At 42.7% G+C, this 60,948-nt stretch overlaps 1 protein-coding gene across 1 annotated transcript; it reads left to right on the top strand.

Moving 5' to 3' along the window:
• The first annotated feature begins 307 nt into the window (after positions 1–307).
• Positions 308–22,024, top strand: IFT57 (intraflagellar transport 57). Its single transcript, XM_079974442.1, has 11 exons — positions 308–557; positions 6,737–6,899; positions 8,700–8,818; positions 12,263–12,353; positions 13,410–13,478; positions 14,431–14,550; positions 17,335–17,406; positions 17,949–18,080; positions 18,381–18,443; positions 20,834–20,900; positions 21,649–22,024. The coding sequence occupies exons 1-11, from the start codon at positions 376–378 to the stop codon at positions 21,828–21,830; spliced, it is 1,260 nt and encodes a 419-aa protein (XP_079830568.1). The 5' UTR covers positions 308–375; the 3' UTR covers positions 21,831–22,024.
• The last annotated feature ends 38,924 nt before the right edge of the window (positions 22,025–60,948 follow it).

Below are 60,948 nucleotides of genomic sequence, written 5' to 3'. Positions count from 1 at the left end.
GCTGCCCTTTGGCCGCGGACATCGCAGCCTCCCTCTCCTTCCGAAGCGGACTGAACGCGCGTGACTCCGCCTCCGGGGACACGCCCCTTTCGCGACCCCTGGCAACAATGGAACCTCAGCCGAGACATAAAAGGGAGGTAAGGAGGCAAAGCGGAGTGTGACGTACTCGCGAGGCGACTGGGGGAGGGGAGCGCCGTGCCGCTCTACGCACGCGCAATGAGGCGGCGACGAAACGATTGGGTCCGAAGCACCAGGGGAGAAGCGATTGGCGGGCGAGTATTCGGATGGGCGGGGTTTGTTTCCCCGGCTACGCCACCGCCGCCGGCCTCGCCGCTTGCGTGTTGTTGTGCTGGGCAAGTCCGGGCTGGCTGAGGGATGGTCATGGCGGCCGCTGAGGAAGGGGATGCCGCGGCGGCGGCGGCGGGGGCCGTGGAGCGGGGCCCCGGCGCGGTTTACCACATGTTCGTCATGATGGAGGACCTTCTGGAGAAGCTGAAGCTGCTCAACTACGAGGAGGAGGCGGCGCTGCGGAGCCACAACATGAGGCCGCCCTCCAGGTAAAAGCGGGCCTAACTCCCGTCCAGCAGCCCGCGCGGCGGCGCGGAAGGGGTGGTGAGGAAGCTCCCGGCCGAAGAGCGAAAGGCTCGGCCCTGCCTGCGAGGCGTACACGTGTCCGCGGCAAGGGATGGTTCCCACGTGCGCGCGCCCTGCTGGGTCAGCCCTGCCCCTGGTTGGTCTCCTCTTGGTGGCTGGCAGTTGAGTTTGTCTCTTGGGAACTCTGGTGGTTTGCGATTCCCCCCTGCAGGTGAGTCGGTTGGTGACCGCGGCGCACGCTGAAGTTTGTGCAGGACTAGTAATGTTGTTTGGAGAGCGGGGCCGCCGGGTGCTTTGTCTCTGTGCCCGCGCTCACTTCGGGGTGAGCAACTGCGCCGGAGCAGAAGAGAACTAGCTGCCAGATAAAACGGGCATAGGCTTTGTGCTGCATGTCTGCATGCTTCGTCCGTTTTCCAGGGCACGCGTTTTCTTCTGCAGCCCCTGAGAAGCGAAGTGATTAAAAACTTACATTTTGGATGAGTTAGGACTGTGACGGCTGCACGTTTTCTTAAAATGTTGTTAAACTTGGTGGAACTTCCTTCTGATGGAACATGCGTGTGGTTATGCTGCAAGAGTTGGTGATTTTTGTTTTTAACATGTTGGATGTCTTATTGTTATTATTATTTATTGAATTTATATACCCCCCCTATACGTATGCGTTTTGAAACATTAGTGCCCTTCTAAATTTTAGAAGGCGAAGAACTTTTTATTTGGAGGAATCTGTTCATAAAAGTGTGCCATCTAGTGCAGCAGGGGGTTGTGATCCAATCAGTATTAAGATGGGACTTTTCTAGATGAACTTTTGAGATTTTGCTTGGTGAGGAAAAATCTTTCCTCTCAGACTGATAAATAAACAATGTCATTTTTTTATTAGGTGAATAAGTAGTTTTTAGACATTGAGGTGTTCCATTTACAGTGCTCAATCCTGTAATGTCAGTGACCTAAATTTGCCTAGTGTTTGGGAGTGGTGTTGAGGTTGTACATTGGATGTGCATCAGGCACAGATTCTTTCTCTGTGAGAGTCAGCAGAATTGGTCATATTTATGAGGAGAGAACTTGCTTGTTCATTGCAGTCTTATTATGGTGCTGGAGGAGACTCTTGAGAGTCCCATGGACTGCAAGAAGATCAAACCTCTCCATTCTGAAGGAAATCAGCCCTGAGTGCTCACTGGAAGGACAGATTGTGAAGCTGAGGCTCCAGTACTTTGGCCACCTCATGAGAAGAGAAGACTCCCTGGAGAAGACCCTGATGTTGGGAAAGATGGAGAGCACAAGGAGAAGGGGGCGACAGAGGACGAGATGGTTGGATAGTGTTTTCGAGGTTACCAGCATGAGTCTGACCAAGCTGCGGGGGGCAGTGGAGGACAGGAGTGCCTGGCGTTCTCTGGTCCATGGGGTCACGAAGAGTCGGACACGACTAAACGACTAAACAACAACAAACAACAACAACCTTTGGTGTACCCTGCTTCCATTTGTTTTGTTCCGCTTTCCTCATCTGTAGCCCTAAGACTGATCCTGGCTTAGACAACGTTGGACCTGTTCTTTGTTCTGCTCTGTAATACACCGTAAATTCTAGTGCTCCAAAGTGCACCAAAAATAGTAGGTCCTAGTGGGAGACACTGTTAATGGATCTTAAGTTAATTGACTTAAGTTATAAAAGGTGAACTTTATCAGACTGTGGCTTACTGATCACTCCTTAAGGGTAATTGTTGCTCAGAATTGTTTGTGCTGTGACTGGTGAAAGTTTTGCAGGAATTTAAGCTCTAGCTCTGACTAGAGTCTGTTACATCTTTGAAGTACCAAAGCCATGTTTTAGGGGTTTTATTTTCATCCTCAAATTGTGGCACTCTTTTCATCTACAGATAAAAGAAAATACAAAATAGTATTCATTCATTAATCAGCCTGATTTGTTCATATTGTTCTTGTAACTCTAGCAGAGTGGCTGTAAACATGGAATAATTTAATTTAAGCGTGGCCAATTAGGCTTTTTGCCAGCTTGACTGTTAGTGTCAATCCTTTTGCGGTTTGGATGAAAGCTGTGTTCAGAGAACTTGTGTATGTTGCTCAAATGCTGTGCAGAGTAGAATTTTTGTAGTTTCTGTGTTCATGATTTCTTTTTAAATGTTCCTAGGCTTTATACCTGAGGATATATGTAGTACACTTGACTTATACATACTTACCTAGGAGTATCCCATTGAACTCAGAACTTCTGTGTAGACACACAAGGAATTGCACTGCCGGAAACTAATTGTTATCTGAATGAGGTTTTAGGTTAAGAAGAAGATGATGCTTTATCTTGAACAGCTCTTCAAAGCACCTCGTTGCATCAGTTGATTATTGTTGCGCACATTTTAGTCCTTTTTTGTTCATCAGTGTAATCCATATCAAAGTTACAACTTCTAGGACTACTCAGCTATAATTAAAATGTTTTCTGTGTTGTGCAAGGTAAAACCTTTGTTCTCACCTTGCTGAGCTATATTCTTCCAACTCCATTTTACATGTTGGCTTTTCAAAGCATAGTTGATGAAAATGCAAAATAAGATGCTGGCTTGTTCCAGACATCATTATCCTTCACTTGATAAACAAACCATAGTTGTTTGTTTTGAAATGAGCTGTGTAGTCCTCCTTTTGCCCCTTCCCACCTCTCCTCCCATGTCCACTTCTGTCAAAGCTGTCTTTGATTCTTAAGACTACAGTTTCCGGTGGTGTCTGAACTAGAAAACTGCACTTTATGCACTCCCTTCAGTTATAACACCCAGATCAAATCAACACCCAGTTATAACACCCAGATCAAATCAACTATTCTCTTCTGTGAAATAAAAAAAATATTCTGGCTCACAGAAGAAAATATGATTTCGCATCAGCATTGATGTTGCACCACATCATGCACACATACACGCGAGGGGGCTGTCCAGGCCCCCAGAATAGGAGGGGGTTGAATTGCGGAGAGGTGTCCCTCTGCTCAGCCCTGCAAGCCTCTGCCTGCAGAGTCATGCCAGTGTCACTCAGCTGGCTCAGAGCTCCTCTTTCTGCCTGTCTACTGGGTGGGTGACTGGAAAGTTCCTCCCCCCAATAGGGTGTTGGGGTGGCATGGGGCTGAGCCAGATTCCTTGGATCTCAAGGCAGCCTCACTGCTGTCTGTGTAATGGCATCAGCCCCCATCTGGGATTAATTGCTGCACCAACTCCAGGCTGGCACAGATATGTGCCTGCCCTCCCCTACCTTTCTGCCCCAGCCAGCTTGCACAGCAGGGATGGGTGGCCCTGCTGCTCCATTAAGCCCCACCAGGCAGAAACCAGGGTTTGGATTGTGCCAAAAATTAGCAGATTTTCAAAAGAATATTATTCACTAGCATATTGGTGTAGCTGATTTGCAGACTTGGTTTGTTGCGGGCAAAAATGGCAGATCTACCAATTAACTGTTCTGAGATATGTCACACAGTTTCATTACTTCAGTTTAAATAGAAAACTTGCATTAATTTGGAAATGCTTTTAATGAAATGGTAAAGTTATTAAACACTTTCTTTTTCCGAATTGGATATACTTTGAAATAAATTATAATCCATTTTTATTGCAGATTTAAGACACTCAGAATATGAGAATTGAATCAATATTGTTGCATGTGAATAAATCAGATTCAAGTAATACAGCCCCCTAATACTACTGATTGTTATACAGTATCCTGTTCTCAAGATACTGGCAGGATTTGGGAGTTTGGAGTTTAAAGTATTGCCTAAAGAGACAAGTCATTGTTTCTGTTTCTTGGGAAGAATGTCACTGCAGAAGTACATATTGTTATTATAGTTGATAGGTGTCACTTGCTTATACAGTGGTACCTCGGTTCCCAAACACTTCCGTTGTCATATGTTTCGGGTCTCAAACGCTGAAACCCGGAAGCAAATGCTTCTTCCTTTTAACGTTTTTCGGAACCGAAACGTACGATGCGGCTTCCGCTTAGTGCAAGAAGCTCTTGCAATTGATGGGAAGCCATGCCTTGGTTTTCAAACGTTTCAGAAGCCAAACAGGCTTCCTGAACAGATGACGTTTGAGAACCGAGGTACCACTATATTATATGATACAGTGGTGCCTCGGTTTACAGATGCTTCAGGTTACAGACTCCGCTAACCCAGAAATAGTACCTCGGGTTAAGAAATTTGCTTCAGGATGAGAACAGAAATCTTGCGGCGGCTGCACAGCAGCAGTGAGAGGCCCCATTAGTTAGAGTGGCATCTCAGGTTAAGAACAGTTTCAGGTTAAGAATGGACCTCCAAAACGAATTAAGTTCTTAACCCGAGGTACCACTGTATTGACTACATTTTATTTAATAAAAGCAGTAGTTGCACTATCTTATTCAAAACCATGCAGGCCAGGGCAGATGGTGGAAGGTCACTTGGTGGTTTAATTGTTTGCTGTGCTAGTTCCAAGGTGGCACAGCTAAGAAATTTGATTATTGGACCTTAGGGGACCTGAGAGCTTTGGATCTGTAGATCCGTAGCCTCTGGTATGCTGTCTCCAAACATTCCATTAGCAGGGCTTTCTGTTAATATTAATGTTCCCTGTGTGTGATATCTTTTGTTTCCTCATTTTTGTTAAAGAGTTTTAATATGTTGTTCTTTTTTCATTCTGCTTGTTTAAGTTTCTAGGATCCTCCATGTTGAAGGCCTAGACTTGGTAACAGTAGATTTTTAAAACAAATATAAATACTCTGTTAACATTAAATGAATACCTTAAATAGTCACTAGTACTAAATTAATCAACTGTCCATCACCTTGGCATCCATAAGTGAGCTAAAATAACAGGTTTTTCAAAATACTTCCAAAGCTGCTGTTTGAACTTAGCAGATAGAACTTCATTTTAAGAAAGGAGGGTTTGTTGGCCAAATTTAATCTCTTTTTGCTTTGTAAATTGTGGACACTGTAGTTTAGGAAATGATACCTGTATGGGGTGTTAGGGGAAGGGTAGAAAATGTTGCTTTGGGGATAGCTTGTCCACCTTTGGTCCCCACCCTGCACTCAGCTCTCACTTGTGGCTCTTAGAATCTGTCAACATGCGACAGTGGCCACACCCTGAGAATGCTTTTGACTGGCCAACTAAACCAGGTGGGGGAACCCGAAGGGTCTCAAACCCTCAGTGAGTTAGGACCTTTCTCTGCATGCAAACACAGGCCTCTGGTGGATTGAGCGGACAAGATCAATAGTGGGTCCAGTGGTCAAGAAGGCAGTCTCTGCATGTGCTGCAGAAGGAAATGTTGGACAGATGGGGCTCATCAGCCTGGGAGTGTAGCCCATCTAGGAGAAGGAAAATTCTCATCCTAAACCTCTGCTGCCTTGTGGGATATCTTCGGGAGAAGAAAAGGCTCAGGAATAGACCCTACACAGATCTGAGTGGAGTCCCTAAGACGGTTGAATGGCACCTTGTACCCCTCCTTCTGGCAACTCCTGCCATCAAGCTGGTGCCAGATGTCTAACTACTTTCTTTTGGACCACATCGGCAAGGCTGAGAGGGAAGTCTTGTCATTGGGGCAGCCCAGGGACCTCCATACACAGTACTGTCCAGGAAGGTCACTTTGGTGCGTCTAACACAGTGGCTTGCCTTTACCACCAGGGGCACATTCTCTGTCTCTCAAGACAGACGGCGGCCAACAAATGTGCCCCTCACGCCCCAATTTGAACATTTCTTATTTGTAACAAGATTTCTAAAGTAAATTTCTGTTTTATTGACAATATGAAGTATTGTGCATTTGTCTGAACTGCTGTGTACTTCCATAGAAGGTCAAGCTGCAAAAAGTTTTATAAACTACCTGATAATCAAATCCCTTTTGAACTCTCAAGTGCAGCTTTAATACTCTTGAGAATTGCATTTACAGCTTTTGACTCAAATTAATTATCTGCAGGGTGTACATACACAATGGAAGTCATGGCTCGTTATGGCATAACATTTTGAAAGTACTGCAAAGAAAATAGCACATCTTTCGGGGAAATTGCTTGTCAGTGAAATACCAGCCCTAATGTCATCCTTGAGAAAAGCAATTTGGGGGCATAGAGGGTTATAGTAATACAGATAAGTTCTGTTAGCTAGAAGGACAAGATTTTTCAAGATAGGGAGGCTAATCTTTGTTTTTTGTTTTTTCCCTTTTAAAACAGGCACTACTTTGCACTGCCCATTAACCCAGGTGAACAATTCTACATGTTCTGCACCCTTGCTGCCTGGCTAATTAATAAAGCAGGGCATCCTTTTGAGCAGCCGCAGGAATACGATGACCCAAATGCAACAATATCTAGCATACTATCAGAACTGCGGTCATTTGTAAGTGGATCATATTTTGTGTGTATCTGAAATTTTTTGGTCTGTCATAATCACTTTGTAGGTGACTTATATGCTAGTTCTTTCTAACTGATCCTTAAGTAGAACTATATTGATTTTTAAACAGCTACAGTGGTTTTGCAGACCATGGTCTAGGACCAGGGATATGTTTTTGTCACTCTTATCATGTGTAGTTGGGCTGATTTTAAATCAGGATTGTCAAACACCCAAGTTCATCAATACAACCCAAGTGTCATACTGTATGTACTCTGTGGTTGACACTCCATTTCCCATCTTTTCATTTACTTGGAAATAATCATGCTGAGTTTCTCTTGGGTCGGCTGCATTTTGGATTACTGAAGATTTTGGAATTAAAGAGAGGAGAGAAAAATGGAATTGTTTTTAAGGATCAAATGGAAATGAAAACACGGCAGAGATGCTTGTATACTGCAGTTGAATTTATATTTTTAAAGGGAAGGTGGCTAAGAATTGAGCTTCTCTTCTCTTACTTTGTTTCTTGAAAGCTTTTGCACTAATGTGTGTGCATGTTCTGATACAGAGTTTGACTAAATGATTAGTTTTCTTAGAAAATAGACCCAAACCACACTATTACTGTTAGGACAACCAGTTGGAAGACAGGACTAATTCCTGTTCCTTGTATAGTTGTGTGGAAGAGGGAACTTCAGCAGGTGCAATTTGTCATATCATAGAGTTGCAGGGTGGAAAAAGTGACAGGGCCTTGTCATCCGCCTCCTCCTGAACAAGAGTGATTCTGTCTCTCCGCTGGAGCAGGTGGGTGGATGCAACAGCAGTTGCTTTGTATGGGAGTGATTAACACCAGTTCATTTCAGTGTTGCTTCTAATAAGTGGGTGGGGGAGTTGGTTCTGAATATAATTTTTTATTCTCATGCTGTTTTCAGTTCTTCGAAACAAAGCCCGAGCAGACGCTTTTTCATGTGTTAAGTGATCCTCTGGCTACATGTAAACAATATATCAAAATGTGGTTGGAATTAACCATAGCTTGAAACTGAGATCATGCGTTGCAATTCCAAATGTACAGCAGACAAACATACTTTAGAACTATGTTTTAATTTTCTTTCATGGTGGAGCAAGCTTCTGGAGGCACAGTGATGGCCGTAACTATGACTTGTCAATTCGGACATCACACCAAATCATAGTTAGCACTACCCGTAGTTGGGAAACGCACTGCAAACTATTATTTCTAATTTTGGTTTGCCAACCAATTCAGAACCATAATTTCTCAGCTTGGACATCCTACCAGTCATAGTTAAGTTGATTTAACTACCGTTTGATGTGGTATGTAAATTGACTAGTACTGGGAGAAAAATGTTCACCTAGTTTCTGAATAAATTGCTATTTTAGTAATTCCAGGAATCAAAGATGAAACTGAATAAGCACCAATCCAAGTAGTGTAGCTATGGATTATTGCCAGGAAAGGTCTCTTAAAAGCCAATGAGAAACTGTTATATGCTTTGGCTGTCATGCTCACATTTAGACTGTACATCCAAATAGAAAACTCAGATGTAAGCCAGTATGGATCATGATTGCAGTAATCAGAGGTCTGGTTCACACATGTATGTACGACAATTGATTTCTCATCACCTGATATTTCCAGCTGAATGTATGAACTGGCTCCATATGTGATGACTCACTCACATAAACTTTTGCTTCTTGGTGCTGTGTCCACACACACACTCAAACAACTCCTTTGTGAATGAAGAAATGTAGTTAGTAGATGTAATGATTTTGTATTTCTGGTAATGATATCTATCTTTGTTTTAGGGCAGATCTGTGGATTTTCCTCCTTCAAAGTTAAAGGCAGGTTATGGAGAGCAGGCATGCTATGTTCTTGATTGTTTAGCTGAAGAAGCCTTAAAATACACATCCTTTGCATGGAAAAGGTATCCTAACAAGATAATCTCTTACATTTCTTCTTTTCTGGGAATTCAGGCATTAATTGTATAAAATGAGAGAGCCAGAGCAATGCAAGCAGGTCATTTCCAACTATCATCTTCTAATGCTGTCTTTTGAGATACATGCCTAAGTTTCCACACCACTTTAGTTTTTGTTCTTGTATGTTTTCACAGTCAGTCTGCACTTTTTACTCAGTTGTTGAGTGAGACCCAGATGTCCTTCTCATGATGGAGGCTCTATTACATATATGTTTTGTTTTCCTACCATGTGAATCATAGTATTTTTGATGCTGGTAAACTGTAGTTTTCTCCCTAGCAAGAACACCTATTTCCACGACTGTCTTATCTCTCAAATTTTTAGCCCACCCTTCCTTCAAGGAACTTTAAGTGGAGCATATTGGGTTGTCTCATTTTATTGTCTCAATAACCCTGTGGGATAGGTTAGGGCTGAGATAGACTTGCTTGCTTCAATACCTTCATATGGAAATATTGAGCAGAGACTTGAATCTGGCATGTCCATGCCCAGGACCCACACGCACTGTAGCCACAGCTCTGCAAACAAACAACTAGTGCTCATAGCATCACAAGTGCTGCTGTAAGGCAGTGCTTAAGAACATGAGTTGTAGGTTCTGATTTCAAATCTCTGCTCAGTGCCAAACTTACTGGGCAGGTCACACTGTTTCTCAGTGTCTTCTCCCTTTCTTCTCTGGGGAAATGATAACAATTTGTTAGCCTCATTCAGTTACAGATACACACACACACCAGATCTTATTTAATATGTTTCTTTGCCTCTTTCATACCAGGGTAGTAAAAATGATGTACAAAGCATTTAAACTACAGTATAAAAAACCATTTACAAAAAGATTGCAGTACAAGTGCCATTAAAATACAAAATAGCTACAATACTCTAATAGTTAAAGGCAAGCTGCAGCAATACATACCAAGCAATGTATACCAGGCCATGCAGAGACAGTGAAAGTGGTGTACACATTAAAAAAGAGGGGGGAAAACAAAGTATCATTTAAAGATGCATGCAGAAGAAGTCAAATATACCAAACATGAACAAATTGGTTTAAATTTTCAATATTTTATTGGCAACTGCAAGTACTGCAAACTTAAATAAAACCCCAAAACCAAGAAGCAGATATTCCCATGATCCACCGTGTAGATTGGTTGGTGGTTTTGGCTAACAGATGTCCCACAAATGTTGTTTTTAATGGATTGTACTTGAATTTAGGGACGCGGGTGGCGCTGTGGTCTAAACCACAGAGCCTAGGGCTTGCCGATCCAAAGGTCGGCGGTTCGAATCCCCGCGACGGAGTGAGCTCCCATTGTTTGGACCTAGCTCCTGCATACCTAGCAGTTCGAAAGCATGTCAAGTGCAAGTAGATAAATAGGTACCGCTCTGGCGGGAAGGTAAACGGTGTTTCCGTGCGCTGCTGTGGTTTGCCAGAAGCCGTTTAGTCATGCTGGCCGCATGACCCGGAAGCTGTCTGCGGACAAACGCCGGCTCCCTCGGCCTATAGAGCGAGATGAGCGCTGCAACCCCAGAGTCGTCCACGACTGAACCTAATGGTCAGGGGTACCTTTACCTTTACTTGAATTTGATGAAAATTAACATGACATGGGCTGGATTCCCCCCCCCCCAACAACAGGTGTCTCTGTCACCTCTCAAAATAACAGTGACTCATAGCAAAAGAGCAATGTTGAGCATTGCATAGAAATATTTATATGCGGATTTCAAACTAGCTGCTTTTGTTTCCCTTTTCCCTGTGAGCTTTCAGAAGCACAAAAAGTTAATCACTGTTATTCTAAAATGGAAACCCACCACTAAGGTGATGGCCTAAGCAAGGGAAGGTCAGTAGTCTCCTGTTCCAAAGCCACCTTGGAGTTAATCCAAAGTGTGGGTTCAATATCATGGATAGTGCTCTTGCCAGTGAAACCAAAACCTCCAAGCTGTTTCACTGATACCCTGAAGCAACTGGCTGGGTTTTACAGCAGGGCTAGGTAGTCATTGACTGGAGGCTCCACCCCCACGAGTGCTGCCTACTGGCTAGTTAAAAGATTGGTGCCTTTTTGCTGCAGCCGATTGTTCCTTTGGGGTAACAGAATTTCCAGCTGTGGTGATCTTCCAAGACTCTCTTGATCCCATGGGAATCTACAGTCTTGCCATCCAAATCTGGTGGCAAAGGTCTCTTCTCAGGGCTAAGGAAGGCTCTGGTGTCAACAGACCTACATGGGAATAAATCAATCTCTTCCTCAGAACTGCAGTGGTTGGAGGACTCAGCCTTTGAAAGGTCCTGGTTCAACACCATGGCCCAAAGCAGGCCAGCAGTAGGCAGGCATGTTTAAAAAATAATAATAATGGGCCTCCCAATGCTCTAAATCAGAATATGATTTAGGGAGCAATCCTAACTCCTAACCAGAGAACAGTGGGCTGTAAGGAGTGGCAGACCCACAGCTGCATCCAAAGCCCTATTGCTCCCACCAGCCAGAGTGCAAAGCGGGGAGTATTATACCCAGATTTTGCTTCACCGGGTCCAGGCTGACGCAGCAGACAGGAGTGGAGTAGCTTAGGATCCAGCAGATCCATGGCTGGCCCTGCTCTACCCCCTCACAGCCTGTTTCAGGCCCTTACACCAGTAGTAGCCTGTCAGCAGCCCGTGCTTTTAATGAATGCAGGGAACCCTGTGCACTGGGGGAGCATGTGCACACACACACACACACACATGAGCCCAGCAGAGATAGCTAAGGGCAAACCTACACACACACACACACACCACACTGGCAATGCGGATTGGGAGTTAGCGTTGCTCAGCTGGCGTGTTTGACTTATAACTAATATAAAACTATAGCATATTACTTTAATTTTACATGCTGCATAAATATCTCGGAGCTTTCCAATAGCCCCATGTATTTAAACTGAAGTATTTGATTAAGAGAAGAAACCAATTTAGTTTAAACATTATATTCAAACCAACTCAATGCTTTGCTTGGTAATCCCCCCCCCCCATGCTTGTAAAAAATTTAAGGCATGGCCATTCAATAGCATACACTTTTCTTATATTATTTAGATTTCTAAGTAAAAGAAATTAAAGCACTGGAGCTATTAACATACTAATTTTAGTACACTCAAAAGAGCCGTACATTTATGTTTATTGTATTTGCATAAATGCTTCCTAGGCATAAACATCTGAAAAACTTAATTACAACTTTTAAATTGCCCTATTTGATGGATATCATTTTTTTCAAATTCATTTTATGAAACAATGCATTTTTAGAAACTTTCCACAGAAAAATATAGCAGCAGAAGATTTTTCTATCCCATATCACTGCCTAGCATTGCTTTCAAAACAGCTGCATTTTTACATTAGCTGTCTGTCTGTCTATATCTGTCGTAACATTCTCAGAGGCTTGCATTCATTGTTTTAGAGCAACATATCCAACAGAGGAGCTAGAAGAAGAAGCAATAACAGAAGATGATGCTGAACTGACCCTTAATAAAGTGGAAGAAGTAATTGCGGTAGGTATAGGTAATTTTTTGTTGACATTAATTTTATTGTTAAATGTGAAGACACTTTTCTTACGAAGTGGAAATGAGGTAAAGGAATAATTTTGTGTTCCACATGAAAGGCTTATGAGTATGGTTAGCTCTGTAGTACTGTCTTGAATTAAGAAGTGTAAATAGTCAGTCAGAGAAAGTAGCAGTCTAGTCTGAATATTTTGTTGATATAGCATATGCTCAGTAGATTTGTCACTCAGAAAGCCAGTTAGGCTTGTCTGCATATGGCGGCAGAGTGTGGTAGTAGTGTTCATTCTGGATGATCCCCTTTTTTCATGTTGCCCCAGAGGGGGGTGGAAACCTTTAGAAACTAGCAGAGTAGGCTAGAATTGTTGCCTAAACAATTGTGAAAATTCTAGTTTAAATTGCTGCAAATCAAAGGGTTCCATACGCTATATGTTTTGTACTGTATATTAGCAGTCCACACCATTCTGTGGCACATGCTTGCATGAACCAAAAGCTAGTATATAGAATGAAAAGGACTGATACAGCTTGCAACAGTTCATGTTAATGTGGCAGCAATTTTCCAGCTGTCATAATCGTAGGACTTTCTGCCTGCTGCCTCCATGATTGCTCAGTTTCCTTGCCATGTTGCCTTGTTCATGTAAATACATGTACGGTGGGTGTCCAGAATTGCTCATACATGGAGCAAAATTTATTGTGTGAGCCAACCACCAGCGATGTTTTAACGCAAGGGGGGCAATGCAGTTGTGGTAGCTAGTGCCAAAAGAGTGGTTCTCCTAAAAAGCTCCATGGGTAGTAGAATCACAGAATTGTTGAGTTGGAAGAGACCACAAGTGTCATCTAGTGCACTGCAATGCAAGAATCTTTTTGCCCAGCATGAGGCTTGAGCCCACAACCCTGTGGTTAAGTCTCATGCTGTACTGATTGAGCTATCCCAGGGTCAGTACATAATACCATTTTTCATTTTTCCTTTGGCAACAGTTGTGATGCAGTTCAGAAACTGTTTTTAAAACACTGCATTTCTTTCTGAACAATATTTTTTATGTTCTTAAGGAAGAAGAGACAGATAATGAAGAAAACTACATTGATCTGAACGTTTTGAAGGCACAAACTTACAAATCGGTAAGTGTTCTTGCTCTTCAATTCACATTGTGCTGTTGTGCAAGTGAAAGACACTTCTGCTCATTCATGGTGCCCATTGCTGCTGCATCGCTGTGTACAGCTTTTCACAATCCTTTGAAGGATGTCTACACTCTTCAAGCCATTTTTGTGTGTGTGTGTGTGTGTGTGTGTGTGTGTGTAGCACAAGAGTTAGTAGATGTGGAAAGCCTCAGCATGCAATTTGAGTTTCACTTAATGCAGCATTGGAAGCACACATGACAGCTTAGTCCATCTACCATATACCATAAATTCTACAATATACCATTAATTCTATGTACCATAAATTCTACAACTTCTCAGTAGTAGTTATGAATTGCATCTTGACTGTGTTAACAATTTCAGTCAGTGTTTAATTTGACTATAATAATAGAATGCACAATGAATTATGCATCGCATAGAGTCTTTAAAGACATCATTGTAGTATTACTCTTATGTTTACTTTCTTACAAATCAAGTATACACATGCTAACTTATCAAACTAGCATTATAATTTGTAATTAAGTAATACAAAAGTTAATTTCAGGAGTTTCCTCATGTTAATTATTTGATGGCTTTTACAAGCAGTGGCAAGGGAGACATCTGTACAGGGAGGTTTTTAATGTTTGAGGTTTTATTGTGTTTGAAATATTTTGTTGGGAGCCACCCAGAATGGTCAGGGCAACCCAGTCAGATGGGTGGAATAATAATAACAATAACAATAACAATAACAATAACAATAACAATAACAATAACAATAACAATAATAATAATAATAATAATAATAATGTGAATTAGTAGTTATTTAAATGTTGGTATGCATCATCTTCAATGTTTGTGCTGGCACTGCAGGTTTTGAAATTTGTGTTCTCTCTGGTATTACTGCATTTTGCAGTTTCATCATTTGCTGATGTGCATAATGTAAACTTATTGATAGGATATGATTGAATCAAAGCAAGAAGAGATTTTAGAATCCACAGTAGATGCAGCTGAGTGGAACCTTGAAGTGGAACGGGTACTACCACAGTTGAAAGTCACAATCAGAACTGATAATAAGGTGAGTAACGACAGTGTTTTGTAGTGGTTGGAGTGTCAGACTAGGACTTGGAAGACCAGTGCTAAATCCCCTCTCAGCCTTGAAGCGCAATGGGTGACCTTGCCTCTCAGCCTAACTTACTTCATGTTGTTGTGGGGGTTAAATAAGGGTGGAGAGAACTCGTTGGAGGAAAAGGTGGGATATAAATGCAATAGATAGATAAATATCTATAGTGCTGCTGCTAATGCAGTAACCCAAATTCCTGGAATGACCTTGCCTTGTGTGTTTTTAAAGGCCAAGACTGTAATCAACACATTATAAATGACTATAAACAGTCATTTCCAAATCTGATTTAGAGATCCTAGTTGCCTTTTCTTCTGCAAAATTTCACAGTTCAATGTGAAGTGCTATTTTAAAGCTACTTGACATCTGAGCACTTAAAATAGATTAGTGTCTACAAGCAAAGTACTTGAAACCCAGCATAAACATGTTTGTACAGTTTTTAGATGTAATGATCCTATTGAAAGTGGTGCAGATGTATAAACAAATAGTTTTTAGGAGGGCATTAAATGGATTCCCTCAACTACCTAAACATTAGATTGGGGTAGCTAATGTAGTGCCCTCCAGGTGTTGTGGACCACAAACCACATTAATCTCAGCCAGCATAGCCACTAATCAGAGATGAAGGGAGTTGTCCACATCTGGTGAGCACAATGTTGACTACCCATGCTTTGGATGTTCAGATTTATGTTGGTTAAGCCTCTCTTGAGGAGAGCAGCTTTTAATGATGCTGTCTTCAAATTAGTCCCACTGTTAGACAGTTGGCATCAAACCATCTTTGACTTCTGCATTTTGTGGTGAGCTCTACTGCCCCCATTTTGCTATATCAGCTTTCTCCTGGTGTAGCCCTCCAGTCTCCATCTAGTTCTCTGCTTATAGCATCTGTTTTGCTTGAAGCAAAGTGTAAGCCATCAGGGATTCCTGTTGATTTTATTACTGCCAAATCTTAGGGCCTCTTTTTCATCTGTATTCTTTTTGGATTCAGCTGTCTTTAGTAGTATTGATCGCTCTGCAGTTTGTGTATTATACACACACACATGTGACTGAATTCTTCTGTTCACACTTGTAAGACTTCATTGGAATCTGTCAGGGTTCTACTCTCCTTCTTCAACACGAACACTCTGGCTGTATTCATCCATATACATGAGTATAATTAGCGTCATTTATCCACCTACATGTAACTTTTCACTTCTATCTAGCTACGTTTAAATGTATTGCTAACATTTACTCAGGATTCCTTGATGGGTTTTTCCAAACTGAACTTTCTGAAGATGGAGCTCTTCTTATCCAAATTGTTTTCCTCCATCTTTCCCCCCACATCCTGTCTGGAAGGCATCAAAACTTTGGGATTGTCTTTAGATACTCCTCTCATATCCCATATGATGCCAGGCGACTGATGCTGTTTCTCAAACATATAAAAATACAAGCTTACTTCTTAGCATGCACCTCTACAGTTTTCATGGTTGCTGCAATTAATGTAGATAGAAAAAATAGAGATAAAATAACCAAATTAAAAGTGCTGAAATCAGTTTACATCTTCTCACAGTCTATAGAAAACTATGACAGCAGCAGAGTAAAAATTTCAGATTTTAAAGGGATTATTCTCTAATTTCACCTCACTCTTTCAACAAATACAGTTCTTGTCTTGCTCTTCTTTCTTCCACATTCTCTCCAAAGTACATCTGCTAAAATCTGGTAGCTTCCCTGTTGCTATAAGGATTCCTCCTCTTAAGCCTGAAATGACTCCTTTTTACCTTGAGTTATTTCCCTCAGTCTCCGCTTCCTCCTGAGAGACCTTGTTTTCATAAACAGGACATGAGGTGGTCAACCTGTGTTTGACCTGTCCCACTTAGGAGTGCAGGTTGGTGTACAGGGTTGTGTGAGCATGATTGAATGCTGCTAAATAAAAAAATCTCTAGGTTTAGCCTAGCCTTCTACCTAAGTATAGAGAAATTTTCTTTACAGTCAAGGAGTATTCAGCTTTGACACAGACTTATACGCCTCATCTGCTGTTTGAGAGAAGTGTAAGCTTCTTGTTTTTGTGTTTCACACAAGTTCATCTATTGTGGCACAATGACTAGAGTGTTGAGCTTGGAGATAAGAAATCTAGGTTCATATTTCCACTGAGCTATGGAGGGCACTAGCAGTCTGTCTCTATCTTAATGTGATGACTTGTTGTAAGACTAAAGTGTTGTAATACACATTGAGGCTTCTTGGAGAAGCTGTGCAACCCCTTTATTCTTCTTCTCTCACTTCTTTAGCTAGTACATTCGGATATCTCCAACACAGCATAGTTCTATCTGGTTATTTTGATCTGACGATTGTCCATATGCATCCATCTCCTATGTCTGGGAGAGCTTCTCTTATGCTGCCTGCTGTGTGTTACTCTTGGCCAGTCCTTTTCCCTTCAGAGATCTCTTGGTGCTGGTACAACATACAATTAGTATGTTGTTTTAAAGTGATTAAAATTCTGCCAGTGCTAAACTTGAACTATTCTGTAGTGAAGGCTGTAATGAAGGTTTTGATTGCATAGTAAATGCAGTCTCAACCTCTTTTCTTGTATCAGAAGGAGTGGAGTTGGAATCAATGTCAGTGTTCAGAGAACTCGGCTAGAATTATTTCTGGAACAAGAATCGTCACAAACAACAATCTGCAGACAAGTATGCCACAAACTTGCTAAGCCATGATTTGACAGGTCTGAAGTAAATTACAAGCTTGTATAAAGCCTTTTTATTTAACTTGCAGGACTGGCGAATCCATGTAGATCAAATGCACCAGCACCAAGATGGAATTGAATATGCTTTAAAAGATACCAGGGTGAGTCTCTGATACGTATAAGTAATTCACATACAATGGAGGTGGTTATGAGTTTGTGACCACACAGGGAATTCTCATTGGAGAACTTCCCCTTTGTGTGTATGTGCAGTCTCAAGTGCTTCTGATTCACTAGTTAGTAAAATGAACTGCTGCTAGGCATTTGGTTTCCTCCTGTGCTAGACTTTCTCTGTTAGCTGCCACTCCTCTTATACAGTAGAAGTTTGGGGTACATGCAAGCTTGAATTGTAACAGAAGTGCTGTTGCTTAAGAACTTTGGATCTAGTTTTGGAGGAGCAATTGAAATATTTTCCCTGCCAACTCTCTATGTTCCTTCAGTAATACATTGGCATGGTCCAAAGAACTATGCAAGCTAGTTTTGAAAGTGAGAGGACTTCCAAAAGATTGCTTGCATATAGGATCAGAACCTGATGGTCAATGGAAAAGAGAGTCTGAAGTCCTACTGGGCATGCCCAAGCTCTTGAGTAGATCTTTAGATCCTTGCTAGCCTTCAGTGAGAACTGACCCGTTTCAAACTCTGACAGGGTTACCTCGACAAACTTCACAATGAAATAAGCAGAACTCTGGAAAAAGTGAGCAGTCGAGAAAAGTATATCAACAACCAGCTGGAGCATTTGGTTCAGGAGTATCGTTCTGCACAGGCACTTCTGAGTCAGGTAACAAGCTGACTGTCTCTTTGTTTTTCTGTAGTCTTGGATTGATGTTAAGAGGCTGTAGTGTTGCCTCTTCCACCATTAACTCTAGGTTTCTACTGTTAAAGCTCAAGCTGTGACTTTTACTCAATGTGCTATTAATGATGTAAACATAAAGAATTCTCTAGGTTGCTCTCATGGCCTTTTAATTATAGATCAGATCATACAAGTCTTTCATTTAAGTTGCTTGTGTGGAATAGGACATATCTCAGGGGTTCTTCTTTTTCCTCTCAAGGTAAAAAAGGTTGTTTCTTTTATTCACAGGCCAAAGAGAAATACCAACAAGGAAGTGGAGGAGTAACAGAGCGGGCTAGAGTTCTTTCTGAGGTAGAACTTTTCTCGGTGGTATTTTACAGTCCAGATGTTTTGTGTGTGTTTTCTCTCCAGAATCTGAAAATCTTAAAATAATGACAAGACAAGCATTTCAATCTTCATCTAATGTGTTAGTACGTTTGTGATGCAATTAGTTCTAAGGCTTACTCCCAAGTAGGGGGACAGACTCGGTATTTTAGAAGTTTTATTTTTGAAATCGTAAACAAACTGAGAGCAAAGACTTAATCAGTCTAGTTCATCAGGCATTTCTCTCATTTGAGGTAATATCACTTAACTCCTTAGTTAAGTGGTTTACTTTGCTGACTTCTGTAAAGTTTTTCAGGCTGAATGAGTTACCGTTCCTTTTCAAATTACTTTTTTATAAGCACTAAGCTTTAATCTTTATTTTTATGAGATGACTAATATTAAATGACAGGAGTGCATAACTTTGTATGACAAGATGGGCCACAGATGAGTGTTTTCATCTGCACCAAATCACAGTTAATGGAATTTGTTCCCTTAATCCATTTTGCATTCTTGATGATACTGGATGGAAAAGTGAATAAGCATGCATATTCATCTTGGCTGCATGCCAGACCTGGCACAATAAAGAAATGATAGGTATGAAGCCTTCATTTAACCAGGGCTCCTGTAAGAGCAGGTAATTAAAGTAACAGAATCCAATTCAAGACCTCCAGTTAAACTTCAAAATAGTGGTTTGGTTGCACTACTGTCATGATTTCGTGAACATTTATATTTTCTTTTCTGCTCTTGCCTTTAACCATTATGGAATGAGTAAATGAAAATCTTGGCTGTATATGAAACAAATCCAGCTGGGATAGTACAGTGGTATCTCTGATTACAAACTTAATTCGTTCTGGAGGTTCGTTCTTAACCTGAAACCGTTCTTAACCTGAGGTACCACTTTAGCTAATGGGGCCTCCCGCTGCTGCCACGCCACAATTTCTGTTCTCATCCTGGGGCAAAGTTCTTAACCCGAGGTACTACATCCAGGTTAGCGGAGTCTGTAACCCAAAGTGTTTGTAACCCGAGGTGTTTGTAACCCGAGGTACCACTGTATTGAGTAAACACACATCACTGGCAACAGTATCTTTGAAAGTGATCTGCTTGGGCTGATAATAATTTGTTAGTTCATTTAGCTTAGGGCACACATTGAGACTGGGTGCTTGAGGTTTATTCCACAAAATGTGAGGATGGAAAATGACCCTTACTTTTCACAGTTCAGACAAATATTTATTAGTGTTTTGTGTCTCAAGATGAAGCAAAATGGCCTTGTGAGAGCCAAATAACCTTCTCTCTTTGGCTGTGTTCCAATACAAGGGCAGGCCCAAACGAGCCTAGGAGAAACATTGTGCTCTCCCACTCCCTTCTCCACTTCTCGCAGGGCTGGGAGGGCAACTTCCACCAAGTTTAGTTCACTTTTACAGAATCCTGGATAGATCCACCTCAGTTATGCAAACCTTGATGTATAATTAATATGGCAAAATGATACTAATCCTGAGGCTACATTGAGTTTAGCCATTCTTCATTTCAAACATGCACTTAACAATCAGCAACTAGTAGCCTAGAGAGATTAATCAATCAATCATTGAATTGTGGAGTTGGCAGGGACCCTGAGGATCATCTAGTCCACCCCCCCCCCCGCATGCTATGAATATGCAGCTTCCTCATACAGGGATTGAACCTGAAACCTTGGCATTATCAGCACCACACTCTAGCCAGCTGAGCTATCCATGTTCAATGATGCTATAGGAATCCTCTCTTTGGTCACTGTACTTTTGGGCTTGTATATAAATTATTCTAAGGCTCATAGTATTAAAATCTGCATGGGTACCTTCCTTTTACAAAAGCCATGAGACTAAAAAATTAGGGTTGTGGCATCGTGGGAAACCTTTAAAAAAATATTATCAATTTTTATTAAACGTTTTCAACATAAAATACAATAAAAGCCAAAATAATAGTAAAAGCCAAAATAATAATAAAAGCCAAAAAATAGTGGGAAAAACAGGAAGAAAGTAGAGAAATGGAAACATAAGAAGAGAAGAATAAAAGGCCCTCTGTCACAATTACATCTTAACCCAGGCATAGGCAAACTCTGGCCCTCCAGATGTTTTGGAACTACAATTCCCATCATCCCCAGCTAACAGGACCAGTGGTCAGGGATGATGGGAATTGTAGTCTCAAAAAATTTGGAGGGTCAGAGTTTGCCTATGCCTGCCTTAACCCTTACTCCACAGACAGAACAACGAACCCTCCCATCTCTCACCTTTTTATGTCTGTGAGGACTTAAATTCAGGTTGTTCCTTGTAAAACCAGTGGTGATATCTTTGGTTTCAGAGTGTTCTAGATTTTGCAAATGATTCATTGCTTACGTTTCTCTTAAGATTACCGAAGAATTAGAGAAGATAAAGCAGGAAATGGAAGAAAAGGGAAGCAGTATGACTGATGGAGGTAAGCTCACCTTTCAGGTCCTTTCTCAGACAAAGCTCCCACCTTCTGAGCAGCTTAGTAAGCAAAAACTCTTAATGCAGAGCAACAAAACTAGAATGGCAGGTTTGCAAAAGATTTCCTGCCCTGTTGGGCCTTGAAACCCTGTGCTGGGGCCTTTGTGAAGACAGGGAGTGATTAATTGAGCATTTTCTATCATTCATATGGGGAGAGGTATGCTCACAGCTGGTAAGAAGATAAAGCATATAGGACTTGTCAGTTGTGGCTTAATTCCATTTTAAAATCCGCATAAGCCTAAACCCTTACCTGGGCTTGCATCACATTCTTGAGGAAAAAACTTATTGTGTATAGCTGTAGCCTCAGGATTTGTAAGGCTGCTGCATCTGGTACTCTGAGAAACTGATTGAATCTGTGCTAGCATATACAGAAAAATAAATCTGTAGAAGATATATTCATTCCCCAGTGCAAAATGTAATACTGTCACTATAACTATGTTTAAAAAATGTATGTACCCTTTAATGCACATTTTGAGATCCAAAATGTCAAAAATTTGATAACCTTATTTTAATATAGCTTCCATGTGAAATTATGAATCCATAAAGTCATGCCTCCAGAGTATTGTCATTCTTTTGTTCATTTAAGTCTCTCTCCCGATTAACAAAGAGAGCAAATTAGGAAGAAAAAACAATACCTTTCTTTGTGTGGAAAGCTAACAGGAAACTCTACTGTTTTGCATTTTCTTTTTTAACAGCTCCCTTAGTAAAAATTAAACAAGCTTTAACCAAACTGAAGCAAGAAACTATTCAGATGGACATACGAATTGGCGTAGTGGAACACACGTTACTCCAGTCAAAGCTGAAAGAAAAATCAAATATGACTAGAGATATGCATGCTACTATAATTCCAGATTCTTCCATTGTTGGTACCTATTAAATTTATTTGATTTTCTTTTTTATTCTAGGCAAATCTGATTTTGTACATTTTTTTACATTATGTATCTCATGTTGCATAGAATGTTACATATCTGTTAATTCTGTCTGTATAAATGCAGTCATATTGCATTTTGTGTCTAAGATTTATTACACAACACTTTTTGTAAAAAAATAAAAAGTATTATGAAAAAATTATTCACAAGCTTCTAGTATGTTAGGCCCAAAGCACTTGGATTGAACATGGTGGATATATTGGAAAACAAAAATCTGGGGTGAAAATGCAATGTTGCAAAACTAAGCAATCAGTAAGGCAGATGATGTCTTTTCTCTTTCATAGGCTTCAGATCAGGGCTATCAAACTATAAGACCCAGGGACCCAGCCTTTTGAGACCTGCTGTAGTCTACTTTACACAGAGTACTGAACTATCTTCAGGGTTAGTTACCTAGTTAGTATAAAGGAGCTGGTTTAGCAATGAGCCCTCAAAAATTATGCCACTGTCCAGTCAAGCATTTTTCAGATCTCATTGATTTAAAGGTGACTAATAAACTCAGAGCAATCCTATGCAGTCTGCTCAGAATTAAAGCACACTGTATTTTGCCTTGAGTTGAATGCCTATTCCCAGGAACTTGTCTACAGAATAGATCCTAAATCTCTCCTGTTCAGAGTGAAGGGGTTGTAGCTTGAGCTGACATGCCTTTTGTGCACAAGCCCCATTAGTCTAATGGGTTTTAAATGCAGCTGTTAACCTGATTAAACACATTTTAATTTATTGTCATGCTTAGTCACTTGGTAGATAGAATCATTCAAATTCACTTACTAATAAATTGTAGGTTGGTAAATAAAATAGACATACTAATTTTTGTGCACACTATCAAGAAAAGATAAAAGAAAGCCGTGTATGTTCGGCTTCTAAAATATTCGGACAATAAACTATAGAGAGAGAAAAAAAACCCCACATAGTTCTAACAAAAAACTGATAAAGAATGGGTGAGTGGACAAAAATAATGTGGAGTGAAAGGTGTAGTGCGTCTTGATTGAGGTTCTCACATCTCTACAAAAAGAATTTGGGAAACTGCCCAGTTAATTGTAGCATCCTTCTTCAAACAGTGACCAGCAAAGTTGAAACATCCTTGCCCACTAATAAAGAATGTTGCTCATTTTCTTTCTTTATAAAATTTATATGTTGCATTTTTGGACATAGCCCACCCAGGGCAGTTCATGATATAATAAAAAACAGTAAATACAATGGTCTGAAATAAATCAAAATTATTATAAAGGTCAGTTAAAACAGTCTCAGAGACTAATAAAACAACTGAAAAACTATATTTTGTAACGTAGTTCTGCAGAAAAAGCATTTAGCAAAAGACAGTTTGAAAAAGATCTTTTAAAAGCTGCTTATTATTATTAAACAATTATTAATCTGCAGCATAAAAGGCATGTACACCTTTGAGGGGGAGGGTTCCACAGCTGGGGAGCCGCTGCAAAAGTGACCCTATCTCTTGTGCTCGTCAACTAAATTGACTTCACAGATAGGCACGTAAGTAGAGACTCTGAAGCAATGCCTGGGCTGATTTGTATGGGATTTGTCAGCAGAACCATGAAATGTGCATCTGTAGCTGTGGAGGATAATGAATGGAACACTGTAGCATCCCTCCCGCTGTGTCCAAGATAACCTTGGGCTCTGTTGAGAAACTCCTTGCTGGCTCTTCAGCAACATACATTAAACCTGCAATCTTACAGAAGCTCACTTGGGAGTCAGTGGGATTTGATTTTCAGCAAACATGCAGAGCGTTGCGTTGCAACATTTCGATCTTGGGTATGTCCTTACGTGAGAGAGACATGTCATTAAACTCACTTGAGCTTGCTGCTGTTTTTCCTCCTATCTGAGTCCACACTGCTTGTTTGAAAGCAGTGAGGAGGGGTCTGTTGATTGCTCCCTTTTGGTTCCCCCATCAGCTGCCCAGTTTCACCTGCTCTAGAGTAGCTGGCTGAAAAAGGCAGGCCATGGCAGATGCCTGGCACCCACCTTGGCAAACTTGCCTAACGCTTACAGTGCAATCCTATACGTGTCCGTTTAGAACAGGGGTAGGTAACCTAAGGCCCATGGGCTGGATGCGGCCCAATCACCTTCTCAATCCGGCCCATGGACGGTCTGGGAATCTGTTTTTGCATGAGTAGAATGTGTGCTTTTATTTAAAATGCATCTCTGGGTTATTTGTGGGACATAGGAATTCGTTTGTGGGGCATAGGAATAGTTGGACAGTGTTCTCGAAGCTACAAACATGAGTCTGACCAAACTGCGGGAGGCAGTGGAAGACAGGAGTACCTGGCATGCTCTGGTCCATGGGATCACGAAGAGTCGGATACTGCTAAATGACTAAACAACAACAAGGAATTCGTTCATTATTGTTTTTTTTCCAAAATATAATCCGGCCCACCACATGGTCTGAGGGACGGTGGACCGGCCCACAGCTGAAAAAGGTTGCTGACCCCTAGTTTAGAAGTTTTAGCGTGGTGGCCCTGCCTTTTGGAATATTCTCCCAATGAACATTAGGAAGGCGCTTACATTATAGGCCAGTGTGTCTAGATGTTGCAGGAATTCAGCCCCCTTTGTTCTTGACCTTTGGCTACTGTGCTGGGCCCAGGGTAACCCGAGTAATGTGGTCCAGGTCCGGTCCCGAGTCCAAGGGTTCCGACAGGGCCAAGGCAGGAAACCAGGCAAGGTCAGGCACAGGATCACAGGCAGGTTCTGGCAAACGGCAATGTTGCTCCCGCAGCCTGGGGCGGGGTCCAGCAGCCTTTTATCTCTATCGGGGTAACGGTCGGTCCTGATCCCCCGGTGACTCACCTCCCTGTCTCGCCCGAAGGCGAGCACTCCTCCTGCGAGTACTCAGGTCTCTCCTTTTCTCAGACCTTAGTCTCTGCAGCTCGGGAGATGTCGGTGGGTTACTAGACCCAGAGGCCGCCTCAGCCTCTCCTGACCCAATTGGTAGTGGAGCAGCTGTAAGTGATTGCCTGGATGAATGCAACGAGGTAATCCTCGCATCTGGAACCAGGGAAGGCTCAGGCCCCAGACTCGGCCCAGCTGGTGCTTGTTGCAGGGGAACCTGTGCAGACTGGGGCTCTTCAGAATCAGGCCCCAGACTAGGTTCAGATGCCGCCTGCGGTCTAGGATCCGGTGCGGACTCAGACTCCTCTGACTCCGAGTCCGAGCCCGAGTCCCAGGCCATCACAGCTACGATGGGTGGATATGGTGGGAGTTTTAATCCAACACCCAGAGACCTGAGGTTGAAGAACACTGGTATAAGCATTTAGACGCTTGCTTAAAACTCATCCATTAAAACTCAAACTTTCACTGAGAGGTGAGTCATTTCTGTCAATGTATTTATCTGATATACTGATTTGTGATGTATTTTGCACTTGATTTATTAATGTAATATTGGTGATTTTAGGCTGCTGTCATTCCCCCCCCCCAAAAAAAAAAATGTAGGCAGAAATTTTTGCAGTTGGGCTTCCAGCTAAGTGTGCTCAGCATTGCTATCTTAAAGGCCTTTTTTAATGCACTAAAGGCTTCTTTTTAAACCCTTATGTACAGTAAAAAATTCAAATTTCTCTTGATTATCTGCATGCAAATTCTGACATTGCTGGGAACTTGTCTTAACCTTGCAATAGCTTCCTTAATCAATTTGGGCAGGGTGCTGCGTGTGCTTTCTAAAAAACCTATTTCACTTATATAGATTACATCCTTGCAGCAAGAAAAGTTTTAGGATTGGTGTAGGAGGTTGTGTAGCGGCTGCAAGTGTTCAGAACAAATGAACACTTCCAAAGTAACTGAAATTCATGTGACTTGCCTAACAGTGAGGTGTGTCCACTGAAACGATGTGCTTCATTGTTAGCCATTTATAATTTTGCTTCCTGGATCCTTTCCTATAGTGGGTTTTCCCCAACACATTCTTCTGTCTGGGTTTTTGTTTGTTTTTTACCACGAGGTTTCCAGGAAAACTGACATCATCCAGCTGCTGTTGATTTTCCTAGTCTTTTATAGTTGCTCAGTTGAAAGTCCCATGTCCTGTTCTTTTAAGCAATCATTGGTTGGAGATTCAAGCAAGAAAGCATTCTTGTTGATGTAGCACTTAAAAAAGAGGTCGTTTCTGGACTACAAGCAATCCTTTGCTTCAGTGCTTAGGTCACATCTCTTTGGAGTGTAGCTCAGCTGACTTCAGTAGAGTTTAAATGGTGCCAAGTGTAGGTCAGCAATGACTTGGGGCTGAATTCGCATGACTAGTTCTCTGGTGATCATTAAGCGAGTTCTCAGCATGCAAACTTTCCCACCCAATAATACTATCACATAATGATAAAAGCAACATATGTGAAGGCCATTTCCTACAATGAAACATTTTGTATGAACTGCAGGGCGTGGGCTCTCTATGTCCTCACTCCTTCTGTGGCAATAGACAGTGAAGGGGTGAATCATGTGCATCAGATGTTCCTAACGTGGCCAAGTAGCTCATCTGGTCAAACACAATTGGTGCAAGGCTGGCCTTAACATCAGGCAGGCTGCCTGTGTCAAACAACAGATTTTGGAAACCATTAAAGGGCAGCAGATTGACAATGGTTTAGTCTACATCTTCATCCACATAAGAGGGTCTATTGTGATTTTCTGATTTGGTATCTAAATGTCTTGGGCTGTTTCCTAAATTGGGATGCAGTGAGGCCACAGCCATATCAATCCATTCAGGGTGTGTGTTGCTTGGCAAGTCATTTACCGCTTTTGTGCCTTCGTTCAGTCTCTCCCCTCCATTGCTTGTATTAAAACTTTTGTGGATTAAACCACAATACATGCTAAGTAATTGAATTAATTTCAGGAATTAATTTTCAAACTTCTTTTTTTGCTGCCTACTTAAATCCTCCCACTTTCATTACACAAACTTGCTCATTACGTTCACTCTTGAGCTCCATTGTTGTATTTAGACTAATGTTGCTGCCACGTATCTGCATTAAATGTGGTTGTATTTTACTGTCAGAAAGAAGTTTCTTAATGAGTTTGGAGAATCATTTGATGATTAAAAAAAGTTCCTTGTAAGGAAGCATCTCTCCTTCCTCTGCCGTACTTGAATGTGCAGAGGTGCGCCACTCCAAGCTTAAAATATCTCTACACAATAGAATGAAGTAGAGCTAAGGTACCTTAATAGCTGATGTACGGATCATGGTGTATTTTTCTAAACTAAAGCCAACTATAGCTTGTTTCAGTGGTCCCTGCCCAGAGTGGCTAGGGCAACCCAATCAGATGGGCAGGGTACTACTACTACCTCTACTACTACTATTCCCAAACTTGGTTGAGCAACAAGAATTACCATATTTTTCGCTCTATAGGACGCACTTTTTCCCCTCCAAAAATGAAGGGAAAATGTGTGTGCATCTTATAGAGCGAATGCAGGCTCCTTGGCTTCAGCGATAGCAACGCGAAGCCTCCAAAGCGCAGAGGGAGCGCTCCCTCCGCGCTCCGGAGGCTTCGTGTTGCTTTCGCTGAAGCCTGGAGAGCGAGAGGGGTCGGTGTGCACCGACCCCTCTCGCGCTCCAGGCTTCAGGGATAGCCACCTGAAGCCTTTGGAGTGCAGCGCGAGTTCCCGCTGTGCTCCAAAGGCTTCGGATTCCTTTTGCTGAAGCCGGGAGAGCAAGACTCTCCTGGCTTCAGCAGAGAGGGAGAGCAAGACTCTCCTGGCTTCAGCAGAGAGGGAGAGCTGCACAGCGCCCCTTCAGCCAAGTGGGAGGAGAAATGGAAGGGGCTCCGTTTCTCCTGCCACTACACTGAAGGGGCGCTGAGCAGAGGGGGAGGTTTTTTTTCTTGTTCTCCCCCTCTAAAACAAGGTGCGTCCTATAGAGCGAAAATTACAGTAAATGGCAAGTCTTAGGGGGGAAATAGTAGCTGCTGATGGGGCTCTGGTGATTTCTACCCCATGACATACTGACTAACTTCCTAGCAGTCACTGGATGCTCTAAGACCAGCTGTGCACCTGTTTCCAGCCATTTTCCTTAATCACTAGTACTAGATGATGATGATTCTTCTTATTCTTATATATTATTAGTGATTGCTTAGGTATTCTGAATACCAAATCTCACCCTATATAGAAAAAATGAATTTTGAGCAGAAAAACCTGTAAGCATGTGTTGCATGGATGATTAGGTGCCTTCTTAACCAGATCAGTTCAATTCATTGTGTATTTTGCAAGGCTATGCTTACAAGTCCATAAAAGGTTATGTTAAAAGCAGCCGCAGATTCTTTAGCAGACTAAATCACCAGAATTGCTGCATACTAGTAAGAGTGGACTGCGCACAGCCGGCCCAAATCTGTGATCCAGATTTTCCATGTTCTCTCCTCTGGGGAGAGGAGAGGAAGGGAAGGGAAGTGAAGACAGATAAATATGCTCTTTCTGGTCTCTCATCCATCCCAGTTGGGCTAGTAGCAGCTGGCGGTGGGAGATTTACACCGGGGAAAGGATTCAACACTTTCTCCCAGAGCGCCTCTTCACAGTTTTTCAAAGCCTGTAGATTCTAACTGGTAAAACAAACAAACAAAAAAACCCCTAATAAATCTGCTGTGTCTCATTTGGCCCCCAGTTAATCCATTATGTCAGTCCGTCTGAGTGTGCATTTGTAGAATTTTGGACAGCTTGTGTGGGCAAATATATATATAGCGCAAATCACACTTGGGGTTCTAAATTGAAGATTAAAACGTATGTGCTCACACACTTGAGCCTTAATGTAAGTGCAAAGTGAAGTACATCATAAATAATCTGAAATATACATGATAATGGTTGTCTTTCATAATCAAACATGACACTTGGGCTTTTCCCCATTCTGTGCTGGAGATGTAAATTCAGCTGCAGAGGTAGAGGATTCCAGGTCTGCTTGACTCTTAGCATCTAATGATGTGATCTGGCTAAGAGTAAACTGGGCATTCATGAATCTTTGGTTTCTTATACTCCCATTTTTTCATGAATGTATCTGTCCTTAAATGACTTGGATCTTTTCTTGCTGGAGCCTTTCGGTGACAAATGGCTACAGCTTTCTGTTTCTCATCCAGCACATTGCATTTCTTGAGCCCTAGGTTATTGTGTAACTTTCATCTAACATCACTGGCGTTTGTGTGGCTTACCGTGCCCAAGTATGACTTGACGAAGGGCTGCAGCTCAGTGGTGGAGCATCTGCCTTGCATGCAGAAGGCCGCAGACTCAATGAATTGCATCTCCAGGAGAGCTGCTGCCAGCCTATGCAAGTATTGGGAAGCTTTTAATGATGAATGTCTTGCTGTGTTTTTAATTATTATTGTTGTTGGAAGCCTCCAAGAATAATTGGGGCAATGGGTGGAATACAAGTAGTAACTTCTTATTACTACTACTAAAATTTTTCTGAGCAAGAATCAGTGTTCTTCAATCTTGGATCCCCAGATGTTGTTGGACTGCAACTGCCATCATCCCCAGTGAGCTTACCCAATTGCCAGGGATGATGGGAATTGTAGTTTAGGTACATCTGGGCACCCAAAGTTGGAAAACACCGAGGGAGATAGACCCCAGAGAACTGTCTTGGTAGAAGACAGCTTCCTATGTTCCTACGACTTGCATAGACATAGTTCCCCCTGTTTTTCCCTGGTCTTGGTACTGTTCCACAGTCGGCAACCTCTGTTCTTGGAGTCTGTGCACAGCACAGAGGCAACACTCTTAGCCAAAGAAACACAGCTCTCCACCTGCGCTGTAGAAGGTTATGAGCGCTGGCTGTGAAGAAATGCAATATTCCCATCAGTGTGGCTACAAGGACAAGCACTTGACAGCGTTGGCCACAAACAAGCAGCTCCACCGATTGTATGTGTTGATGATGGCACAAAAATGTACAATGTTCCCTGCTGACTTTAAAGAGGTTTTTTCCCATTTGTTGTGATAGCAGAACTCGGGGTCACCCAGTGTGGCTGAGTGGTTGAAGTTTCAGACTAGATCAAAGGAAATACGTATCCATTAAATAAACAAGCAAACTGGAATTTGCTACCACAGAATAAGGTGACAGACACCGACATGCTTAGCTTTGAAATGGAATCTGACAAGAATAAGGCTGTCAGCTCATGATGGGTATATGGTGTTTCCAAGCTCTTACTGGGTCCATAACCATATAATTTTATTTTACTTCTATATTGTATCTTTAAGTTCAGAGGTAATATGCCCCTGGATACCTGATGCTGGGAGGCAACCACAAGAAAGGCCTATTGTGATGCATTTTCTACTTGTAGCTTCCTCAAGACGTGTGACTGGCCTCCAGACAGCAGGGCTGAACTAGATATGCCTTTTTCCTTCTTTCGCTATCACTACATTTCCAGATAGAGCATGCGTATATTGGGCGTCTTGTTTCGCCACTTGATTTTCATAAAATGAGAAGATGCATTGAGGTGCGGCATTTTTTATTTGCTTCATGAGGTGCGGCATGAAAGAGCATGAAAACAAGGCTTCTTGAAATATTATTTCATTTCTATCTGCACTGTTCTCAAATAATTTGTTTTGGATATGAGAAGGTCCGTGCTTCTGAGACCTAGCTTATCAGCGTGGACACTGGCTACAGAGGGAGATTATCTCAAGGCTCTGAAAGCAGCCAAACATTTTGCTGTAGATTGGAGAGCCTTGACTTTTCTTCACAAAATCAGTGTTAACTCTTGGACCTCTTTCTTGGCAGATGTAACACAGAACATCTGAAGGGGAGACATTAGCCTCTCCTATTTGAGTCTAAATAGACTGAGCACATATAGAATCATAGATCATAGAACTGTAGTGTTGGAAGGAACTGCAAGGGCCCACCTCCCCCATTGGAAGAAGCACAGCTATAGATCTTTGACAGATGGCCATCCAGCCTCTGCTTCAAAGCTTCTGGTGAAGGAGAGTCTACCACCTTCCAAGAGAGTCCATTCCACTGTCTAACAGCTCTTACTGTCAGAAAGTTCATCCTGATGTTTAGTCGGAATCTCCTTTCCTATAACTTGAATCCATTGGTTCAGGTCCTACCCTCTGGAGCAGCAGGAAACAAGTCTGCTCTGCCTTCCATTTGACAGCCCTTCAGATATTTGAGGGTGGCTATTCCATCACCTTGTAGTCTCTTCTTCTCTAGGCTAAACGTATCCAGCTCCCTCAAATGTTATGACCCTGTGCATGACAGAAAACAGCTCTTGCAAAGATAGAAATAACTCCCTATTTGCCCTGTATAGATTTGGAGAATGGAGACTGGTGGCTTATGGCTACTTTGGATGCCATAAGCAAAAAACAAACAAACACAGATTAGGAATTGGCAAGTAAGACAGAATCTTCAATTATTGCCCAAAGGTGTGCTCATGCTTGGAAGTCTTCCTGTAACTTGGAACCCTGTGAGAGAATACTTCTAAGGGGGTTGAGTTGAACTTACTTACAAGGCCCCTTCATACTTTCATGCCCAGCACAGGTAAGTCTGAAGTTGAGCTCGTATGTGTGGGGATGTTTGGGGTGGGGCATGCATCTGTCGTCCTGCCCCCTCCCCCCCCCAGGCTGAACCCCTGAAATTGGCTTCAACAAAGTCATTTCCTATCTTCCTAAAACTAAATGTACTAAAAACCAAAGTCAGCTGTATTTCAGAACAGAATGGCAGTAGCAGAACGGAGAGCTACAGTTTTTTTCATTTGCAAGTATCTCATTTTGAGCCTACAAAAATGCAAATATCATCAAGTCTTATATAAAAAAAAACACACCCGAACACCAGGTTACTATACAAATAAGCATTCAGAAGATTAAAATATCAAAATTTTAAAGTCATAGGTTTTTTTCTGTCCTGCTATACAGCTGCATAGGCCTCCTAGCATACAGCTGTTGCTTCACTTCAGGGAAATCTTAAGCACTTGAATGGTGATACTTGACAGCTGCACCTCCAGCTTTGTGACATTGGCACAGTTTTCTCCCAAGTGCACAGCTCAAATTGATTTGCATGTGAGGTAATTATTGGAACGCATAGCTTTTAACGACTTGCACCATACCACCACTTCTTAGCTTAACATTGCATAACACTCGTTAGGCAATGTGATGAAATTATTCATTGTTTTGGGTTCGACTCCAGCTAAAACCCTTTTTGATTAGGCAAGACTACCCATATATTTTGGCTCTGCACACATCATACATTTAAAGTACACAGCTTCCCCTTGGAAGTATTTTGCTAAGGGTGCTTGAAATCATAGCTCTGTGAGAGGTAAACTACACTTCCCATAATTCTTTGGGGGGATGTCATGTGCTTTTAATGTATGGTGTGCACAGGGCTGTAATCTGATTAGGCATGGTTTTAAATCTATACTTTGATAACACTATGTCTACTGTTTTTAACATTTGCTTTTGTTGATATTTTTAAAATTGATATTTTATATTATGCAAACACCTCAAAGTTTTCCTTTTGTTGATTATGCTGTATATAAATCTTGCTAACAAAACAAATTGCATGGGCAAGCAGTGGAGAAATGGCAAGATAGCGATGAAATGTTGCCTACCTACATTTTTCAAAGCAGGAAGCGGTGAAAGATCCAAGCCTGCGATACGTTGCAAGAGTCAAATGTGAGCATCAAAGGCCAGCCAGGAAGGCTGCTCCAGACTTCTGATCTTATACTCCAGGGGTGGGGGCTTTTTTTTCTATCAAGGGCTACATAACCTTGGGGTGTTCCCTCGGAGGTCCTGTGCAGACAGTGGGTGGAGCCATTCCCTTCTCTTTCAGCCATCTCCTGTATTATAGGACACAGTTATGTTCCTCTGCTAAGGCTGAGCAGGCTAAATCACAGTCTTGTCTTTTTAACGATAATATACTCTGAATGTTGGAAAAGTCAGACCACTTAAAATAATATTTAGCAGATGTCTAGTGCGTTATACATCTATTGTCTCAGTCAGTATGATTGTCCCCATTTTGCAGGAGTTGACATAGCAAAGGCCCTTTCAAATATCTTTTCCATTGTGCACTCATGATGGTATCAGGAAGGTTATACATGATCCCACTTTTGCTACTGCCTGCGCCTGCAAATGTTTCAGGGTGGACCTACTGCTTTGTCCTCAGTTGGTAAACTGGTGCTGAAATCCTGCAACCTTCTATGCCACAATGTTCCCTTTTATTTGCAATTCCTCTTTTGTTGCGCTATAATGCAAGAGTGCCCCTCCAGATGGCAGTAAAGAGATAACGTTGGGGAAGCATCAGTGCACAACCAACAAAGCAGAACAATGTGTGGATGGTCCAGAATAAATCCATCACTGGGGCACTCTAACTGCACCAAGGACATGTTGCAAAATACCTCCCTCCCTGGAAAAAATACAAGCCCGGTATGGAGGGGGCCCTCAGTGGCCTTGAAAACTGCTAATATAAGTTGGTGGCAAAGGTTTGACTTGGTGCTTTAGAGCTCGCTCAATGCCAGGCAAGCTTTTTTCCATAGGTCTTGAGCCCTTCTCTGTTTATCTCCCTGGAGACTTTTAACATCTGAGAAGCAGCTTCCCTACCTTGCATCCAATTGTTACCAGTGGCTGCCATTGTGAACTCGCACTTGATGAAATCGGTGGGAATCTTTTGTGTAAGGCGACCCAGGGCCAGTTTCATAATGAGAGAGGCGCCAACGGAGTCTAGTTGATGAAACATGAAAATTCACCTTTATGATGTTGATGCTGGGAAATGTTCTCCCTCGTAAAGGCTGCTATAGCAGATCTGGGAATGCTATATAAAGCTTCTTCCGGTGTCTGGTAGGAATTCTCTTAACTGGGACTAAGGTGCAAGGCCCGTCTATGTGAGATTTCATATGGAAGTGTCATTTAATGTAATTTCATCAATAGAGGCAGCTCTACAATTGCTTGCTACTGTTGTCAATTTTGTAATTGCCGAGGCCCATAAAACAGCTGAGCCCTATTGTGCCTTTGATCTATAGATGTAATTACTGCTGCTGCATCTAGAGCTGTATATGACTTTGTATTTGCTATCCGGGCTTTGCAAATAGCTTTGCACATCCACAGAGCAGTAAGATGGCACAATGGTTCACCAGAGTCTTCCCCCCCTCCTCATTATTGAGCCAACAAATAGACACAGTGCTCTGGAAAAGCACAAGCTTAACAGTGGGCTCAGCCATAGCAGCAGAAAAGCCTGCTCTAAAAAAGCAATTATCCATGTCATTTATTCCACTGATGGATCAATGTGGGAAACAGAAGCAGCATTAAAGCTAAATCAGTCACTTCAGATTAAGTTCATGCCCAGTGCTTGTGTCTGAGGGGAAGGGATTCAATCCATATGATTAATAAAATTAAGAACTATTTTTGTCACTCTGCAATAATGAAATATTCTAGGCGGGCACATGTTGGTGGGATAAGGTGATCATCCAGCTCAGATTACCTAGACAAATGGGAGAAGAAAATAATGCACTGAGCATTTGGCGTTATTAGGGAAGCTGGGTGGCGAAAGCCCGTCTTAGACCGAACCCTTGGGCAGGCTTGCTTGGCAATGAACTCATGAATGCTTCAGGCTGAATTCAGCGGGACTCACTTCTGAATAAACACGCGCAGGATGAGGCTGCAGTCTTGCACCCATTTACTTGGGAATCTGAATTCAGTGGACTTTCCTGAGTAAACATGCATATGATTAGGCCCTTGTCTCCAATGTTGTTGCACTCCAGCTTGCATGATCTCCTTCCTGCACGGCCAGTGGTTAAGGATGATGAATATTGTGGTTGAGCAACAGCTGGAGGACCACTGGTACCCCGTTCTGCTACAGGGTGCTGTTGCAGGTAAGTTTGGTTTCTCCTGACCTGAAAGCTTTGGAATCTAGAATCCAGCAGCTCAGGAATCTAGAATCCAATCCCAAGCAGGGTGGGTGGGAGAGAACATTGGTGGTTTAACATAGTCATCCTGGAAGTCCTGTATTTCCTGTTAGCTTGGATTGTTTTTCTCAACACATAGTGTAGCTTGCACTGCCTCTCAATAGCTGTGTACCTTTTCCTTGTTCCTGAGCAGCCACTGCCAACTCTTACACATCTTGGATGAAACAGGAGGTCTTTAGATCAAGTGGACCTGGGTTCCAGGCAGCAGGGGGACGTGTCTTGTAGTTCTCCATATGTTTGTTACACGTTAGGGTGGCTTGTTCCTTTTTAGAAAATGAAACTAACTTATTTGCCAGCAGAAATGTTTGCTTTCTCCTCCATACAAGCTGATTTCAGTACGGTAAATTGGACTGATGCCACATGGATGGCAGTGTTGCTATTTTGGGAAAAACAGCTCATTTGCAGTCCTTGCAAAGCTGTTATAGGCTTCCCATTTCTACTGTTTTTAGTGATGGCAACCAGAAGTAAGCTGTGCTTTGGGTCCAGCGGAACTGATGCCAACTTAGCTTTTCAGCTGGGAAGTTCCCCAAGAAAGAGCAGAACTGCGTTTTATATGCTGACCACATCTGTTTGCTGAAACTGGTGGTTTCTGAAACAGCACTAGGTTCAACTGGGGCAAAGTGGGGTGAAGATCTCTAATCTGCTCCTGCGACCTTGAAATATGTTTGAGATGAACATAGCTATCTCAATCAGCTACATCTCATACATAGCCAATGCTCAGACTTTGAGTGCTGCTCCTTATTAGCAAAAAATAACACCACACAAGGGGAAGGAAGGCTTTGAGGAATCCTCAGGGTAGCAGCAGTGCCAAAATATATTTAGCAGAAGAAATACCTTGAGGTGGGGAATCCAGTGATGGCTGAGCATGTGTGGTGGCTGTAGTGGAAAATGATGGGTGGTGGTGAAGGAGGCATAACTAACTAACAAGAGCACTCCATGCTGCAATACTTTGCTGCAAGTTCCACTTGTTTCCTCTTATTTCCAAGAGCCCTTATTTGTAGTGCTGTGCCTTCCTGCCTTGCTTTTTCAGGACTCCGTCAGATTAAGAATAGAGAGGTTATTCTTTCCTGGCTCCTGAAGACTGGAGAGGCTGCAGAGGAGTTTGTGTCACAGTCATGATAAGGTCCTATGATGGCCTTGCTGACAACTTCTACATGTGACCCCTAGGGAGATGTCATGTATGGCAAGAACAGGTCAACATGATTCTATCTCTGCTCATGGAAAACTTAGGACTGGATTAGCACTATCCACATGCCAGAATTCTATGGGATGACACAAATGTGCATGAACCAATAGGAATTCAGAAGGTCACCTTGAAAATTCCAGGCAGAGTCCTAAACTAGAAACTATGTCAATGTGAGACATCTCCACCTCTGTTGACTTCTGTACTTACCCATGAGCTGAAAAGCATGATCTGACAATGATGTTCTTTTTAAGCCCATTAGTTTCTTCCTGTGTTAGGCTATTAGGATTATGAAAGTGCCATGCTAGGATTCAAAGTTCTTTTCCCCACTGATGTTCTTCCAGCCCAAGGAGAAGATGGTAGCAGTGAGAAGTGGAGTTGGGCATGTGTATCTGATGCATGATTGGGGTGATGCCTCATAAGCGTTAGTGGTGCCAGCAGCAAAAGTCCATCGGCCTCTGCTGGTTCAGTCTGATGTGGTCTGGGTATGTGTTCTGTAGGGAAGGTATGTTGCTAATAACCTAAGACAGAAACTTTCTATCTTAATTTGGACTTCCATTACAAAAGATGCATTGCACCTATTTGTTTATTTATTTATTTATTTATTTATTTATTTATTTATTTAACTGTTCTCCCCCTTTTCCTTTTCTACACCATCAGCCGTTTACAAGACATCTGAAGGCAGCCCTGTTTAGGGAAGTTTTTAATGACTGATGTTTTAATTTATTTTTAATCTTTTGTTGGAAGCCACCCAGAGTGGCTGGGGAAACCCAGCCAGATGGGCGGGGTATAAATAAAATTATTATTATTATTATTATTATTATTATTATTATTATTATTACTGCCTTCCCGCCATCCACACCTGCATCATTTTTGTATTATTGTATTATTTTTGTATTATTATAAAAATCAGTAAAGCTTTTCAAGATAAAAAACTATAAAGCGTTAGTGGTGTTGGCCTGAGATGTGCATTTTGTGTGGCGAACAGTGGGCAGGGTTACATAGATTTAAACAAGGAAGACCATCCTTGCTTTCTATTTCATAAATTTATTTATTTCTTAAGATTCATATACCACCTGATTGTAAAAATAAAACCCTCAAAGTGGTTTGCAAAAAAAGCAATAAAGTTATCAGTAAGAAATTGTAACAGCAATAATTTAAGACCTTCCAAAACTTAAAATAACAATAGAGTAAATACAGATTAAAAATCACATTAGCTTTCTACTTATCAAATTATCAGTGCGTAACGGATGACGATTTCGTATGGCCATAGCCTCTTAGGGGGAGACCTTGGCTCAGAGAGCACATGCTGCCTTGTGTAGCTATTACTCCTCTCATTGTAAATAGTGGTTTCCATAACTGGATATCAAGTGAATCGAGAGGAAGACCAAATTGTGCCAGCAGGGCCTTCTTCTTTTTCTGGAACAGGATTTTGTCAGGGGCGAGATATATTGGATTAGAGCATCTATTCTGTGCAAGTCACCCAGCGACTGTATTGATTCCATATGTTCAACCCCCACACCAGTGGAGTTGCAGATTTCTTTCTGCTGCTCTTCATGGGTTTTGTGTGTGTGTGTCTGTGTCTGCCAAAGGCCCACATAGAAGGAGGTTGCTCATCAGCATGTGTTAACATGATGCCCTCTGTTACCAAGTGCTATGACTCTGCTTCTGATTCAGAGCTGATGCCAAGCTGGCTGCCCAGAAAGGTCCCTGCCAGCCCTGGCCACGCAGAACATACGGCACACTCCAGCCCTCTGCTACGCTGTGAGAAGTCCTGTTTGCGTTCTGGCAGCTGTAAAGCAATACTGTCGGTGCCCCCGCGTTGAAAGTCACGTATCTCAAAGGCACATCTTGTGGAATATTATTTTGCCACTATGTACCATTTGATGCAACAAAGGGGGGGGGGGAGCACAAGCTCAGAGAAAGTGATGCCACTCGATTAGCCTTCTTCCTGGTGCACCGATTAGCCGGTTACGAAAGCTGCCATTTGCAAAATGCAAGGAGCAACAGCTGCACACTGCATCACCGAACCTTTACGCCAACAAAACTGCAACTGTGGGAAATCCAGATCGCTATTGTACAGCTGGGTCCTATTGCCAAAATTTGACAAATGTGGTTATTAAAAAAAAAATTGACAAAAAAGCAAGCAAGATGCTGTTTGTTTAAATTCTGACTTCTTACACAGTATGTCAGTGCTGTGCTGTCTTCTCTGTGCAGCTGTGTGTTAGTGCAGAAACACACACAGAGGGAGGGAGGGAGGGAGGGAGGGAGGGAGGGAGGGACAGATGACACACTTCAGTCCTCTGTTACACTGTGAGACGATCCGCTTGTGCTCTGGCAGCTGGGGAGCATTTTTGCTGCCAGTGCCCTGCGCCCAAAGTCACACATCCCCAAGGCATTCCTTTCGTCACAAGTATTTCGCTCGCACTAATTGCATCCCCAACAGCCGCTCAGGTTATTTCCTGAGAAGTGATTGCAGCAGAATGTCAGGAAGTCCAAGTTTCAAAAGTTCCTCAGACTGATCAGACGTGTGGCTCCATCTTTTTATTATTTAAGTTTTGCTTAGTCAGTCAATAATATGGGGCCAGTGGGAATAAGTCCTGAAACCAACTTCAGAACACCTACCATAATTATTATTTTTTAAAAAAATCCTTGCTGTGTAGATAACATTTGATTTTTTAAAAAAATCTAATGACTTTATTTGTTATATTTTATTGATGTCGATGTTCTGTTGCGAGGTTGCAATTCAAACCTATGTAAATTGCCTCGAATAATGCATATGCATCAGAAGGGCAGAGTGAAGTTTTATAATCTGCATAGAGATTTATAAATAAATGAATGAAACAAGCAAGAAGGACAGCTCAGTCCTTTGTGTGTTCAGCCTGAAGTAAGTCCGGCTGTATTCGGTGCAGCTCGGTCCCAAAGATGCATGATTGCCATTTCTTTAATAGCCTGATCCTGACCACGTTTCTTCAGACATACATCACACTGAGTTCTGTGGGATTTGTCTCCAAGTAAATATGCTTAGGATTGCAGCCTGAAGCTAATGGAAGACATCAGAGGAAGCACTTAACTGTATTGTCGCACACACACTAGGGGGGAATCAATCCTCAACATGTCCAAGTCTTGCACATTTTCACAGCCAGATTTTTTTCTCTCTCTCTCTCCTTCCCTCCCTCCCAGAATCCTTTCATCTTTAAAATTCCTCCAGCAGCCCAGCTGCACAGGTGGCCAGCCATCAGTAGTAACGATTTTTGCACTCCACCTCCACCTGCTGTTGCTCTTTAGACTCCGTTTTCAGCCTAAGGCACAATGGGGTGGCCTTAATCTGGCTAGGGATGGCATAATTTAGTATTAAAAGGAACTGAAGTGGGTGGAGGGGGGCGGGTGGGACTGGGGATTGTTCTCATTCAGCTGAAAGTCTGTTCAGCTGGCCGTGCCTGTATATTGCGATTTTGGGTTGGCTGCTGTTGATTTTTAACTACTGGGTGACAGATAGAATTGTGACAGGTGCAGCACAAAGGAGCATTGTCAACGAAGCAGAAAATAATCTGGCCTGGTTTGCTCTTGAGCATTCCAGAGCACCTTTTGGGGAAGAAATTAGCAGCTGAAGAAAGGCACAGTGTGGAGCCTGTTAACATCAGAACATCGCCAAGCTACTTTTTTAAAAAAAGAAAGAAGGGACATATGCAAGAGAGACAGAAAAGGATGGGCAGAAGGACAGACAATACGACTGAAATAAGATTAGAATTAAGCATACACACAAAATGCAAATTGGGGACATTTTTGACTGGCAACAGCTCTCCTTGGTCTCAGGCAAAGTTATTTTACTTCATCTGCTTCCTGAGCCTTTATTATACAAGTCCTTGGTCTGATCAAGCAGGTCTCCTTTTATGTGCTTACTAAGGATTGGTTAATTTGTTAATTTTGGATTCCCTCATTATCTCCTTCTTCCACTTGTAAATTAAGTTTTTCACCTGTGTATTCGTTTGCAATGGAAACACTCTTCATAAAAATTCATCAGCATTCGGGTATGAATGGCTCCTAACAGAAATATGTTTGTACGCGTATTTGCCCAATAGAACATATCTAATGCATTTTTGTAAGTTATTTCCTCTGACGTATGCATTTATGTGCATAACTTTACCTCTGAATATGTATTTTGGTGCATGCTACGTAGCTGGCAATAGGGATGAGGGTGGCGCTGTGGGTTAAACCACAGAGCCTAGGACTTGCTGATCAGAAGGTCGGCGGTTCGAATCCCTGAGATGGGGTGAGCTCCCGTTGCTCGGTCCCTGCTCCTGCCAACCTAGCAGTTCGAAAGCACATCAAAGTACAAGTAGATAAATAGGTACCACTCTGGTAGGAAGGTAAACGGCGTTTCCGTGTGCTGCTCTGGTTCGCCAGAAGCGGCTTAGTCATGCTGGCCACATGACCCAGAAGCTGTATGCCGGCTCCCTCGGCCAATAAAGCAAGATGAGCACTGCAACCCCCGAGTTGGTCACAACTGGACTTAATGGTCAGGGGTCCCTTTACCTTTTACTTAGCTGGCAAACCATATTGCAAAATTCAGAAAAGCGTGAATGTCAAAGGATGTCTGTGTTTCGGTTCACTGGTGGGAAGAACCTTTCTAGCCCAAGGGCCACATTGCTTTCTAGGCAAACTTCTGGGGGCCATGTGCCAGTGGTGGGCAGGGCCAGGGGCAAAAATGGGCGGAGCAGGCTTTGTATGGTAAGATGGTTTGTACACACACCTGCCTCTCTAGGCTCCATCTAGGCAAGTAGGACAGAGTTCAAGGAGACTTTCCAGCAAAAGAAAACACTGAATGCAAAGATGTGGGTCTGAGTATGGTTATGAGGGCCAGTTATTTGGGAACTGGTCTTGAAGTTCCCTACACTTGGGCTAGATGGGTCAACTGACTGACTCAGTATAAGCCAACTTCATACATATATAAATATGTCTTAAAACCCTCCTTATCAATTACATTTCCTCAGTCAATACCCTTTATACATTTGCTATTCACACTTGGCACATACCATGCCAGACATGACAGAAATGTATTGATTTATCTCTATCTGTGGGCATTTATATACCCATAGAGGTAAGCCAGTTAATGAACCCACAGGGGAATGTGAGGCTTATTCAATGTAAACAAAAAGTTTCTGAAAATCTTGGCTTCTATGGGAGGTCAACAGAGTTAATCTATATTACCTCTTCAGAAGAAGAAGCGTCTGTTGCAATCTGGAAAAGTCAGAGATTGTTGTGCAACAGGAAGTTACTCTTTTGTTTGCAATGTCATGCTTTTGTTTGCAATGTCATGCTTGCTTGCGAGTAAGTCCCATTGCACACATGGGAGTTACTTTTGAGTAAATATGCATGAGGTATTTTCATAATGTCTTGGCTCATGGTGGTTGTTGTTGTTGTTTTAAAAAAGTCAGAGTTGTCATTTTATTTTCTTTCTTCAGCGAGTCCCTGCAAAATAACTAAATGAAAATGAAAAGATGAATGCAGAGTAATTTAAGTGTTCATCATTCAAAGCAAAACAAAGCAGCACTTACCCTTTCTTTAGCAGTTCCTGTTTTGAGTTAAAGAAAGTAGGGGTCCTTGCCTATTTATCATTCCACGTATTTGGCTGGCACCAGCTTATTTTCCAAATCCAATCTCATATTTATGAAGCTATGCCGCTGCCACAGCACATAACATTGCAATATTATTACTTTTGTTACATGTATATTATGCGATGACAGTATGTATTTTGTAAGTCTCTGCTTCAAGAATGGTACTTGGTGTGCGACTTGTATTTCAAAAACTGTGATGGCCAGTGTCAATCACTCGAAAGAAAGTGAGAATTTATTACACTTATATCCCACTTTTTCATGAAAAAGTGCCCCAGGCAGCTAACAATAAACCTGGTGCATGATAAATTTTAAGCAACAACAGAATAAATCACAATAAAATAATGTAAAATAATGTAAAGTTCAGATAAGAGCAGCTGGAATAAATAAATAAAAGAACGACAGCCAAGGCTATCAAGGAAGGTGCTTTGCGAAGGAATTTCAAAGTCTGGGCAGAGCCACTGAGAAAATGCTGTATCAAGTTCCCACCAACACACACATCAGATGTTTTTGGGAGAAAGAGAAGGGACTCTCCAAAAGTGCTCATCAGCCTGTCAGGCTTGTATGGGAGAAGGTGATCCTTCAGATATCCTGGTCCAAGCTGTTTAGGACTTCATAGCAGAGGTAGGTTTGGGGTAGTGTAAGCAGTTTGGCCACACTGGGCACCACACTGCAGGGGATGTTACAACAATGCTGTAGAACGGAGCACAAGACACAGGGGTGCCAAATTTTAGTATCACACTTGGCATTGTTGAAATTTGAGAGCCTGAAGTCTGCCACTGTTTATATGGCATAACCAGCACTTGGATTTGTGTAGTTGCTGTAACCTAGAAATCACATACTTGCCATCGGGCTCCAGTCAACAGCCTGTCACTCTTTCCAAAGCAATTCTCTAACTGTTGAGTTCCCACCACAGTTTGTAGGAAGGTCCCATTTGTGCTGCACAGAGTCCTCTGGTTCCTTCCTTCCTCTGGAGCCACTGAAGCTGTTGAATATGAGGGTCTGCAATTACTATTAAAAACCTGTGAAACCATCTATTCCAAGAAGATAAGGAAGAGGAAGAAAAGCCATCTGAAGACTGAGCATCTTGGACGCCCAATGGATGCTGCCCAATGGATGCACTGGTCCTCACACTTACAGTATTAAGGCAGTGCCAACAGAGTGAAATTAAATTAAAATTAACTATGCATATTAAAATATTTAAAATGGCATGTCTTCCAGGTCACTATAAGCATGACACAGATGTGACCCAAGCAAGTTTACAGAAAACAAAAACAGATGCTACCACAGATTGTGTTGTTTATGGCACCAAACACCAGCTAATGCACACTGAAATCTTATAATTGTGAGTGTTGTTCACTGTTGTGAACACACTATTTGGTACACACTTTATTGAGGTTTTGACTGGGTATTCCTGCTGTGACTGGAATAATTTTACTCTTACCCCAGGATAAATTTACCTCCACAACCCTCCAGTCGTGAAAAATACTTTGCGACTGGCTCACTAAAAGAGTAGCTGCTGCTTTCTTGTAAATTGCTTGTAAGTGTTTTTATCCCCTGAATTTCAGATGGAGTTATGAAATGTAAGCTTTTTTTCAAACCTTTATTGAAATAGAATTACAGAGATTTTTGAAAGAAGAGTCAGACAATGCTGGGTCATCCAATCTATCTTTGTGCTGCATACAGAGCGGGTGGCTGTCTTAAGTGAGCCTTAGACGTTTCCAAATGCTCTGTATTGTAATGAGTTTGCTGGGGGTAGGCTGTATGTGTTGAATTTGCAGTGTCCCGTGCACAGCGGAATGATGAGGAATACGTGCACATACTCTAAATTGCTTTATTTACATTTCAAAGCTGGTAGATTACAGAAAAACATCTTGCCTCTGCCGGAGCAGAAAATGCATCCTCTCTCCTCTGAAGCACGGAGAGAACCACACTGTGTGAACAGTGAAAAACAGGAAACCAGTGTACGTCACATCCAGTCTCCTTTCCCGTGAGAAAACCCAACAGCAACTCTGACTGGAATGTAAACATTGTCTTGTGACAAGCATTTCGCTGCACAGTGAAGAGAACAGAAACCAACAGTATGCACGAGCCCCGCCCCCTCTAATTCCTGGATCCACCATTGCTGGAATAGCTGGCATATTAAATATAGGTTGTTAAGGTAAGCAAGGGAGTGGATCTGTGCTAGAGGGCAAAGGGGTCCCCGTCCCCCGACCTGTCAGTTAGAAAGTCAAAAGGCCAGAGTGGAGGCTGGAGTTATGTGAGATAAAAGCTGGATGCAGAATCAGAAGGCTGGAGTGACAGAGAGAGAGAGAGCCATGTTGGATTTCTGCTGGAATAAGAAGCTGTGGCCTAGGAAGAAGCAAAACTCACCTGGGGTGTAGATGCTGGAATCCCTCCATCGCAGGCTCAGGTATATATTATATATACACATATATCGTATATATCATTAAGACACCACAGTCTGCTCTGTGCCTCATTCCAAATCACCTGGAACCCCTGGAATCTTGCACTGCTCAGAGACTTGGGTAGCATGCAACAATATACAGTATATACTAATTCAAAACACATTTAATTAATATTTTAGGTAAGAATATGAGGTTGGGTAAGTGCTCCTTAAGAACTAGTTGTGATGGCGGTGGAAGTGTTTATTATCATCAGCATCTTCTCCATTTGCAAGGAACCAGATTAGGACCTGGGGATATTGTTTCCTTAACCTCCTATGTTTATAATGTATCACAGCCATAGTCTTCCTGAATAAAGTGGTGTAGGTTTCTGGAGGTGGTGGGCAGATTCCCCAAAGTTCGTAAATTTAATAAATGCTTGGAGCCAGATGTTGGACTTAGCAAAGTGCTAGAATATAGGTGTGACCAGTTTCCTGGGACCAGGAAGCAATTAGCCTAACCACAGGAAGTCACTATCACTTCCAAGAAGAATCCTGAGGTCTGGGGGGGGGGGGAACGGGTTGCCAAGGTGACAGGAAGGGGCGTGACTGTCACAGGAAAATCTGGCCTTTTGCACCAGGTTTGGAATGGCTGAGGCTGAAGGGGGGGGGCTGTGTTTGGCAGGGGTTTTCTGGGAAGGAGAAGGTGAGCAAAGGGAGGATACTCGGTGGGGGCTGAAGGGCTGTAGCTATTATAGCTGGCTGGGAAGCAGGGATGGTGCTTAGAATGTCTCTGTCTTGGGAAACAGCCCTACTAGAAAAATTAACCAATAAACTGAAACTGGCACGGGGACAAATAGAAGAAGACACCTTCACCCCGGTATGGCTCCCCTTTATCACACACACAGCCCAACAAGACAATGACAAAAATACACCAACAGCATACAAATCAATATGGCTAACCTGATCCAAAACACCCACCCACCCATCCCACTCACACATGGAAACAAAGACCACCACAGCCAACCACAAATGAATAATCACACCCTAGGCCAACCCCAACCTCTCTCACCACCAAAGAAACACAAGTGAACAGCACAAGCAATGCTGACACCAAATCCCACATATAGTAAGTAAAATAGAAACATCGCCACCCGACCCCACCCCACCCATCTCCCCACCCCTTTCCCCCTTTTCCTCCTAATGTCTCAACAAATGATTCAGATTTGTAAAAATGTTACATAGAGGGGGGAAATACGAGAGAGAGATATTGCACACACTTTTGTAAATCTTTTTAATTAAAAAAAGAAGAAGAATGTCTCTGTCTGCAATGCTGGGCTGCTATGAAGAACAAGCTGCTGCTGGGTTGAGAATGCTGTAAACTCACTTTGCCTATTCCTAAGTGTAATTATGTGTTAATAAACTACAGTGGTACCTCGGGTTAAGTACTTAATTCGTTCCGGAGGTCTGTACTTAACCTGAAACTGTTATTAACCTGAAGCACCACTTTAGCAAATGGGGCCTCCCGCTGCCGCTGCACCGCGCTGCCGGAGCACGATTTCTGTTCTCAACCTGAAGCAAAGTTCTTAACCTGAAGTACTATTTCTGGGTTAGCAGAGTATGTAACCTGAAGCATATGTAACCCAAGGTACCACTGTATATTTCAGAGGCACTGCAGTCTCTGCTGTGTCTTGACCTTGGGTGAAGGCCTGGCACCCCCTGGAATCTCATGCACCACTCTGCAGAAGTTGGGGTGGCATGCAACTTTTGTAACAATATAGGCAGGAAAGAGAGTCTAGACTGGCATCACTCGAAAAGAGTTCGCCATCTCAAGATGAAGAGCATTTTCATACAAGAGACTTAAATGCCTTTCAAGCCTTTGAAAGTGTGTTCATTTGTGTGAACATCTGATTGTTGTTGATGCAGAACAGAAAGCAGGAAAAGTTACATTTGTAATTCAAATGAGCATGCTGGCTAATATAGCTTGAACGCCGGCATGACAAGAACGACTTGAAAGGCCAGGTGTGAAAAACGCCCTAACGCTAAACCGCAGTCAATCACCAGGAAAGCGACAAAACTTTCAAGGGAAAGAATAGATCTGCTTCTGAAAAGAAACATACTATCAAAGCTTAAGGAAAACACAGAGATATCTGGAAGAACATAAGCGGCTTATTAGAAAAACTACAGGGAGCTAATCATACCCATGTGAAAGGTCCTCAGTGGGACTTACATCTGAGCAGATATTGTGCAATTAGTGCAGTATTTGGCAATCAAATGATTTTCCAAGTCTGCCATATTCATTGTTTGTCATTCTTCTTACACCATATAGGGGTCAACCGGAGGATCAACCAGGGATGTGCAATAGCTGGACTCTTTGGGTAATGATGACTCCAGATCAAGGAACAATACGTTGTTCTGTAAGCAAAGAAAGAGAAAACTGTCACATAGATTCCCAATGCAATATGAACTAAGCATCCTTCCTCTTTTATCTACTGGTAGGCAGATGCTTTCTATCTCCTGTCCTCTGAACAAAGTATAGAACCAAAGAGCCCAATTATTAGTATCATTTTAAAATTTTTATTTAATGCAAGTATCAAAACATGCAGAAGAAGAGGAGTTTGGATTTGATATCCCGCTTTATCACTACCCGAAGGAGTCTCAAAGCGGCTAACATTCTCCTTTCCCTTCCTCCCCCACAACAAGCACTCTGTGAGGTGAGTGGGACTGAGAGACTTCAGAGAAGTGTGACTAGCCCAAGGTCACCCAGCAGCTGCATGTGGAGGAGCAGGGAAGCAAACCCAGTTCCCCAGATTATGAGACTACCGCTCTTAACCACTACACCACACTGGCTCCAGAAGATCACACTGGCTCAAGAAGATCAAACATACACTCCATACTCAAGGCACATTTTGGTAAGACAAAATGCATTTACAGTAGGCTTAATATTTCCTGCTTTGGGGGATTTAAACCATTCAAACTGGTCCTAACCCAGTGACAAATAGTTCTTGATAGAAACATTGGCTTCCATATTTGATTTGCAAGTTTGAATGAATTTGAAGATTCACAGAATGCTGCCATTTCTAGTGCATTTCCAATGACAAGCATAAACCAGTCCAGTTTATGTGCACCATATCCCATCCCTTATGTCACTGTGACTCAGGCAAAGCCTAGTTTCTCCCCTGGCCTGGAGAAACACTCTTACTGCCAAGCACCCATATGGTGGAAGAAGATTAGTGTAGCCACACAAAAAGCAAACCCAGGCATGCCCCCAAACTCCCTTTTTGGACATTTGCAAACCAGACTGACCTTCACTTCCAAACCTCAACCCTGGGAAGGACTTGTACACCATATCAGGTGCTATTTTCCACTGTTGCCCACTAAAACCATTTTTTGCATGCACTTGCATTTCCCAAGAATGGTGTATGCTGCTTTACTGCCTGTACATAGATTTGGAATCAAACACGGGTGGTGATGTGGGTTAAACCACAGAGCCTAGGACTTGCCGATCAGAAGGTCAGCAGTTCGAATCCCCACAACAGGGTGAGCTCCCGTTGCTCAGTCCCTGCTCCTGCAACCTAGCAGTTCGAAAGCACATCAAAGTGCAAGTAGATAAATAGGTGCCGCTCTGGCGGGAAGGTAAACGGCGTTTCCGTGCGCTGCTCTGGTTCGCCAGAAGCGGCTTAGTCATGCTGGCCACATGACCCGGAAGCTGTACGCCGACTCCCTCAGCCAATAAAGCGAGATGAGTGCCGCAACCCCAGAGTCGTTCACGACTGGACCTAATGGTCAGGGGTCCCTTTACCTTTATCCTCTAATATAGAGATTCCTCTGTTCATATCAGTTTAATTATTATTTTTTGTTTATGGCTCGTATCATTTTGTACAGTCCAAAATCCATCTCCTGGAACTTTCCAGCAATGTTGGCCATCAATGGTACAGTCAGGAAATTTTAGACATTCAACATTGATATTATGGAATAGGAAGCTCTTTAGATGGTAATGTGAATCTCTTCACAGTGTGGTAAATGAGCCCTGCTGCCCGGGTGGTGGGGCAGGGGGGCGGGACAGCTTCCTAGTCATTATGCTGGCAATGGGTAGACGTCTTCCCCACCACTCAGTCCTGACATCACCTCTGTAGACCACTGTTCAAATGATCTTAGAATTCCAAGGCTGAAATGATCAGATTTCAAATGCAGATATTCTAAATGTTAAAATTTTTACTGAATTTTATCCTTTTGAAGATTTATTTCCTTGGCTAGTTCAAATTGTGAAACAGATTCCAGTGATAGGTTCCAGGTATATCCACAACTTTAATTTTTTCCTGGATGGTTTACAAGGCCCAGCATAATCCAGTAGGCTCATCAAATGCAAGGCGGATACAAGCAGGTTTCTTGATATCTGAAAATTCATTCTCTTAATAGACTTGGAACAGCTATGCAGTCAGCTCTGGGCAGTTGCTATGGAAAAATATGGAGAGATTGCAGCTGTTTCCTATGAGAATAGACTCTAATAGCTCTTTTGAATTCAATAAAAAAAATCGCTTCTGATCACTAAAGAGACCAAAGACCGGTTTTCTTAGTCATTAACTAACACACACACACACACACACACACACACACACACACACACACACACATATCTTGGGTGTTTTGGCATCTCGTTCCATTTTAATACCATTGAAGCATGAGATAATTTATAATTTTGAAAGGTTATTCACTTTATCTTGGTTCTGGGCAATATTCCAGTTGGGGTGAGCTACATAATTATTTTCCAAATTCAAAACAATTATGTCACGCAAGTTCAATGGACTTATGCTCTTATTGATTCTGAGCCTGTAACACTCGAAACATTCAGAAACATAGGAAGTTGCCTTGAACTGATTCAGACTATTGGTCTATCTAGTTTAGTACTATTGACACTGACTGCCCAGGGTTTACGGACAAGAGTCTTTTCGAGACCTATGTGGAGATGCTGAGGCTTGAACCTGGGACCTTTTGCATGCAGAGTTCGTGCTCTGCCACTGAGTTCTACCACTAAACTATGACCAGCAATCGACATCAGCTGGGAAAAGGATTAGTATGGCATCTTGGTAGTATGGATAGAGCCTCCAGATGATTCACCCCATACTACTCCTGTAATATATAAAAACAGGAGGGGCAAACCATGTGAGAAATTCCCCAACAAACCCTAGGAGCCTTGTGGTTAGTACATGCTTCCCACGTGATCCCTCTCTTCCCTGTGAACTCTTTGTTTCAGAAGTGGAAATAAGTGCTGCCCCTGAGCTAGTGCTAGAGACTGGGTTGGGAGGGATTGCTGTCAGATGCAAAACTGCTTTGAAGAAAATGGCAGTGGAACAGAAAATTCAGGGGTTACTAGAATGGGAGGTTAGGGACACGGGTGGCGCTGTGGGTTAAACCACAGAGCCTAGGGCTTGCTGATCAGAAGGTTGGCGGTTCGAATCCCTGCGACAGGTGAGCTCCCGTTGCTCAGGTCCCTGCTCCTGCCAAGCTAGCAGTTCGAAAGCACGTCAAAGTGCAAGTAGATAAATAGGTACTGCTCCGGCGGGAAGGTAAACAGCGTTTCCGTGTGCTGCTCTGGTTCGCCAGAAGCGGCTTAGTCATGCTGGCCACATGACCCGGAAGCTGTACGCCAGCTCCCTCAGCCAATAAAGCGAGATGAGCGCCGCAATCCCAGAGTCGGTCACGACTGGACCTAATGGTCAGGGGTCCCTTTACCTTTACCTAGAACGGGAAAGGTGGGATTCTGTGCTCTCACCAAGAACACAACTCATTTCTCTGTCCCTAGGTAAGACAATATCACTAGAGTTTGTGGACACCAGAAAAGATTGTGCTACAGTTACGTAAGATTATTGATGGCATTCAATGTGCAAAAGGATTGCCAGTAGTGCTCCTCATGCATGACTACCAGCAAATCTGTTCCAGAGGGTTGGAGGAAACTGCAGAAGATATTTAAGAGCTGGGAACAAGGGGGGGAGTGTCATTATGCAAGGAGAAATCCTTCCAATTACAGAAAATTAGCCTAAGATTGAATACAACCTAAAAATCTGTGCTTGGGTTGTGTGTGTGGAAATGGGCAGAAATGGGAGAATATATAGGAATGCAAAAGTTTGGGGTGAGCATTGTCTCAATTCTCTGGAATCTCCTTAGCCGCCTTTGGGAAGGAATCACAAAGACTGGGTGGAGGGCACCAAATTCAGCATCTACAAGGCTCCATAGTACCCAAGCCCACCACTGCTGTTACATGTAACTTGCTGAAAGGTTTGTAAATCTCATGGGTCTTATTATTCAGCAAGCACAGCCATGACTGGATGGAGGGGCCAATGTGATATAGTGGCCTCAGTTACTCTTCTGTGGGGCTGATTCAGTACAATTTTATGGCATTTCAACGTATTGCCAATAAAACTGAAATTTCTGGTAAGCTATTCATTCCTCGCTGCTTTGCCACCATAAGTTTTCCCTCTTAAGATTATTCTGTTTGGGTACTTAGTGTTTTCACAGCATCTCTATGTTGCCAAGAGCTTTAAAAATCCCGTTATTTAAAGACTGTTTTAAAAGGTCTGCATACTATAAAGAGGCCATTTTGTGTTAATAAGTGGGGAAAATGCACTTCACATGCTGTACTGGAATTCCTGCCAGCAACAGGCTAGCTCTCACTTTCTGCATCCATATACCAAGGCACAGTTTTCATTTGTTTCAACGAACTAGCATTGCTCACACGACTGTCAATGAGTTTGGCCTGTCAGTAAGAAGAGCTCTCTTTGTATCCCATTCATAGGGTCCAGGCACTGTTTTAGTTTAGAAAGGTGTGTTGATTAATTCACACAGGAAACCCTATTGCGGATATTAGTATTGCACAGTTTAAAGCAACTGGAGGCATAAAAACTGAGCCCTTTTGGAAATAAAACATTGTTAAGGCCCATGAGTTTATTTCTAAACTTTACTTGCAGAACTTTCTTCAAAACAGAATGGAAACATCAAACAATACATCCAAACAGTTCCATAAGACATATGGCAGTTCAAGGCATAGGCTCAGCATCTTAATTCCAACAGACCTGCATTCGACAGCCTGCATTCCAGCCTGCACCCTACCTTAGGCTGTTTACCTGGAGATCTTCATTTACACCCTTACTCTCACAGAGCCTAGGAACAAAGACCTTCAGCCACCTCCCTTCCAAGGTGGTGAATTTGCAATTCAATACCTCTCATGTGAGCTAAGGTTAAAAGCCACATCAGAGCTACCAGAGAACAATAACAGTTAATTATCAACCCATCAAGGCAGCTCAGAGAGCCCTTTTTGCTTTCATTTTGCTTCAGTTGAATCTTCCAGCTAAACCCTTTCTGCAATACACGCAGGCGGTCACATTTCAGTGTGAATTAAACCAATTACGGTGGTACCTCGGGTTAAGTACTTAATTCGTTCCGGAGGTCCGTTCTGAACCTGAAACTGTTCTTAACCTGAGGTACCACTTTAGCTAATGGGGCCTCCTGCTGCTGCTGCACAGTCGTTGCACGATTTCTGTTCTCATCCTGAAACAAAGTTCTTAACCCGAGGTAATATTTCAGTGTTAGTGGGGTCTGTAACCTGAAGCGTATGTAACCCAAGGTACCACTGTATACATAACAAACCCTGTATCAGGGTTACTTTCATAGCCCATGCCAATTCCAGGTTTGGGGCAAGATGCTCTCAGTGCAAGATGCTCCTCTCTGCATGGGCTTCTTTCCTCCATGGCTTGTGCTGCCCCTGCAGAAGTTGCACAGTGGTAGAAAAGGAAGGGAGGGCTTGGGGAAGTAGTAGTGATGTATGGAAGTGAGAGCTGGACCATCAAGAAGGCTGATTGCCAAAGAATTGATGCTTTTGAATTATGGTGCTGGAGGAGACTCTTGAGAGTCCCATGGACTGCAAGGAGATCAAACCTATCCATTCTGAAGGAAATCAGCCCTGAGTGCTCACTGGAAGGACAGATCCTGAAGCTGAGGCTCCAATACTTTGGCCATCTCATGAGAAGAGAAGACTCCCTGGAAAAGACCCTGATGTTGGGAAAGATGGAGGGCACAAGGAGAAGGAGACGACACAGGACGAGATGGTTGGACAGTGTTCCCGAAGCTACCAGCATGCGTTTGACCAAACTGTGGGAGGCATTGAAAGACAGGAGTGCCTGGAGTGCTCTGGTCCATGGGGTCACGAAGAGTCGGACACAACTAAATGACTAAACAACAACAACAAAAAAGTTCCCCTCTTGGGAACTCCCTGTTTTAGCAAGGGCTGTGGGTAGGGGGCTGTGGGGGGGGGAATTAGGCCCATCAGCCATAGTTTTTAAGGAAAATAGCCTTGGCTTGCAGTCTGTGTAGGTGCGTATTCCCACAGAAATGCTCTGGGAAATCTGCAAGGGGTAAAGTCAGTTTTAAAAGTGAGGGAAAACATTAACATCTTTTTTTTCATCTGTTCTGGCCTCTTCCATCTTATTTATTTCTTGGCCTGTATGTTCATCGCTTCTCTCTTCTTCCATATCTGGAAACCCTCAGGCACCAACAAAACTCCACTGATATCTGAGAAACAGCGCACTGACTGATCACACCTATAATAAAACCAGACAGATCTTTGTCTACCCATGAGACTTACGAACCTTTCAGCAACTTACATGTAGCAATTTTTGACTCTGGAGATGGAGCGAATGCTGCTAAATTCCATCTGTTCCAATTAATTTGGATTAATAACAACAAAAGCAACAACAAATAATAATTGCCTAAATTAGAATTTTGCTGGAAGACAATGTGGGTGATTTTCTGCTCCTACATCATAAATGGCACGCAGGTACCCAAGTTGCTTCTGAAGTGAGAGAAAGATGCTGAGCTGATGGATTTGGGCAAATATATATTTTGGACTAGTGAGAAACCATTGGCACCTCCAGTAATTACAGGATGCTGTTCAACTTTATATTTAACTGAAAAGGGGTAATAATCACCATGAGTTCTCAAAGGTATATTTCTTAACCATCGCTGTATATTCTAAGCCTTTGTCTTTCATTGCTTTCAGACTGTAGCATTTTCAGAAATTATGTGAGCCTGTTCAGGAAACAGATTAAGGCGCGACCTGGATTGAGCATGCAAGTTCTGCCCTACAATTCATATTACTGTCTGTGAGTTGGAGAGTGCCTGTTAAAGTGAGTCTCTATTAATAATAATAATAATAATAATAATAATAATAATAATAATAATATACTGCCCTATACCCGGGGGTCTCAGAGCTGTTCACAGAATAAAATCAAGATCTAAAACCACAAAATACATAATAAAAATAAAAACAACAACCCAATAGCCCCCCTCCTGTATTCACGGAGGCTCCTTGCACATTTTAGAATCCTGAAAAATCAGGGTTCTAAAATGAGCTGGGAGGTTCCATGAGCACGGGAGACTCCTCGCTTTGCAAAGTTGCCCTCCAGCTCAGGGAAGTTGATGGGAATACCATTGTATTGGAGGATGGTGCTACCATACTTATCCTCACAGCTGCCTGCTCCTTGTGTGTTCATTTAACATGCTGATGGGATGCCAGAGGAGGGCTAACCTGTGTAGCACTTCCAGGATTATTATCTAATCAGGGGTTAATTGTTTTCTCACCATGCCATCCTGTGTTTTCAGCTGGATGGGCACACACATATTGCAGACAATGGTGCCATTGCTTATCTGTTCCTCTTGGGCATGTGAAAACAAATGAAACACAAACAGACTTCTGTTTTCTAGTGCTGACCAGGTTAACCCCGAATGCCACTCACTGGTGCCTTTCACACCATACTGAAATACAGCTGCTGCCGAAAGATCAGGGTTTGTCTTTCATTTATATTTGGCTGGTCAGAAGTACGAGATAGGCAGGCTATCTGCTGACTGACAGGGACTCGATTCTTGCAATACGTATTATTCTGTTTGCTTGTATTTTTGATGGCATTAAAAATAACTTTTTCCAGATGGAACAATTAGCTGCTGAAACAATGGTTCTTAAAAAAAAAAAAACCAGTGCAGAGGCTGAGTGCAATGCTGTTTTACTTGAAAACTTCACTTCCTGATGCCCCTGTGTAGGGGAATGAATGGGAAACGAAAGGCACCCTGCACATGCTCAGAGGCACCATCACCCTTGTTACTGTGTGTATTCTGTGCCCGAGTCATCCTCTGTGGTGCACATACTTAGGGGTCCCCTTGTGAAAATAGTGTAATGTGATATTGAACTTAGATCAGGGGTAGGCAACCGAAGGCCCGGGAGCTGGATGCAGCCCAATCACCTTCTAAATCTGGCCCACGGACGGTCTGGGAATCAGCATGTTTTTACATGAGTAGAATATGTCCTTTTATTGAAAGTGCATCTCTGGGTTATTTGTGGGGCATAGGAATTCGTTCATCCCATATATATATATATATATATATATATATATATATATATATATAGTCCAGCCCACCACATGCTTTGAGGGATGGTGAAAAAGGTTGCTAACCCCTGACTTAGATCAAAGAGCTCTGGTTTTGTATTCCTGCTCAGCCATGAAAATCCCTGGGTGGCATTTAGTGAGCCATAATCTTTGAGTCTAAGCTACTTCACGTACCCCACAGGGAAAGTTTGTGTGTGTGAGCGAGAAAGGGATGGAGGAAGAGTCGGAGTCAAGAATAGCAATTCACAGGTTTTGTGAATGCAAGAAAGACCCTGTTGGATCAGACCAAAGGCCTTTCTCTTCCAGTGTTCTGTTCTCATGGTGGTCACCACCAGCATTCCTCCAAGAAGCCCACAAGCAGAACCAGAGGACGACAGACCTTTCTAGCTCTTGTTCCCTAGCAACCGGTATTCAGAAGCTCTGTGAGTGAGACGTGGCACACAAAGTTCACTGGATGTCCTCTATACCTCAGACAGGCGCAAGAACAGAAAGAAGACATAAAGACAGACACCTACAAGTGCACAACACGTTGTACGCTCGGCAGAGACAGTGGCGATGGTCTTGTTGGTGGCCGGGTGAGCAATATGGAGAAGTAGGCCGCAGGTTTAAGAAGCCTCTGTAATGGCTTCAGAGCAAGCATGTGGCAAAAACAACTCCCTTGTTTTCAAACCAGGAGGGGGAAATAAGTCCATGCAGTTTCTCAAAAACCAATCCCCGTTTCTCCTTTCTTTTGCAAGCAGGTGTTTCCTTTCTTTCCCTTCTCAGGTGTTTGTTTTCAGTGGCGGCTAGTGTTAGGTTGTGGGTGAACATATCAGACGACACAGCGATTCTTCAAACAGCTCTTCTTTATTCTGAGGCCAGAACTGAACTGAGCTGAAGGGCTCAGTCAGCCTGCTTATATAGAGCTCCATTACCTTGTTACTGTAACAACTTTCTAAAACTATCCAATCACTGAAAGTCACTTTTGATCTTACATTTGCATACAAACTATCCAATCACTGAGCGTCACTTTTGACCCTTCATTTGCATAACTATCTACAGTATCCCCCTGCTGGCCCAGGGTGAAAACTTCAGTACATAACAGCTAGCATCTGTTGGAGCTGGTAGGGAGCCCACCCAGTAGGTGGAACCAGAACCAATCGCAGGCAGAACCAGCTGTGGCCACATTCATACCTTGCTGTGATACCAGTTTAAACAGTCGTGGCTTCCCTCAAAGAATTCTGGGGGCTGCTGTTTCTTAGGGGTGCTGAGCGCTCCTCCCACAAAGCTACAATTTTCAGAGTGGCTTACATTCGATCCCTCTTCACAGGGAACTCTGGAAATTGTGAGGGGAATGGGGGGGTCTCCTAACAACTTTCAGGACTCATCACGAACTACAGCTCTGAGAATTCTTTGGGTGTAGCTATTTCTGTTCAAAGTGGCATCATAGTGCTTTAAATCTGCAATGTGAAGGTGGCCTGATTCTAATTTTGTCCCTCCTCCTCCTTGCTGAGTTCTACAAGGGGCAACACTAGATTTTAGGAGGAGGAAGCTGACAGGCAGAACCACCCTCGTATTGCTTGTAAATATGACGGTGGGGGCTGGCTGAGGGCAGACAGAGGTTGCTGGGGCAGTGCCCCATTCATCCTCAAGGACCAGCCTCCACTTCTGCTTGCGCTTGAACCTAGTTATACCTTCAGGTTTACTGTTCTCTCTTCTGCTGAGAGTTCCATTGCTCCTTTTCTTCCATGCCTCTTCCCTCCTGCCCTGCTACAACCCATTATTTAATTCTATTTGTCCTTTGCCAGCAGATTTTTTCTGTTGCTTTGTTTCCAGGGCTTTATTCATCTGAAGAACTATCATGACCAAATTGATCCCCTCGCCCAGCTGACGTTAGCAATTCATGACTTGTTCTAATCCCATCTGTTGTCTAATCCTGCCCTTGTCACTGTTTGTCGAGGCTCTGTTGTTGTTCCCAACCATATTCACAACCCTTCGCTGTTTTCTACAATGTGTCACATTGACATTTCCCTTGCAGATCTACATTCCACAATGAGAGATGTTCTGCATCATTCACACTCAACTATATTGTTTCTCCTTCAGTTGTTGAAGGTCATTTCCCAATATGTTGCTATTTTCAACAACATGAGTTTTAGCATTATGTGAGAGGGAGAAGAACCTCCAACCACTTCCTTCAAATCATTGTTCTTCAACCTTGGGTCCCCAGATGTTGTTGGATTACAAATCCCACCCAAGAGTGTAGTGTTCTGGGGTTTCAGGGGGTTGAAGACCCATGACTATTTCTGCAGCAGGGTCTCTGTCTACAGCATCCAAGAGCCATCCAGTTGGCATGAAATGGTTCTTTTTAGCCACCATATGCTGCAAAACAAAGCATTTCAGAACACTGAAGGTGCTTCAGCTTCAAAAGAATGGTGTGCAAGTTCTCTTACACACAATGGAACTTCACAAAGAAGACAACTTAAATCACTCTGAAAAATTATATTGGAGCACTCCAAATCATTTCCCAGGTGCATGTGCAGAAAACAGTAGATCCAGCTGAAAGGCCAAACATGGAGATCTGCATTGAATGTTGCAATACATCCCTAATTATTGTTATTGTATGTTGTTGGCATCCGTCTGTCTTGAGAGACAATGGAGTGCGCCTCCAGGGGTGAAGTGAAACTGTAGTGTTAGCTGTTGGGGGGGGGGTTCTTCTGGTGGCAGACGACAGGACCACGAGACTGGTGTAAAACACTCAAACAAAGGTTTTATTACAGTTATACACAAACACAAAGCATGTGGGTGTTCTCTCTCTGCAGGCAAATTCAAACTGCAACTTTTCATTCTTTTGTAGTCATCACCAGCTGTACCTAATCAGCCTAGAAAACTGCACCCAGAACTCACAGAAACAGTTCTTAAAGTTACAATCATCTTTTCTGTTTCTTTGCAGAATGACTCCTAACACTAGCAGCACCAAAGTGACTTCCCTGGGGTGCAAGCCTGGGCAGTGTATATGGAGATCCTGGGCTCTCCAGATAACAAAAAAACCCCTCTCAGCCTTGCTGATGTGATCCAAAGGAAAGCAGAGCAAAATGTTTGGCACCAGCTGGCTGCAGAAGCTGCCAGAAGAAGGTGTACAATGGTGTCATGCAACCATCTTAGGAACTTCATTCTGGATTTGTATACGGTTTATTCCTTCACCTTTTCTTCTCATCGAATACAGCAGAGATTTAATATCAGAGTTTTCCTTCTCCTAGATGGACTACCTTCCCAGGTTCATGAACCCCATCTGCCCCTCATTTCCCTCTATAGCACATACAGAAACTGCCTCCTTGACCGTTGGGCCCACGATTGGTCTTATCCGTTCAGTCCACTGGAGCTTGTCTTTGTTACGATATGGATGCAATGCAGCTGCAAACTGCTAGCTTGAAAACATCACACTTCTGCTCCCACTATCCTTAGCAAACTTAGCCAATGGTCAGGGATGACGGCAGTTGTAACCTGACAACTTGTTGGTGATCCATCGTTGAAGAATATTGCTGTATGCCATGCTCTTCTTCCGTCTACATCCCTGGCACCCATCTCCCTCCATTTCCAATATTGCCTTTCCTGCTTCCAATTTTAGATTAGAAGACCCTTGGGGAAGAGACCATTCTTATACTTTGTAAAACGCCATGCACATCTGGTGCGATATGAATGAATAATAATAAGGTGGCAGAAGTCAGGAAAAGATACTTTGATCTGAGGAACAGAAAGCCTCCTCTGATCCAAAACAGCGTATTGGTGAGGGGGGGGGGAGAGAAGGGCTGCAATGGAGCAGCTTTTTAAAGGAAGGGGGAAGGAAAGCCTGAATGAAAGGAATGGAGGGATGCATGGCCAACGCAGCGAAAGCCAAGCACAAATTGGTGCAGTTCCTGTTTATTTCGATGGCAACTGCATCAGAGTGCAGCAGAAAAGATTTTAAATGAGTATGAAAGAGAATGGTAATGAGAGAGGGTGGGGAAAATTGACGGGGTTAGGTTAGGACAGTGACTATGAGACATCAGAGAGAGACACGCAGAAGTAAAAGGCATAATTAAATGATTGGGGAAAAGAGGGGGGGGGGGGTTGAAAAGCTGAAAACCCTGTAATAACGATGTTTTTCACACAGCTCTTCCAGCTCTTTTCTGTGAATAGCTGGAAATGTTCCAGTTGTTATGAAGAGGGATATTACATATCTGCTGCAATCACAAAGAGCCTGTTAAGATAAGTGTTGGCTGATACAAGCAGTAGCTTTTTTCCAGGATCTACCAGCTGGGATAACACTCCCATTGTTTGCTTGATCCTTTGCCTTCTTATGTTCCTAAAAGGGGACAAATCCCACAGTAGCTCTTTCTCCTTCGCAGTGGTTCCCTCATGCCCCCTCCCAGGTCCTTCTAGGGATAGGCTGTCTGCAAGGTTTTTTTCCCCTCTCCAAAGCCTTCGGAGTTGTGCGTACAGCAGCTTCATTGAGCAGCAGAACAGGATTTGAAAGAGTAGAAACCATTCAGTTTGGCAAGAAGAGCATCTTTTTGCAGGTATTCCTTGCAAAAAGAGACTCCTCAGAACTACGTGAACATTTATGAAGCAACCAGAGGCCCAGTGTGATGTCGCGGGGAAAGTGTTGGACTATGAACTCTGAGACCAGGGTTCGAGTCCCTACTCAGCCATGAAACTTACTGGTGACCTTGGTCTAGTCACCATTTCTTAGCCTACCCTACACCACAAGGTTGTTGTGAGGACAAAATAGGAAGGAGGAGAACCTTGTAAACCTCCTTGAGCTCCTTGGAGAGAGAAAAAGGTGGGAGATATATATATATATATATATATATATATATATATATATATATATATATGTAATAAATAAATTAAAATAAACAATTATGAAGCAAGATTATGGTACCTTAGAAACAGAGGCTTCATTTTACGAAAGTCATGATCAGTATTTGTCCGAATTACTGCTCAAACCCTTTATCCTCATCAGCACCAAACATACTGAAGAGTTTTCTGGCATCTTGAAGAATAAGAAATTTGTCATGGCATAAATCTCTGTGGACTCATGTCCACTTCCAACTTCAATTAGTATGGAAAAGTAAAGTAGATTATATTATTATCCCCAACAAATATTAATCCTGGATTGTATGGATTTTGGTAAGACAAATTCTTGGTTTTTTAATGACATGGCAACCCCTAGTATTACCAGTTGCCGCCACATTGGGGGGGGGGCACATGAGGTCACTTCTGCTGCCCATATGGCACCTCTTCCTGCCACCTTGATGCTGCAGATGATCTGGGGGGGGGAGATTTTGTTCAGTTCACATTTAACAGTGAGTAAAGGTAAAGGGACCCCTGACCATTAGGTCCAGTTGTGGCCGACTCTGGGGTTGTGGCGCTCATCTCGCTTTATTGGCCGAGGGAGCCGGCGTACAGCTTCCGGGTCATGTGACCAGCATGACTAAGCCGCTTCTGGTGAACCAGAGCAGCGCATGGAAACACTGTTTACCTTCCCACCAGAGCGGTACCTATTTATCTACTTGCACTTTTTGGCGTGCTTTCGAACTGCTAGGTTGGCAGGTGCAGGGACCGAGCAACGGGAGCTCAGCCTGTCGCAGGGATTCAAACAGCCGACCTTCTGATCAGCAAGTCCTAGGCTCTGTGGTTTAACTCACAGCACCACCCGCATCCCCTTTAACAGTGAACCTATCTCCTAATTCATACTTCCTGAAACCATAAAGGAACTGAAGCACAGTCTTCCTTCAAAAGCTGCACTTCTTCCAGTTTTGAAATGCAGTTCTCCAGCTAGGTAATGTGTACAAAACAGCATATACTTGGGTAAAGTGTACATTAAAAACTGCATATGTGAGTGAAAAATAATTGAACAGAAATGCATTTAATTGGTGGTGTGGCGGGGAATATGCTTTGCAAAAATGTGCATATTGGGCAAAATTGCATACAAAATGTGTCATTAGGAGAGATTTGAATGAAAGTGCTGGTAAATTTTTATGAGGACATTAGTTTGATGTGGAAATGTAGATAACTGAATTTAAGATTGGAAATATGAGATACTGACAAGTTCACCCATTCCTACTCACAGGTCAGCATATACAGAAGTGAAACCTAAAAAGCCTCTGACTTGAGAGGTAATGATGGATCTGTAATGGATGCTTTAGTTGAGATTGCTGCATTGCATTGGGGTCCCTTCCAACTCCACAATTCTATGATTCTATCCTATGATGGCAGGGTCCCCAAACCATGCATGGTGTCTGTGCTCAGACAGAGCCAGGATCTATTCGGTTTGTGGCTTTGGAAACAAACTCTGCAATGCTGATTTTAATCCAGTCACCTCCAGGCAGCATATGCAGAGAACGGAGCTGGAGAAATATGGTCACAGTTGTCAAAATCAGTAAAGTAAACAACTCTGATGCCACGTTCTGCGCAAGCTGCAAGTGGCAGGAAAGCACTGCTGGAAGCTCACTGAAGAAGGGATTACAAGAAGTAACAGTGATACTTGGCACCGGGGCTTTGAAGAAGCTTCTGATTATAAATATAGAATTTGCACAAAGGGACACACATTGCTCCTGCTTCCTACAGGGCCCTTGCAATATATCTGCAGAGGACCTC

Source organism: Podarcis cretensis, assembly GCF_951804945.1.
Source record: "Podarcis cretensis genome assembly, chromosome: 4".
In the NCBI taxonomy this organism is placed as follows: Eukaryota; Metazoa; Chordata; class Lepidosauria; order Squamata; family Lacertidae; genus Podarcis; species Podarcis cretensis.
Note: the sequence above shows the minus strand (reverse complement) of the source record. Positions and strands in the feature narration are given on the sequence as shown.

What these genes read in the sequence shown, in the direction of transcription:
- IFT57 (XM_079974442.1), top strand. Translation starts at nt 376, where the DNA reads ATGGTCATGGCGGCCGCTGAGGAAGGGGATGCCGCGGCGGCGGCGGCG. An exon ending in ACATCCTTTGCATGGAAAAG is followed by an intron (nt 8,819 to 12,262) that starts GTATCCTAACAA and finishes TCATTGTTTTAG; the next exon opens with AGCAACATATCCAACAGAGG. An exon ending in CACAGGCACTTCTGAGTCAG is followed by an intron (nt 18,081 to 18,380) that starts GTAACAAGCTGA and finishes TTTTATTCACAG; the next exon opens with GCCAAAGAGAAATACCAACA.